The sequence below is a fragment of the Rana temporaria genome, chromosome 1 (genome assembly GCF_905171775.1).
Source record: "Rana temporaria chromosome 1, aRanTem1.1, whole genome shotgun sequence".
Taxonomy (NCBI): Eukaryota; Metazoa; Chordata; class Amphibia; order Anura; family Ranidae; genus Rana; species Rana temporaria.
The window spans coordinates 681773111-681834166 of record NC_053489.1 but is presented as its reverse complement, the minus strand read 5'-3'; the positions used below and the strand labels follow the sequence as shown (position 1 = coordinate 681834166).

Sequence of the window (61056 nt, the reverse complement as noted above, 5' to 3'; positions counted from 1 at the left end):
GGACCGCCAGACGGATGGAAAAGTAGGTTTTTCCTCCGTCACACTTTGGCGGATCGGATGTCAGCGGGCATGTCACCGCTGACATCCGTGGCTCCATAGAAGAGCACGGAACGCCCGTTCAGATCCACCTAAAAAACTGGCAGGCGGACCTGAACGGGCCGCCCGTGTGAAGAGCCCTTTGTCTAATGTGACTTGCTGATTGACCCTAGTTAAAGAGAATAAACCAAAATGAACACAATATAATGCATATTGAACTATGCTGGGTTAGAGGGCACTCTGAAGAAGGACCATTCTTTGAGCCCTTTCCACAAAGAAAGTAAAAATGTAGGGACTTAACCGTTTGAAGAGTCGGGAACCATAGCCTGCACCTAACTCTTACTGCCCTTTAAGTACTTAAAGCACTCTATGGAATGAAATATAAGAGCTCCAAGGCAGTACAAAGGTCTGCAGGCAATGCTTGAGTAACTATTGGTATGAATCCTAAAAAATCAGCCTCTGGTGGTTGCAGTAGATAGGGACAGTTATAGATAATGGTCGCAAAAGATTCTTACTACTTCCAGTGATACAGTAACATGGTTTTAGGGACCCATCGTTTTCTCACTCTTGACCACCTGTAACCACTCCAGCAGCAGCTTTGTTCTCTGGCTCTCAGATGGGGGTCTGGTGCTCCAGTCTCTCTCTCTCTGGCTGTGATAGAGAGGGCTAAGGTTCACCCCATCTCTGGTGACCTCATGGACTCTTCCTGTGCTCCCAGGCTGCCTTGTGGTTCCCCTCCATCCTTTCTGACTCCCGGCTTGCTCTCTTCCTTGGCATACAGGGGGCTGTAGTCTGCCCCTCAGGCTCCTGTGGTCCCTCTAGGATTGGTCCTCCTCTGTAGCCTAGCCTGGCCTGTCGCTGCCAGGTCCCAACTGGCCACAGAGCCCGCAGCTGCACCTCCTGCCTCTGAGATAGCTGGTTGGGTCTTCTGCTGTGGCAGAACTCTGAGCGCAGAGGGGAAAACCAGCAGCCACCCACAGCACAGCCGCTCTGACAGGAGAAATAGGGGGGGGGCAAGAGGTCAGGCTAGGTATCACCCACTACATATAAACCAAGTCTTCCCCTACAAGTATTTTCAACTTCCTCATATTCTGGTATACAACCCCCTCACCCTGCACATCTCCCTTCCCCAACACACAAATGGTTTATTACAGTAAAATTAAAGTGTGCCCCTCAATGTTCTATTACAGTAGTATTAGTGTGTGCCCCCCTCAATACTCTTTATCACAGTAGTAAAGTGTGTCCCAATGCTCTTACAGTAGTAAAATAATATATGTTACATCAGTATATTAACTAATGCCAAGTTATTGTAGAATGTGCTAAGGAAATAACAACCTCTGATCACTGACAGTTTAGAAAGTTTATTTTTGTAGAGAAGAGTTACAAAGCAAAAATAAAGATTAGAAAGTAGAGAGATGAAGATGTTTGGAGATCATTAGATAGATGGTAGGAGGACCAAGGATCCCACATTCATCAAATTGGATCTACCAGGCTCCGTTCACACCTGAGCGTATTGTTTTCGGGCAGAAAGTCACATGATTTTTGCTGCTATTTTGTACAGGTCAAAAAGGTCACCAATGTAAAAGAATGAAAAATGCCTGTAATCTGCCAAAAAAGAAGCTCCTGTACTTTTTTGAGCAACAGGTGTTTTGCTTTAGGTGACAGAACACTCAGATGTGAACAGGGGCCAAAGAAATAAATGGGATTTGTCCTGTTGGGCATTTTTAGAGCTGAGGCTTATGGCTGGATAAAAAAAGCCTACTGTAGCTGTGAACAGAACCTTTAGGCCCCATACACACGAGAGGATTTATCCGCAGATACGGTCCAGCGGACCGTTTCCACGGATAAATCCTCTCAAAGATTTCCGCTGATTTCGATGGGATGGAGTGTACACACCATCGCATTGAAATCCGCGCGGAAATCCTCTGCCGATGACGTGTCGCCGCGATTATGACGCGGCGACGGGCGCGACGCTGTCATATAAGGAATTCCACGCATGCGTCAAATCATTACGACGCGTGCCGGGAATCCCTTTGGACGAATGGATCCGGTAAGTCTGTACAGACGAGCGGATCCATCCGTTGGAATGGATTCCAGCAGATGGATATGTTGTGCAGCACAGCAAATATCCGATCTGCTGGAATCCATCCCAGAGGAGATTTCTCCGCGGAAACAGATCCGCTGGCGTGTACACACCATAGGATCTATCCGCAGAAACCCATTTGCTGGGATTTATCTGCGGATGGATTCTATCGTGTGTACGGGGCCTAAGCCTCGTACACACGATCAGAATTGTGTGATGACAGGCTGTTGTCGAAAAAATACGACCGTTTGTATGCTCCATCAGACAATTGTCGAATTTTACGAGGCTTTAGAGCCGGTTCACACTTCGGCGGCACGACTTCGGGGGCGACTCTGCAAGTCGTCCTGAAGACGACTTCAGAGGCAACCCTCAAAACGATTTCTTTATAGAAATCAATGCAAGTCGCCTCGAGCCGCCCCCGAAGTCGTGCAAGAACCTTTTGCGTCGCTCCTATTAGAACGGTTTCATTGCATTGAATAGGACGCCCCAGTGTGAACTGGCTCTTAGATTGCACGTTCTCCTGAGCAGGGCTCTCTTAACCCTCTTGTATTTTATTTTTACTGTCTCCCTTTATATATTAAAGCTTTGTGCAAACTGTTGGCATCATATTGAATAAATCCTGTATTATAATAATAATTTTACTCTCCAAACCTAGACCGTTGTCATTTAGGACAGTCCCAAACAAACATTTTACATATCACGTCATTATTAAATTTAAACAAGGAAAACATCATTAATAACAAGAGACATTCATTTCTGTTATCTCTGAACACCTTATTAGCTTGTCCAACAGAAATTTAGGAATTATCATTGTGGATATTAAAGTGTGTCTAGACCCAACCTATTTTTTGGATTTTAGATGGAGTGGGGGAGGATTAGAACCCCTGTCAGAATTGTATTGCTATCCAAGGCTCTATTAGAGAGACCATTCCCACTTCCTGTCCTGGAAACAACATTTTACCAGACAGGAAATGAAGAAAAAACTGAAACAAGGACATATAAAAAAAATTACAAACCTGACATGGGTTATAACCTTCCTTTTACTAAAGAATTTTTTTTTTATTTCCATCTGTGTTGCAGTCGGAGAGCTCTCCTCATCCCTATCTGCTAGAATGTTGTCAGCGCTGGAAGTGGAAGAAATATTTTGATGAGCCCTGAATAATATTAAAAAACCTGAGAGGTTCCAATCCTTCCTGACTCCATCCAAAAAAACAAACAAAAAAAACATTTTGGCTATAGATACACTTTACATGTGCAGGTTAAAGGGCTATCATCTCTATATACGGTAGTCTTTCACTAAACTAGAACAAGCATAGAAAAATCTTGCATGCATGTTCTTGGTCTGTGACACCCTAGGTCAGGAGTCTTCAAACTATGGCCCTCCAGTTGTTCAGGAACTACAATTTTCCATGCCTAGTCATGTCTATGAATGTCAGAGTTATACAATGCCTCATAGGACGTTCTGCAACAGCTGGAGCGCCATAGTTTGAAGATTCTTACTCTAGGTAGTGAAGTGAGGTTTAGGATGAAGACGACGGCCCCGGAGCCTGCAACTTTATAAATAAATAAGGAATAGTGGTTCTTGTCCACTGCTTCCTCCTCTTGTCTTGGCTGAGTTTTTCTCCAAGATTCTCCACCCTGTAATGTCCCCAGTCTCCGGGCTGATTTATCATCTCTGATTCCCCCCAGATATCTTTACAGAACCTTTCCATACACATAACACAGCATGGACGGGCTCAGTGAAGGTGGTGGTGAAGGTGTGGAGATGTCGGATCGGGTCACACAGATCATAAAACGAGATCCTCCCAGCCTCATAATCCAGATCTATCTTGACTCTGTTACTGGAGACATTGCCGGGTAATATGATCTGATTACTGTCATGTACCACTGAGTACTGATTACCCCACCCCCTCCCCAAACTCCAGGACTTCTTATTACATCCAATCCATGACTGCTCTCCTCTTCTGTCTATACTGGGGTAACACATCCCGACTATCCAGTGCACTGATCCCCCAACATCCACTTCCCAGTAATGTCGCCCTGAGGAGAAACTTTGATTGCTTAACACCTGAGGATACTGAAATCTATCTGGTGTTTCTGGTAGATTCTGAGGTGATAATGACCAGGATACTGTTTTCCTGTCATCTGATATATGTAGACCATGACCAGCTGTTCTCACATCCAGTAATATGTCTGTAACCCTCGACACCCCAAATGTTTGCTGTACAGCCCCAATATTTGGTCCTCCAGTCTGGTGGTGTGAGTGTTGTATGGTGGGGGAGTTTTGGGGACGTCTCCTGGATGGTGCAGCATTGAAGTGACCTTTGCCCTTTGTAGTAGAACGTGGATAGACCTCTGTGTCTGTACATTTCTGTACATTTACCCCAGACATGATATCAGATAAACCTTTGTGTAATGTGTGTGAGATCCCCGCCACATCCAGATCCCCTCCATCATGGAGGAGTTTATCATGTCTCTCTCTGTCTTCATTATCTCCATCCTCAGTATTACACAAGTCACCTGTGTCCGATTCCTGTAGAACAGTCAGTGGATCCGTCCTGTTACACAGCTCCTCAATGTCCACCATCTTCCTGGACAGCTCCTCCTTCTTTATTTCCAGCTGTTGGATCATATCAGACAGTGATAGAGAGACCCGCTCTGCCTGCCCAGAGATCTCCCTCAGGACTCTCTTCTCCAGGTCTTCCACACATCTCCTGAGGTCTCTGAACAGGGCAGTGACTCTCTCTGTTTCATCATCTGCTTTTCCTTGTACTTTCCTCCTGCGTTTCTGCAGACTCTGGACTCTTTTCATGGTTTCCTTTTTCTCGGTCATCAGTTTCTGCAGAACATTTCTCAGTTTCTTCTTCTTTATCTCAGAGGCCTCATCCAGAGTCTCCACCTGGTGTCCCTGATGTTCTCCATCCAGCCTGCAGGACACACAGATACAGGTGGAGTCCTCAGTGCAGTAATACTTCAGTAGTTCGTTATGGACGGAGCATTTCCTGTTCTCCAGGGAAGTGGTGAGGTCACACAAGACATGTTCTGGTGACTTGCTGTGGACTCTCAGGTGATTGTCACACAGAGAAGCATCACAATGCAGACATGATTTCACAGCAGGTACAGGAGTGTGAATACAGTAAGTACAGAAGACCCCGGACTCCTCCTGATCTGGCTGAGAAGACACAAAATTCTCCACTATGTTACGCAGCGTTATGTTCCTTCGCAGTGCAGGGCGATCCTGGAACTCTTCTCTACATTCAGGACAGGAATAACCTCCAGACCCCTCCAGTGTATCCAACACACGACCAATACAATCCCGGCAGAAGTTGTGTCCACATTTCAGGGTTACAGGATCTGTATAAATGTCCAGACAGATGGAACATTCCAGCTCTTTCCTCAGATCAGCAGACGCCATCACTGAAAGCAGAAGAGAGAAAAAAGACAGTGAAAGTCTCTGACACTCTAAAGCTAAGCTCCAGGTATTGTAAATCCCCTTGTAATCAAACACAATTTACAATGTGGCTTTAAGTCCAATGAGGTGCATGCCATTTTTAAAATTGTACCTGTTATTTACTGAACACCAGTACTTACCTTTATATCCGGATTTTGTCCAGGGCTTCCTCGTTCTGACGACTCCGGGACTGGGCTCTCCTATCCCTGCTTCAGGCTTCCGATGCTTGCGGGACTGGGCGTTCCTATCCTTTCGTTGGATGATTGACGGCTTGTGAAACAGGTGACCTGTCGCACAACGCGCATCACCAGATTTCCGGAAATACCCGAGCTAAGAGTCGGCACAATACGGCGCCTGCGCCCGCCGTGTACAGCTGACTACGCAGGCGCCGTATAGTGCCGACTCGCAGCTCGGCTCTTTCCCGACGTCTGGTGACGCGCGTTGTGGGACAGGTCACCTGTTTCACAAGACGTCAATCATCGTACGGAAGGATAGGAACGCCCAGTCAAGCAGTCATCGGAACCCTGAAGCCCTGGACAACATCAGGATATAAAGGTATGTACAGAGAAAAGAAAAAAATGCCGAAATGTAATGTCCTTAACATGCTGGATCTGCTAGATGCAATTAAAAAATTTTTTTTTTGGGTGAACCCCCCACTTTAATGGGTTATATGTCACCATCAGGTGATTGGACACTGGCACACCTTAATTGCAAGACAAGTCCCCCTCTATCTAACCTCTCCCATATGGAGAGTACCTCAGGTTTTGTACCAAAGCAATAAGAGTCCCACAAGAGGGCCGGAAGCTCTGTGTCCCGTGATGTACTTCATGAAAAGGATTTTATTATCTCCTCTAGTTTTCAATCTCATGATGGAGCCCTTGGCAGAACACATTCGTAGCAATCCCATTATCTCTGGTATCCGTATAGGATCCCGGAATCACAAAATAAGTCTCTTTGCAGACGACGTGATTCTAATGTTGTCCGACCCATCATGTTCCCTGCCCGAAATTCAAAAAGTCCTCACTTGGTTTGGAGAGGTCTCATTCTATAAGGCTAATGCCACAAAATCTCACATCCTTGACCTAGGCGTAGACCCTATAACACGTACTCTCTTGCAGCACCAATTCCCAAACAACAGGGGCGACAACAAGCATACCGTACTTGGGTATTAACCTTACGAAATCTATGAAAGACCTTTTTGCTCACAACTACATCCCACTGAGAACTAAGATTCAACACGACCTCCACAAAATGGGTAATATCGAGTTTTCTTGGTGGGGGAGACTTGCTGCTTTCTAAGATGATACATCCCCCACAACTCTTATATATGTTCCGCAATCTGACGATTCCCATCCCAATCAGTTATTTTAAATCCCTACAGGCCATGCTAGCCAAATACATTTGGAAGGGAAAAAAATCCAGATGCCCACATACCAAACTAATAAAACATAGGCTTTTCGGGGGAGTGGGCTATGTAGACTTTCGAGATTACTTTTCTGCCTCAGTATTGACCCAATTGAGAGAATGGTTCAGGCCTAAACCATCGACCATATGGGGTGAAATAGAGTCCACTTATAGCTCCTTGGTTCTTACTAATCTATGGCTGTTTGCCGCTCTTTTTGGCCAAAGAACCCCGCCGCACCTCCCACCCTCAATGATAGTGACCATTCAAACGTGGCTCAAATTTCTAGCTCACCGACACTCATCAGATCCAACGGTCAATGTAGATATCCCAATTGTTGCCTTGTCACACATGATCGACCAACTGTCTATCAGGTTGTGGCAAGCAAAAGGTATCAAACATATCAAAAACTTATATGCCATTAACTCTCTTAAATCCTTTGAGCAACTTCAGAAGGAATTCAATCTTCCCCGAACCAGTTATTACCAATACATGCAAATCAAACACTGTTTAGAGAGGATCCCAGCACATCCTCACATGATCCACTCTTCTGCATGGCTATTTTTCTCCGTAGGCACTCCACAGAAAAAAGGTATACCATTATTCTACAACTTGCTCCAACAAAAACAATCCTTTGTTAAATCTTCTTCCCACACACAATAGGAAATCGACTTGCAGCGATCTTACACGCCACTCTAGTGGCATAAAGCATGCAAAACCACCCAAAAGGCATCCAACTGCACCAATCTGTGGGAACTATCAGTTAAAATAACTCTCACGTGGTATTGTACACCAGCAGTGCTCTCAAAATTTAACGTTCAAATCCCCAACTCTTGTTGGAGACAATGTGGTTGGAGAGGTGATCTCCACATTCTCTGGAATTGCCCTAAACTTCAATGTTATTGGGATAGCGTGTTTCACATACTCTCAGAATTAGTACAATCACAAAATTGCACCTGACCCAGCTCTGGCACTCCTGTCCCTAGGGATAGATCTAATTCAAAGAGATAAACAACATGCAGTAGTTAACCTCCTCCTTGCAGCTAGGTTGTCGATCACCAGAAGGTGGAAAAATCATCTTCCCCCTACAATCGCTGAGGTAATTGACCTAACCAATCTGCATTGCACTCATGAAAAGCTGCTTGCATCTTCACTAGCACGCCTTCATATAGCAACTGATGTGTGGTCTCTGTGGTCGATCTGGTTCGCCCGTACCAAGAAATTCTCATTCTGTTGAGTATGAATATTGTCTGTATCTCCATATGATGGAGTACCGGCACCCCATTGGACGCAGTGAGTTCCCTTAAGGGGCGCCCATGGGGTCTTGGTCTCTAATCTACTATCTGTTAGCATCCCACCATTTACAGGTGTGCGTTTACATCAGGGGTGCCCAATCTTTTGAAGAGTGAGGGCCACTTAAGCAACTTGGTGACCGGTCGAGGGCCACAATGAGCGGAGCGGACGGATGACAGGTCACGGCTATTCTATAGGCCCTCTGATCCGCCCAGATAGGAGGGGACAAATGTTTTTTGAATTGGAGGTAGGCTGGCGTAAACGGACATGTGTCGCTCTGTAGAGGTGAATTGAGGGTCCCATTTGGTCAGGCTGATCATGTGAAAAGGGACCAAGGCTGCTTTTTCAATGTTGTGCTGCGGTTTACCCACACCGCGAGTGCCGCTGTGTCTATCCTGCGGGTTAGCTGAACTTTGCCTTAGACGCTGCCTGTGGCAAAAGCCGGCATTGTAGAGGAAGCATCGGCTTATGGGGCTCTGCTCCGCAGCCTGCGATCTTTGCTTGCTAACCTGCCATTCCAGAGCAGGAGGTCGCGGGCCACATCAGAGGGCTCCGCGGGCCACATGTGGCCCACCCCTGGTTTACATGCTTAGGCTTGAACTATCCTGTTATAAGCTGTTCTGGATGCTCACTCCAATCTGGGTATTTACCCTTGTAGTATCCTCATTTCATCCGTAACCCTTATACCTAACATGTGTTCTACTCTGTAACGAATATTCAACTGGACCAATCTTGGCTGTACCCATTAGTACTGTTGATTTGACGTTCTTCAATACTTCCCTAAACAATGTACTAAATGTCATGTATCTTTGTTGTAAAACCAATAAAAAACATTGAAAAAAATAAGAAAAGGATTTTACACAGGTAAGCCCATTTTCTTTTTCGTATATCACGGGACACAGCCTTGTTAATTACTTAATGGGATGTTCCAGAGCAATACCTGAGGGGAGGGAGACACAGATCAAAAAGCAGACCGCCATTGGACGTGAGGACCTATACTGCTGCCTGCAGCACACTACGCCCAAAGGCAGTATCCTCGTGCCCTCTTACATCCACTTGATAAAAAAAATCCTGAACGTATGGACCAGGTTGCAGCCTTACAGATCTGAGCCATGGAGGCCTGATGATGCACTGCCCATGAAGCACTTACTGTTCTGGTTGAGTGCGATCTCACATGAAAAGGAGGAATTGTCTTCTTCAAATTATAGGCCTGAACAATAACTTGCCGAATCCACTTAGAGATAGTAGATTTTTAAGCTGCCTGGCCCCTTCCGACAGCACAAACAAAACATCAGTTTTTCGTAACTGAGCAGTTGCTTTCAGATAGATCTTGACTGCTCTTAATACATCCAGAGAGTGCAACAATCTTTCTTCCGCAATCTGCGGATCTGAACAAAAGGATGGAAGGGACCACATCTTGGTTCAGATGAAATCCTGAAACCACCTTAGGCAGAAAAGTTGGGTGAGGACGCAACACTACCCTGTCTTTGTGAATAATTAAGTATGTATTTTTGCAGGAAAAAGCTGCTAATTCCGATACCCTTCTAGCAGAGGATATAGCAACCTGGAAAAAAAAAATCCTTGTCAACAGGACCAAAGGAATATGGCGTATTGGTTCAAATGGCTGTTTTTTTAAACAGACAAAACTAAATTCAAATCCCAAGGGCACAAGGGAAAAACTTAACTGGCAGATTTAAAATGCAACACCCCTTGAATAAAAGCCCGGACCAAGGAATGAGAGGCAAGCGGCTTTTGAAAAAAATATTGATAACGCCAAGATCTGACCCTTGATGGTGCTCAAGGCTAGCTTTATTTCTACTCCCATCTGTAGAAAGGCAAGAATTCTACCAGTGGCATACTTTTGAAGGGTGCCAACCCCCGGATTCACACCAGGAAACATATGCCTTCCAGATTCTGTAATAGATGAGCCTGGAGGCCGGCTTCCTAGCATTAACCAGAGTGGAGAGAACTGGATCCGAAAGACCACAACCCTTCAGGTTGTAGGTCTCAACAACCAAGCTGAAGCCGTCAAATTTAGACTTCATAAGGAAGGGTGGAATACTGGTCCCTGCGAGAGCAGGTCTGGGCGCATTGGAAGAAGCCATGGCTTTCCTACCGCCATATTTATGATCTCTGCATACCAGGATCTCCTGGGCCAAGCTTGGACCACCAGAATTACCATTTTCTTTTCCTTGATTCTGCAAAGTAGTCAGGGTAGGAGCGGAACCAGAGGAAATGCATAGATCAGAGAAAACTGATCCCAAGCAATTTCCAACGCATCCGTTCCAGATTCTTGAAACAAAGTTGTCCACATCCGGAATACCCCATCTCTGCATGTGGTCAGAAATAGGTCGGGATGCCGAGACCACTCTCCTGCAAACAGTTGCTGGCAGCTCAGATAATCTGTCTGTCAATTCTCCACTCCTGGATCGAAGACCGCAGATAGGCAAGGAACATTCCTTTCTGCCCAAACCAAAATGTGGTTTACCTCCCTCTGGGCATCCAGACTCCTGGTGCCCCCTTGGTGATTGATATAGGCCACCGCTGTAGCATTGACGGATTGATTCTGGACAGGACAGCACTCTAACCTGTACGTTCAGGCCCTGAGGGCCAAACGTACTGCCCGTATCTCCAGAATACTGATGGGCAGGATCTTTTCTGCTTTGGACCATTTTCCTTGGACCGTAGCTTCTTCTAGAACTGCTCCTCAGCCTATAAGACTGGCATCTGTAGTTACCACTTTTCAGGTAACTGGGATGAAGGATTTTCCCTTCTGCAAATTTTTGGTCAGTAACCACCAACTGAGGCTTTGGCGCACTTCCGACGCCAGCCACATCGGCAAGACCAATGGTCTTGAATAAAACTGGGCTTAAGGAACAGCCTCGAAGGAGGCTACCATTTTCCCCAACAACCTCATGCAAAGGCGAACGGAAGGTCTCTTCCTTGCTTTGGCCACCTGGACCAACTCTTTTAAGGCTTTGACCTTTTACTTGGGTAAAAATACCCTGCTTTGGTGAATACCCGAGGTGCAGTAGCTAGACCAAAGGGTAGAGCCACAAACTGGAACTGGTGCTGTTCCACCGCGACCCTTAGGAATCTTTGGCTAGTGGGAAAAATTGGCACATGTAGATATGCATGTTTGATGTCTATTGATGCCAGGAACCCCCCCCCCCCCTTGTAGGGTGGAGACCACCGAGCGGATTGACTCGTTTCATGCGAAAAGAGAGAATGATCATGAATTGATTCAGATCCTTTAGATCTAGGATGGGTCTGACATCTCTGTTTGGTTTTGGAACCGCAAAGAGGTTTGAATAAAACCCTGAACCCTGCTCCCCCAGGGCAACCTCTACAATTACCCCTTGGGATAACAAGTGATCCAAACACTACAAAGAAGGGCCTTCTTTTAACTGGATCCTTGGGAATGCTTGACCTCAGGAAACGGGATGACGGGAGACCCCAAAATTCCAGTCTGTAACCCAGAGATACTGTGGAGATTCCCCTCTTGTCCTGAATCTCTTCCTGCCAACCCCTCAAAATCTGCAGGAGTCTTCCCCCCCACTTAGCCGAGCAGGGGCGCCGGGGTTCTACTTTGCAGAATTTCGACCCCGACACTTTTTTTTGTCCCTGGGCTTGGCTCTGAGGTTTCCCTCTTGCACTTGGCTGGGGAGGCCATCGCCACTGCCTGGAGGCTTTAGCCCCCGGGACTGGGGAAAGAGAACGTTTAAAAGAAGGATGTTTACTCTTTCTTTACTAGCAACAAATTAGTTTTACCACAAGAAATCTTTTGGATATATTTATCCAGGTCATCCCCAAATAAGCGTTCCCCATCAAATGGGAACCCGGCCAAGAGCTTCTTGCACGCAGCTTCAGCTGACCAATGCTTTAGCCAAAGAATACTGCGCATGTGTACCAGCAGGAGTGTAAGGCGGGATGCTTGCTGAATAGAATCATTAATAGCATCCACTGCAAAACATAAGGCCTTAGGTAGGTCTGCCCAATCCCTGGGCTGCTCAGCAGGGAGGATTTTTAATCTGACCCTTTAGAAACCGACATGTGCCAATCGCTGCTACTGCAGGTTGGGTAACAGCGCCAGCCATAGTAAAGGAGGATTAAAGCAAAGACTCCAGCTTTTTCTCAGTTGGATCGCTAAATACCTGAGCATTGTCCACAGGACAGGTCAGACTTTTATTCACGGAAGAAATAGCCGCATCTATTGCTGGCAAACTCCATTTCTTGGTGAATTTCTCCTCCATTGGATAAAGAAGGGAAAACTTCTTGGGAGGAGGAGAAAACGGCTTATCTGGGTGATCCCAGTCAGCATACATAAGCTTTTCCAGTAATAGATGTATCGGGAAGGTATATGCAGTCTGCAGGTATCTTAAAGATCCCAAGGAGGGAACAGGGGGCCAAGCTGACTCAATGAAGGGCAACTTGTACGCACCACGCACAACTTCTGCATCTCGAGAGCCTGAGAGGTAGAAAAGATCTTCTGCTCATCCCCTGATCCATCCGACTGCAGCTGATCCTTGTCCCCAGATTCATCATCTTTATTATCATCATCAGATTGTTGATCGTCTGACAGGGAACCCAGAGCAGAGGAAGGGGACCTACCCTGCTTTCTGCGAGGATGCTGTAATTAAAAGCAGCTAACCTCCCTTCTAAACCAACCAGTGCTGCTGCTTGAGCGTCTTCAGTGACATATGCAGGAGCTACAATGTCGGGAGTGGCTGCAATGCCTGACGGGGGCAATGGCTCATGCTGTGCGGCTGCCTGAGGTTTCTCAGGAGAGGATGGTATCATGCAGGCATGTCTAGGACCCCCAGATTGTGACACTTTAGTGCCCCTTTTTCCTACGCCCTGAACCCCTTTTTACGGGGAGACATAGTCCTGAGCCCTGGAATGTCCCACGGCAAGGATGCGCTGTCTGTTTGCCCAGGGGTTCTCGGCTCTTGATTGGATAGATTGATAGCAGCACAGCCATTGGCTCCCGCTGCTGTCAATCAAATCCAATGACGCGGATGCCAGGGCATTGTGGAAGGACACCGAATGCTGGACTTGGGATTGCGCCCGCAAGGTAACCCCCCGGGAGAACGCTTCTCCTAGGGTGTTATCTGTTGCGGGGAGGAGCTGCGAGAGCCGCCGGGGGACCCCAGAAGACGGAGTTCGGGGGCCACTCTGTGCAAAATGAACTGCACAGTGGAGGCAAGTATAACATGTTTGTAAAGGTTCAATTTATTTATTTTTTAATAACAATCTCGTTAATGTAAATAAGTATATACGTATGCAGTACAAATGAAAACATGCCAGGAAGCGTTTATGGAAGCATGCAAGTACTCGAGTATAAGCCGAGGCACCTAATTTTATCACAAAAAAATGGAAAAACATATTTACTCGAGTATAAGCCTAGGGCAGGGTTTGACAAATTTGCTTGGAATCTAGGAGCCAGCTAAAAAAGTTAGGAGCCAGAAAACGCACCCGTCCCGACGAGCTCGCACGCAGAAGCGAACACATACGTGAGCAGCGCCCGCATATGTAAACGGTGTTAAAACCACACATGTGAGGTATCGCCGCGATTGGTAGAGCGAGAGCAATAATTCTAGCCCTAGACCTCCTCTGTAACTCAAAACATGCAACCTGTAGATTTAAACGTCGCCTATGGAGATTTTAAAGGGTAAAAGTTTGTCGGCATTCCACGAGCGGACGCAATTTTGAAGCGCGACATGTTGGGTATCAATTTACTCGGCGTAACATTATCTTTGATAATATAAAAAAAAATGGGGATAACTTTACTGTTGTGTTATTTTTTAATTAAAAAAATACGGCGTGACAGAAAGTATTGCAACGATCGCCATTTTATTCTCTAGGGTGTTAGGATAAAAAATATATATAATGTTTGGGGGTTCTAATTAGAGGGAAGAAGATGGCAGTGAAAATACTGAAAAATGACATTAGAATTGCTGTTTAACTTGTAATGCTTAACTTGTAATACCAACGGCCACCACCAGATGGCGCCAGCTTACACATCTGGTGGTAATAACTTGTAATACCAACGGCTCACCACCAGATGGCGCCAGCTCACAAAAAAAAAAAATTTTTGCCCCCCTTCGAAGCCAAGTCGCCAGGACCCCATTTCATGACGACCTGGCGACTGGGATTTGTCGAGCCCTGGCCTAGGGTGTCCATCTGCATGCCTCACTCTGTCCATGCCAAGACTGACATTTAACATGGGAGTCTACGGAAGGGGTTGCCCAGTTTTGAAAAATCAGTTCTCCCCAGGCCGTAGGTCCCCCAGACAACAAGCTTTGCACACTTGTAGAGGAGAAATGGGGCTACATGTGTGCCAAGTTCCGGGACCAGGGGACCTACGACCGTACAGTACCGGGTCCCCAAATTCACCAGAGAAATTACCGTTTAACATGGGAGTCTATGGAAGGGGTGCCCGGCTTTGAAAATAAATAAATAAAACAATCGGTGCTCCCCGGCCGTAGGTCCCCCAGACAACAAACTTTGCACACCTGTAGAGGTAGAGTGGGGCTACTTGTGTGCCAAGGTTGGGGTCCAGGGGACCTACGGCCGACTGGTACCGGGTCCCCAAAGTCCGTGAGATCAGGTGCAAAAGGGTGACTCGAGTATAAGCCGAGGGGGGCATTTTCAGCACCATAAAATGTGCTGAAAAACTCGGCTTATACTCGAGTATATATGGTATGTGCTTATGCAAATATGCGTTTAGAACCCTCTCACACTGAGGTTGTATTGCAGGCGATAAAGCGTTAAAAAAAGTGCCTTCAATCTGTCCTCATGCAGCTGCTCCATTATCTCCACGGTGAAAGCCCCGAGGACTTTCACACTGGAGAGTTGCGCTAGCAGGACGGTAAAAAAAAAGTCCTGCTAGCCGCATCTTTGGAGCGGTGTGTTTACCGCCCCTCCACTGCTACTGTCCATTGAAATCAATGGGACAGCGCGGCTATACCACCTGCAATGTGCTGCTTTTAACCCTTTCTCGGCCGCTAGCGGCTGAAAAGCGACGCAATTCCACCCATAGCGTCGGCGGTAAAAATAGCGGCGTTTTACCGCCGACGCCATGGGTGGCTCAATGTGAAAGGGGGGTCTTATTTAAAACACGAAAGTGCGTGTCTATGCAAACACGCGCGCATGGGAACATTTATTCACACAATTAGCAAGCATGTGTTTATGCGACATATACCGCGCACTTTTTTGCCCTGAATATCAGGGCAAAATCGTGGGTGCGCGATATACGCCGATCCCCGCGCCGAGTTTGAACCACTGCGCCGGCATATTCTGAGCGCAGTACACTCGGGTATAGTCGGGCAGGCTCGGCTCCTCTCGCGGTCACGGCCTGGACGTACAGGACGTGAGCGCGAGAGGAGCCGAGCCTGCCCGACTATACCCGAGTGTACTGCGCTCGGTATATGCCGGCGCAGTGGTTCAAACTCAGCGCGGGGATGAAGCGGGGAGGACACTGCTAAAAGACGCCGGACCCGACGAGGAGGACACCACCGAAGCCGCAGACGGATGCCGGACCCGACGAGGCCGCCGCGCAAGACACCAAAACTGTAAGTACTAAAATATTTTTTTTACAGGAATGCGGGTCCACTTTAGCGGTGCGCGCTATACGCCGGAGCGTGCAATTCCCCGATAAATACGGTATTAGGCAACAAGTATCTATGCAAACATGAGATTTTGCAACATGCATACACATTTATGTACACACGTCTATGCAAATTTTGGAAAAATTTACTTTCATGAATTAAAAAAAAATGAAAAAAAGTTAGCCCAATTTTTTTTGGCATAATGTGAAAGATGACGTTACGCCGAGTAAATAGATACCAAGCATGTCACGCTTTATAATTGCACGCACTCGTGGAATGGCGACAAACTACAGTACCTAAAAATCTCCATAGGCGACGCTTTAAACTTTTTTTTTTTACGGTTACCGGGTTAGAGTTACAGAGGAGGTCTAGTGCTAGAATTATTGCTCTCGCTCTGACGATCGCGGCGATACCTCACTTGTGTGATTTGAACACCGTTTTCATACGCGGGCGCGACTTCCGTATGCGTTTTCTTTGTTGCGCGAGCTTACGGGGAGGGGGGCGCTTTAAAAAAAAAAAAAAAAAACGTATTTATTTTTAAAATATTAAATTGTGTTTTTTTTTTTTTTTTTTACATTTTGATCACTTTTATTGCTGTCACAAGGAATGTAAACATCCCATGTGACAGTAATAGGAGGCGACAGGTCCTCTTTATGGAGGGATCGGGGGTCTAAAAGATCCCCGATCCCTCCTTTGCACTTCACATTATTCAGATCGCCGAAAACTGCGATTTTGAATACTGTGTACTTTTTTAAATCCGGCGCCATTGGCAGCCGAGAAACCCGGAAGTGACGTCGTGACGTCGCTTCCGTGTTTACATTGCGGAGACTGGATCAAAGCCATTTGCGGCTTAGGCCTAGATTCACGTACGGCCGCTCTACGTTGCGCGGGCATAGCGTATCGTATTTATGCTACGCCGTCGCAACTTAGAGAGGCAAGTGCTGTATTAACAAAGCACTTGCGTCCTAAGTTATGGCGGCGTAGCGTAAATGGGCCGGCGTACTTGCACGTAATTCAAAGTTGGCGTGTTGTATTTAAATGAGGCTTAACCCTATGTAGATGCATGGCCGAACGAACGGCGTATGCGCGCACATGCTCAGTATCACGTCGTATTTACGCCCAAAGATACGTCGGCTCAATGCCTGCGACGTGAACGTAACTTACGCACAGCCCTATTCGCGTACGACTTACAAAAAACGACGTAAAAAGATACGCTTGTTCCGACGTCCATACTTTGCATGGGCTGCGCCACCTAGAGACATGGTTTATCTTTACGCCGGCGTCTGTCTTGCGTAAACAGCGTAACCAATTGCGACGGGCGTACGTACGTACGTTCGTGAATCGGCGTATCTTGCTCATTTACATATTCGACACGGAAATCAAGGAAGCGCCACCTAGCGGCCAGCGTAATGATTGCACCCCAAGATACGACGGCGTAGGAGACTTACGCCGCTCGTATCTTGGCCAAATCTATGCGTAACTGATTCTATGAATCAGGCGCAGAGATACGCCGGCGGCCATTCGGATTTACGACGGCGTATCTGGAGATACGCCGTCGTAAGTCTTTGTGAATCTGGGCCTTAATCTGCGCCTGGACAATGGAGGCGCCGGATCGAGGATCGGGTCATCATCATCATCCCGGTATAACCCCCGAAAGCCGAGGACGCATATATGCGTTCGCTTGGCGTGAAAGGGTTAAATGTCCTTATTTCTTCTGAGAAATCCTCACTTCCTGTTCTTCTGTTTGTAACTCCACACCGTAATGCGAGGCTTTCTCCCTGGTGTGGAGTAGAGCTGCACGATTAATCGTCAAGAATGGTTATCGCGATCTTTTTCCCGTCGCGATTCTTGACGCAGGGTTTCACGATCTTTGACACAAAAAGAATTTCCTCTCTGCTCTCAGCCAAAAGTCAAAGTCTGGGCAGCCTGCCAAGTTTTGAAAACATTCTTTATCAGTGGAAAGTTAAGTCTAAACATTGTATCACATCACAGGAATAAACTTCTGTATGTAAATTAGGAACGTTTAACCACTTAAGGACCGGACCAATATGCTGCTAAATGACCCAAGGGGTTTTTACAATTCGGCGCTGCGTCGCTTTAACAGACAATTGCGCGGTCGTGCGACGTGGCTCCCAAACAAAATTGACGTCCTTTTTTTCCCCCACAAATAGAGCTTTTTTTTGGTGGTATTTGATCACCTCTGCGGTTTTTATTTTTTGCGCTATAAACAAAAATAAAGCGACAATTGTGAAAAAAAATGCAATATTTTTTACTTTTTGCTATAATAAATATCCCCCAAAAACATATATAATTTTTTTTTTCCCTCAGTTTAGGCCGATACGTATTCTTCTACCTATTTTTGGTAAAAAAAAAATCGCAATAAGCGTTTATCGATTGGTTTGCGCAAAATTTATAGCGTTTACAAAATAGGGGATAGTTTTATTGCATTTTTATTATTATTTTTTTTACTACTAATGGCGGCGATCAACGATTTTTTTCGTGACTGCGACATTATGGCGGACACTTCGGACAATTTTGACACATTTTTGGGACCATTGTCATTTTCACAGCAAAAAATGCATTTAAATTGCATTGTTTATTGTGAAAATGACAGTTGCAGTTTGGGAGTTAACCACAGGGGGGCGCTGTAGGAGTTAGGGTTCACCTAGTGTGTGTTTACAACTGTAGGGGGGTGTGGCTGTAGGAATGACGTCATCGATCGAGTCTCCCTATAAAGAGAATGACGCGATCGATGCGCCGACACAGTGAAGCACGGGGAAGCTGTTTTTACATACGGCTCTCCCCGTTCTTCAGCTCCGGGGAGGGATTGCGACGGACAAACAAATAGCCGCGCCGTCGTCCCGGATCGCTCCCCGCGGGTTTCCGACCGCCACATGTAGCGGGGGGGTCCCGATCGGACCCCCGACCCGCGGAAAGGCAGGGACGTACAGGTACTCCAATGTGCCTGTCCGTGCCATTCTGCCGACGTATATGGACATGAGGAGGTCGGGAAGGGGTTAAAACACCAAACTTTTTTTTTTGCTAGAAAATTACTTAGAACCCCCAGACACATAGGGGCAGATCCACAAAAGAATTACGCCGGCGTATCTATTGATACGCCGCGTAATTTAAAATTTCCTGCGTCGTATCTTTGTTTTGTATCTACAAAACAAAGATATGACTGCATCTCGGATCGATCCGACAGGTGTACGTCTTAGTACGCCGTCGGATCGTAGATGCATTTTTTCCGCCGGCCGCTAGGTGGCGTTTCCGTCGAATTTCCGCGTCGAGTATGCAAATTAGCTAGATACGGCGATCCACGAACGTACGTCCGGCGCATTTTTTTTACGTTGTTTGCGGTCGGCCTTTTCCGACGTATAGTTACCCCTGCTATTATAAGGCGCAGCCAATGTTAAGTATGGCCGTCGTTCCCACGTCAAATTTTTTACGTCGTTTGCGTAAGTCGTTTGCGAATACGGCTGTACGTCGTTTACGTACACGTCAAATCCAATATGTCCTTGCGACGACGTAATTTGGAGCAATGCACACTGGGATATTTTACGGACGGCGCATGCGCCGTTCAAAAAAAACCGTAAAAAACGCGGGGGCAAATCAAATTTAACCACTCAAGGACCGCCTCCTGCACATATACGTCGGCAGAATGGCACGGCTGGGCACATGTACGTACAGGTATGTCCTGTACTAGTACCCAGCCGTGGGGCGCGCCCGCGACCCGGTCCGAAGCTCCGTGATCGCGGGTCCTGCGGACCCGATCGCCGCACTCCTGAAGAATGGGGAGAGCTGTATGTAAACACGGCTTGGGGAGGGGACATTGGAGTGTAAGCTCCTCTGTACAGAGACTGATGTGATGTGGGGGGAGGGGACATTAGAGTGTAAGCTCCTCTGTACAGAGACTGATGTGATTGGCTCAGTGTACAGCACTATGGTATATGTCGGCTCTATAGAAGGAGTCTGTTATGATTTCTCTATAATGAGATATAAATCTATGTCCTCCCCTCCCCCACCTCTCACATTATTGATCACCTATAATAATAATATTATTGATTCCTCCCCCATCATCTCCCCTCCTCACCTCTCCATACAATGTCTTTTCTTATCACACACCCCAAACACTAGAGCACCAACCAGGTTTATCTGAGGCTCCGGCTGGCGGCCATTTTCTGTAGGACCAATCACCATAATACACCAATGGGGTCTGACCGCAGACTGTCCGGAGTGGAGCTGGAGGTCACATGTTTCCGGTCCAGCGTGGAGCTCCAGTCTGCAGCCACACTCCGTTGGTGTATTATGGTGATTGATCCTACAGAAAATGGCCGCCAGCCGGAGCCTCAGATACGCCTGGTTGGTGCTCTAGTGTTTGGGGAATGAGACAGGAAGAGACATTGTGTGGAAAGGTAAGGAGGACACATGGAGAAATAATATAGATTATAGGTGATCAATAATGAGAGAGGACATAGATTTATATCCCATTACAGAGAGGTTACAGCAGGCTCCAATCTTATCTCTAATCTTCTATAGAGCCGACATATACCATAGTGCTGTACACTGAGCCAATCACATCCGTCTCTGTACAGAGGAGCTTACACTCTAATGTCCCCCCCCCCCACAGTCACATCAGTCTCTGTACAGAGGAGCTTACACTCTAATGTCCCCTCCCCCCACATCACATCAGTCTCTGTACAGAGGAGCTTACACTCTAATGTCCCCCCCCCCCCCCCACATCACATCAGTCTCTGTACAGAGGAGCTTACACTCTAATGTCCCCCCCCCCCCACAGTCACATCAGTCTCTGTACAGAGGAGCTTACACTCTAATGTCCCCTCCCCCCCACATCACATCAGTCTCTGTACAGAGGAGCTTACACTCTAATGTCCCCTCCCCCCCACATCACATCAGTCTCTGTACAGAGGAGCTTACACTCTAATGTCCCCTCCCCCCCACAGTCACATCAGTCTCTGTACAGAGGAGCTTACACTCTAATGTCCCCTCCCCCACAGTCACATCAGTCTCTGTACAGAGGAGCTTACACTCTAATGTCCCCCCTCCCCCCACAGTCACATCAGTCTCTGTACAGAGGAGCTTACACTCTAATGTCCCCTCCCCCCCACAGTCACATCAGTCTCTGTACAGAGGAGCTTACACTCTAATGTCCCCTCCCCCCCACATCAGTCTCTGTACAGAGGAGCTTACACTCTTAGACTGATGTGATTGGCTCAGTGTACAGCACTATGGTATATGTCGGCTCTATAGAAGGAGTCTGTTATGATTTCTCTATAATGAGATATAAATCTATGTCCTCCCCTCCCCCACCTCTCACATTATTGATCACCTATAATAATAATATTATTGATTCCTCCCCCATCATCTCCCCTCCTCACCTCTCCATACAATGTCTTTTCTTATCACACACCCCAAACACTAGAGCACCAACCAGGTTTATCTGAGGCTCCGGCTGGCGGCCATTTTCTGTAGGACCAATCACCATAATACACCAATGGGGTCTGACCGCAGACTGTCCGGAGTGGAGCTGGAGGTCACATGTTTCCGGTCCAGCGTGGAGCTCCAGTCTGCAGCCACACTCCGTTGGTGTATTATGGTGATTGATCCTACAGAAAATGGCCGCCAGCCGGAGCCTCAGATACGCCTGGTTGGTGCTCTAGTGTTTGGGGAATGAGACAGGAAGAGACATTGTGTGGAAAGGTAAGGAGGACACATGGAGAAATAATATAGATTATAGGTGATCAATAATGAGAGAGGACATAGATTTATATCCCATTACAGAGAGGTTACAGCAGGCTCCAATCTTATCTCTAATCTTCTATAGAGCCGACATATACCATAGTGCTGTACACTGAGCCAATCACATCCGTCTCTGTACAGAGGAGCTTACACTCTAATGTCCCCTCCCCCCACAGTCACATCAGTCTCTGTACAGAGGAGCTTACACTCTAATGTCCCCTCCCCCCACATCACATCAGTCTCTGTACAGAGGAGCTTACACTCTAATGTCCCCCCCCCCCCCACATCACATCAGTCTCTGTACAGAGGAGCTTACACTCTAATGTCCCCCCCCCCCCCACAGTCACATCAGTCTCTGTACAGAGGAGCTTACACTCTAATGTCCCCTCCCCCCCACATCACATCAGTCTCTGTACAGAGGAGCTTACACTCTAATGTCCCCTCCCCCCCACATCACATCAGTCTCTGTACAGAGGAGCTTACACTCTAATGTCCCCTCCCCCCCACAGTCACATCAGTCTCTGTACAGAGGAGCTTACACTCTAATGTCCCCTCCCCCACAGTCACATCAGTCTCTGTACAGAGGAGCTTACACTCTAATGTCCCCCCTCCCCCCACAGTCACATCAGTCTCTGTACAGAGGAGCTTACACTCTAATGTCCCCTCCCCCCCACAGTCACATCAGTCTCTGTACAGAGGAGCTTACACTCTAATGTCCCCTCCCCCCCACATCACATCAGTCTCTGTACAGAGGAGCTTACACTCTAATGTCCCCTCCCCCACACAGTCACATCAGTCTCTGTACAGAGGAGCTTACACTCTAATGTCCCCTCCCCCCCACAGTCACATCAGTCTCTGTACAGAGGAGCTTACACTCTAATGTCCCCTCCCCCCCACAGTCACATCAGTCTCTGTACAGAGGAGCTTACACTCTAATGTCACCTCCCCCCACAGTCACATCACATCAGTCTCTGTACAGAGGAGCTTACACTCTAATGTCCCCTCCCCCCCCACACATCACATCAGTCCCTGTACAGAGGAGCTTACACTCTAATGTCCCCTCCCCCCCACATCAGTCTCTGTACAGAGGAGCTTACACTCTAATTTTTCCCTTTCCCGATGAGCGACAAGCTTTGCTGACATTGAGGCCGGCTTCACACTGGTGCGACACGGGGACCCGCCTTGGATCCCCGCCAATACCAGGCGCTGTGTTTGGTATGAATCATGAGGGGGAACTCCACGCCAAATTTTAAATAAAAAAACGGCATGGGTTCCCCTCCAAGGGCATAACAGGTCCTTAGGTCTGGTATGGATTTTAAGGGGAACCCCCTACTCCAAAAAAAAACTGACGTGGGGGTTCCCCCAAAATCCATACCAGACCCTTATCCGAGCACGCAGCCTGGCCGGTCAGGAAAGGGGGTGGGGACGAGCGAGCGCCCCTCCCCTCCTGAACCGTACCAGGCCGCATGCCCTTGACATGGGGGTTGGGTGCTTTGGGGCAGGGGGCAGAGCGCCCCCACACCAAAGCACCTTGTCCCCATGTTGGTTGTCGTGGTCTGCAGGCGGCGGGCTTATCGGAATCCGGGAGACCCCTTTAATAGAGGGGCCCCTAGATCCTGGCCCCCCACCCTAGGTGAATAAGTATGGGGTATATCGTAACCCATTCACCTGGAGGAAAAAAGTGTAAAAAAAAAATAATGCACTACACAGGTTTTTAAAGTAATTTATTAGGCAGCTCCGGGGGTCTTCTTCTTCCGACTTTTGGAGGTCTTCTTCTTCCGACTTTTGGAGGTCTTCTTCTTCCGACTTTTGGAGGTCTTCTTCTTCCGACTTTGGGGGTCGTCTTCTTCCGACTTTGGGGGTCGTCTTCTTCCGACTTTGGAGGTCTTCTTCTTCCGACTTTTGGAGGTCTTCTTCTTCCGACTTTGGGGGTCGTCTTCTTCCGACTTTGGGGGTCTTCTTCTTCCGACTTTTGGAGGTCTTCTTCTTCCGACTTTTGGAGGTCTTCTTCTTCCGACTTTGGGGGTCGTCTTCTTCCGACTTTGGGGGTCGTCTTCTTCCGACTTTGGGGGTCGTCTTCTTCCGACTTTGGGGGTCGTCTTCTTCCGACTTTGGGGGTCGTCTTCTTCCGACTTTGGGGGTCTTCTTCTCCCGACTCCTCCGCTGTCTTCTTCTCCCGACTCCTCCGCTGTCTTCTTCTCCCCCGCTGTCTTCTTCTCCCGACTCCTCCGCTGTCTTCTTCTCCCGACTCCTCCGCTGTCTTCTTCTCCCGACTCCTCCGCTGTCTTCTTCTCCCGACTCCTCCGCTGTCTTCTTCTCCCGACTCCTCCGCTGTCTTCTTCTCCCGACTCCTCCGCTGTCTTCTTCTCCCGACTCCTCCGCTGTCTTCTTCTCCCGACTCCTCCGCTGTCTTCTTCTCCCGACTCCTCCGCTGTCTTCTTCTCCCGACTCCTCCGCTGTCTTCTTCTCCTCCCCGACCCCTCCGCTGTCTTCTTCTCCTCCCCGACCCCTCCGCTGTCTTCTTCTCCTCCCCGACCCCTCCGCTGTCTTCTTCTTCTCCTCCCCGACCCCTCCGCTGTCTTCTTCTTCTCCTCCCCGACCCCTCCGCTGTCGTCTTCTTCTCCTCCCCGACCCCTCCGCTGTCTTCTTCCAGCTCTTTTACTAGAGTTGGCCCGGTCTTCTCTTCTTCCGATGTTGACACAACGCGCTCTCCCGCTGTAATGCCGTGTGCGTGGTGTGCAATGACTTATATAGGCATGGGGCGGGGTCACCGGGTGATGTCACCCAGTGATCCCGCCCCTTATGGCGTTTCAGGGCATGATGGGACTGTGACACCATAAGGGGTGGGGTCACCCAGCTCTTTTACTAGCGTAAAAGAAGATGGCGGAGAAGCGTGGCAGAAGGTACCGGAGAGCGGGAGAAGAGAGCGGAGAAGTCGACAGAAGACCCCCGGAGCTGCCTAATAATTTACTTTAACCACTTCCATACCGGGCACTTATACACCTTCCCGCCCAGACCAATTTTTAGCTTTCAGTGCTGTTGCACTTTGAATGACAATTGCGCGGTCATGCTACACTGTACCCAAACTAAATTTTTATCATTTTGTACTCACAAATAGAGCTTTCTTTTGGTGGTATTTGATCACCTCTGGGATATTTATTTTCTGCAAAAAAAATGACAGAAAGCCGCGGCCTTTCCTGATGCTGTGACCGTGGCGGCAATCCGCGGATTGCCGCCACGGTCACAGCATCAGGAAAGGCCGCGGCTTCGGCCTAGCTCTGGAGCCGTGGCACCACTAGCGCCCATGTTAAATATCGGCCTAATTTGAATAAAAATCGGCTGATGCCGATTTCTCAAACGGCCAAATATCGGCCGATATATCGGTCGATCTCTATTCTACTCTAACCTTATTCATGGTTCCAAAACCCCAATGAAGGGTATCTGATCTATCCTGGACTTAAAATCCCTCAACAAATTCTTCCACGTTCCACAAATGTATTGGCCTATAACATGCGTGTTATACACCAATAAATACAGTAAATTTATGAGGGTAAATGTCCCTCCCTGCCAATAACGTCCCATTTTCGTTCCTAAAAAAAAAACAAAAAAAAACGGATTCTATATTCGTCATAGTATTCGTCATTTGACAAAAATGTGCTGTACTTTTAGTTTCATTTTCATCACTGTAAAAAAGCCACTGACAAACTTTTTTGTGGACAAAATTAACACTGGTTCTCAAAGATCTTGGCACCCTTGATTTCCCTTCTCAGAACTCTGATCATCCAGGTGGCAAGCTTTCTAGATGACTTTCTTCTGATGGACTCGTCTCCTTTGCAATTGTCCAAAAGACAATTCAGCTTCTTCTGGACTTTGGCAGGGAGATCAATTTAAAAATCTACCTTCCCTGTGCCTAGAATAGTTGGGTCCTGGATATATCCCAGACAAAGGTCCTTCTTCCAGAAAAGAAAGTTCCTCCTCTAAGAATTCGCACTCGATAACTGAGATCCAAAAGAAATCTCACAGTGAGATTTGCCATATGAGTTCAGGGTCCAGTGGTGGCCTCTTTTGAGGCAATACCCTTTGCCCAATTCCATTCAATAACTCTCCAGCTAAATATTCTGTTAGCATTGGAAAAGCAGTCTCTCTGTTTACGGGATCTCATGCTCCTATTCTACCAAACAAGAATGTTCTTGTCCTAGTGGATCACATCTAATGGCCTGTACACATGATCCGAATATCGGACGAAAACTGTCGTCCGAGGAAGAATCGTACGATTTTCGGATCATGTGTACACTACTTTTGAGAGCTGATCACGACAGTTCATCCAATTTATTATTCGATCGGACAAGCGCGAAAAAGTTTCTCTTATGATACCAGTTTGTCCGTTTTTTTTTTTTTTTTTTTTTTTGTTTAGTCGGTATAAATGTCATGCGAAAATTTTCGTGACTTTAGTAACCTATTCAATTTCTACTTGCGACTATTAAGCCGTACGATATTCGGATTGGGTGTACGGGCCATAACGGACATCAAGCCCTCCTTCACCATGAAGGGGCACCCTCACTCATTGTGGTGTGGTGTGGTATGTCTGTTGCAGTTTTCTCCCTTCGCCTTTCAGGACAGCACCTTGGAGAGAGCGTAGCTCCACCTCTTCACAGGAAACACTGCGTGACAACGCCCATTTAAAAAGCAGCTGCTTCCACCATGCCTTCAGTTTTAGTGTTCCCTCCGCCATGGAAGCACTGCTGGGGAAATAGAGGGGCTGCCCTCTCTCCAGGAGGGTTTTGGCAGTACCTTCATCCGTTGTTAGTCTCTCAGACCAACCCAGCTCCTTCCCGTACGTGAAGGGGGCGCTCTGGTGTCTCTTCCTTCGCCGGCTCACAGGAGTAATGGTCGGTCGGGGGTTGTCCGCCCAGGGTGTTCAGGGGGCCGCGGTTGTGCTCACACTGAGCGTCCATGCCAGGTCTCTGCATGGAGGCGCCGAATCCCAGACGGCGGGTGACATCAGTTCCGGTGGGTGGAGACTTCCGGCAGGGCGTAGCAGCAATTGGTTCCAGCTGCTGGAACGCAGGAGGAAGAGGCGGGTCATCTGGCCGGGACTTCCTTTCGCTCATAGGGGGAGCTAAGCAAAGGAAAAGAAGCTATTTAAAACTCAGTGGCGGCAGCTGCGTGGTCCATAATGGAGGAAGCTGAACCATCAGCAGCAGTGGCGGATGCAGGCGCCCAGGTTCCCGGCCAGGCCCAGGTAGGAAAGGCACAGTGGTGCCTCTTTCCTTTGTTTATGACACTGGGTGTTACTAATTAAAACCTGCAGCTGTCTGCTTTAGTATTAATGCTCTAATAGCAGTTCAGCAAGGAGTGAGACTCTGTGGCACATAGGGTGTCGGCTAAAGGGTGCTGTGTGTTCTCTTAATTGGTGATTTATTTAACCCTGAAAAAGGGCCTGGGTTTTTTTTCTGTTTATTGTTGTTTCAGAAAGCCACAACTAAATCAGAGAGAGCAACAGGAAGAAAATGCCCCTCATGCAAAAACCCTTTAAGGGATTCTTGGCCAAAACCAATGTGCAGATCCTGCATTGCGGACCTAGTGAGGGAAGAATCTACACAGGAGTGTAAAGATCTCTTATCCTCTGTAAGAAAAGAGTTGGCAGAGACCCTAGGGACAGTGTGTTCCCTGGTAGAGAAAAAAGGCCAGAGTCACAGCCAGGAACAGAGTTCTCAATCCAATCTCCTTCCGTCCACTTCCAGACCAGTGGAGAGTGAGTCTGAGGATGAAAGGAGAAGCGTCCCCCCCTCAACCGTTGATTCGGAGGATGAGGAGGAAGATGAGGCAAGATCCTCTAGGTATAAACTGTCGCTTGAAGAGGTGGATGAATTTCTCAAGACAATATATACCACTTTGGAAATCCAAGAGGAAAAACCCCAGTTGTCGGTACATGACAAAATGTATCAGGGTCTGGAAGAAGTTAAACATAGTCTTCCCAGTTCATAAGATCCTAACAGATACTATTAAGAAAGAGTGGAAGGATCCAGAAAACGGACATGTTTTATTTCCAAAGCCCTCAAAAGACGGTTTCCTTTTGAGGAAAAGAAAGGGTTGGTTTGGAATAAAAAAACACAAATCGATGCCGCCTTCTCCCAAGTATCTAGAAAGACCGATTTTTAGCTTTCAAGGATATGGGCATCCTTAAGGATGCTATGGACAAAAGGGCAGCTGGACTACTGAAGAAAGCCTGGGACTCAGTATTGTCCAATCTGAAACCTGCAATGGCTGCCACGGTTGTTGCCAGGAACATGGAGTGTTGGTTGGAGCAACTTAAAAACCATGTGATAGCAGGCACTTCCAGGAAGGATCTATTGGAGTCCTTTCCCACTTTGCTAAAAGCGGTCAAATATATGGCAGACGCTTCAGCAGAATCCATCAGGATGACGGCCAGATGCTCAGTGCTGGTTAACTCAGCGAGAAGAGCCATCTGGCTAAAAACATGGTCAGGGGACTCTGCCACCAAAGTAAAATTTATGCGGAATTCCCTTTTCAGGAGACCTGATGTTTGGGCCAGAACTAGAGTCTGTTAGCAGATAAGAAAAAAGCTTTCCCACAAAAGAAGAAAGCGGTACAGCAAAGGAAAAAAATGTTAGTCCCTTTCAGCAAACCAATAAAGAAAGAGACCAAACGCAGAAAAAGTAGGAGGCAGAGGAGGGGTGCTCTTTAGACCTCCCGAACTAACGCCTAAAAAACAATGACCATCTCCCAGTAGGGGGAAGGTTACAGGACTTCCTTCCAGCTTGGAAAAAAACAACAAGAAGTCCTTTCGTTCTGAGCCTAATCGGACAGGGGTACCAACTAGAATTCTCAGATTCCTCCAAATCGATTTTACTTCACAAATCTACCAAAGGACCGGAAAAAAGCCCTGGCTATGAAGTCTCTTTTGCAAGAACTGATGCAACAGGAAGTTATTTCCCAAGTACCGAAGGATCAGCAGGGGAAAGGGTTTTATTCCCACATTTTTCTGGTCAAAAAACCATCAGGAAGTTTTGCCTGATCCTCAATTTGAAGATTCTAATCCTGTCCATGAAATACAAAAAATTCAGAATGGACACAATTTTTTTTCTGTGAGGAATCTACTCACCCCGGGTTGTCACATGGCATTGATTGACCTGAGAGATGCATATCTCCATTGTTCCAATTGCACCCTAGTCACAAAAATGCAATTTAGGGCCCTGCCTTTCGGTCTTTCCTCTTCTCCTAGAGTGTTCACGGAAGTGATGGCAGAGGCTCTGGAACCCTTGAGGCTGAAGGGAATTCCAATAGTACCTTACTTGGACGACCTACTGCTGTTCGCAGACTCAAGAGATCAGGTGGAGGTCAATCTGCAAATAATCCAAGAACATCTAAAGGGTTTGGGTTGGCTTCTCAACCTCCAAAAATCCAATCTTCCAATCCAATCTTCTACCATCCCAAAGGGTGAGGTTCTTGGGCTACGAAGATAGATTCAGTAGAACAGAGAATTTTTCTCCCCCAAGAGAAGATAGAAAAAAGGCAGTCAACTCTTCAATGTGATTCAGAGATCTCGGTGAGGCAAGCTATGTCCACTCTCGGTCTCTTGACAGCGGCATTTCCTTCGGTTCAGTGGGCCAGATTTCATGCCTGTCCTCTGCACGCAGACATCTTGAAGAATTGGTCCTATCAGGTACCCTTAGAAAAAAGGTTCAAAATGGACCAAAGACAAAAAGATCACTCTGGTGGTGGAGAAACCAAAGAAACATCTCGAAGGGGCTTCTTTGAAACTTTCCAGTAACCCACGAGTTACAACGGATGCGAGTGCATGCGGATGGGGGTCCCACCTGGAAGAACAGACAACTCAAGGAGTCTGGTCAAAGTCGGAGGCAAGGAGATTCTCGAATTGGAAGGAGTTGAAGGCTATACAACAAAGTCTCCCCTCTTTTCAGCTAACCCCATAGAAAATCACAGAAATGTGGGGGTTTCCTCAGGTGGACCTCTTTGCAAAACAAGAAAATGCAAAGACACCGGCTTTCTTCTCTCTTCAGAGGCAGGATCAAGCTATCGGGATAGATGTGTTGGCCCACAAGTGGGATTTCCCTGTGTCTTACGCAGTCCACCCTCCCCCGTTCCAACTGGTACCAAGGGTATTGGCAAAATTCAGAGTGGAATCCACAGAGCTAATATTGATAGCCCCCCTACTGGCCAAAGAGGCCTTGGTTTGCTACCCTGATGAACCTTTCAGCAAAACCCCCCTGGAGGTTGCCGATCAGGGCAGATCTGTTGTCTCAGAATCAGATTCTATATCCAGATCCAGGCTATCTCAACCTAGCAGCCTGGTTTCTGAAGAACAAATCTTAAGACGAAAGGAATTGTCAGAAAAACAAATTAATACCCTCCTGGCAAGTAGAAAAGAAGTCACCAGAGCTTTATACTTTAAAGTCTGGAAAGTCTATAATACCTGGTGTTCCAGCAAGAACTTTAATTTTAGTAATACTATTTTGGTTCTAGAAATTCTTCAAGAGGGATTGAAGAAAGGTTTAGCAGCAAGTACCCTCAAGACGCAGTTGGCTGCCTTATCAGTTTTTTTGGAAATAAACCCTGTCAAGGGAACCTTTAATAATCAGATTCTTTAGGGCTATGGCAAACGTAAAGCCTAGACCTATTGTTAGTTTTCCCAAATGGGACTTGTCTTTGGTTCTTCAGGCTCTTACTAAGTCTCCAGTTGAACTTATAGAAGAGTCTTCATTAAAATTTTGACACTCAAAACTATTCTGCTGGTAGCAATAACTTCTGCTCGAAGAATACATGAGTTACAAGCTCTTTCAATTGAAGAACCTTTTATGAGATGTCTACCAGATAGGCTAGTCTTAAGGACAGACCCAGCTTTCCTGCCAAAAGTATCATCAATCTTTCACCGCACACAGCTTTTCACACTTTGGATGTCAGGAGGTGTCTTCTAAAGTATCTAGAAGTAACAAAGAATATCAGGAAGTCTACTTCACTATTCATCCTGATGGAAGGTGCTAACAAGGGCAATAAGGCTTCCAAGAGTACCCTGGGAAGATGGTTAAAGCAAGCCAATAAGGAGACCTACATCTCTTAAAGATTGAAACCTCCGGTGGGTATTTTGCCTCATTCTACCAGAGCAGTGGCAGCATCATGGGCAGAGAAGGCCGGGGCATCTCCCGAGCAAATCTGCAAGGCGGCCACTTGGACCAGTTTTTCAACCTTCATAAGACATTACCGCTTGGATCTGATGTCAGCCTCAGACCAGTCCTTTGGTAGGAAGGTTTTACAGGCAGTGGTCCCACCCTGAAGTACGTTTCTCTGTTATCCTCTCCGAGGTGCTGTCCTGAAAGGCGAAGGGAGAAAACCTTAGTTAGACTTACCGGTGACGATATTTCTACGATGCCTTTCAGGACAGCAGCCTACTTCCCTCCCTTGGTTATCAAAAGTAAGATATCATTTGTGGGACTTGGTAATTGTCTGCTTATATCTTCCAGCATGTTGGAGGATTTCTCGGTAACAACTGAAGGCATGGTGGAATCAGCTGCTTTTTAAATGGGCGTTGTCACGCAGTGTTTCCTGTGAAGACGTGGAGCTACGCTCTCTCCAAGGTGCTGCCCTGAAAGGCTCGTAGAAATACCGTCACCGGTAAGTCTAACTAAGGTTTTCATCTCTCTGGGTCCCAAACATCCCTGACCTAAAGGTTCAATATTTTCAAAAAGGTGCAAGATAGAGTTTAAGACTACCAAACTCGCCGCTTTCTTCTTTCAATCAACCAAAACTTTGCAAGGGCGGTCAGATCTGCAAAAGCAGGTTAAAAGAAAAAAACTGACGTCTCCCGTCGGAGCCACTGTATTAACAATCTGGCGTTAGAACACGACAGCTCAGCGGTAGAGATCGCTGTACTGACAGGGGGATGCCCCACCCCCCGCCAGAACACTCCGGTCAGTGCTCTCAGCCATTGGCGAGCCGGTCAGCTACTGGTTTTCCAAATGGCCGGCTTCTAACGGACCGGCTGACATACACATGGCCGAATGTCAGCATTTTTTATTTATTTTTTTAATCGCCGATGTCTCCCCTCATTCAGCCCATTCAGTACGGGGCTTAACAGAGGGAAGATCTTTCCTTCTTTAGAATTGGAAGGTTTTTACAACAGACACGTGTCCGTCAGGCTAGGGAGGAGTCTTTCAATCCTTGACTGTTCAGGGAACATGGCCAACGGAGGAGGCAAAACTCCCCATCAACATCTTGGAGCTCAAAACTCTCAAACTATCTCTCCAGCACTGGAACCCCTTCTTAAAGCACACACAATTTAGGTGCAGTCAGACAATACCACTATAGTGCGATATATCTGGAGAACTGGAGAAAGTGCAGAGAAGGGCAACCAAACTGATAAGAGGCATGGAGGAGCTCAGCTATGAGGAAAGATTAGAAGAACTAAATCTATTCACTCCTGAGAAGAGGAGAATTAGGGGGGATATGATCAACATGTATAAATATATAAGAGGTCCATATAGTGAACTTGGTGTTGAGTTATTCACTTTACGGTCAACACTGAGGACAAGGGGGCACTCTTTACGTCTAGAGGAAAAGAGATTTCACCTCCAAATACGGAAAGGTTTTTTCACAGTAAGAGCTGTGAAAATGTGGAACAGACTCCCTTCAGAGGTGGTTCTGGCCAGATCAGTAGATTGCTTTAAGAAAGGCCTGGATACTTTCCTAAATGTACATAATATAACTGAGTACTAAGATTTGTAGGTAAAGTTGATCCAGGGTAAATCCGATTGCCTCTCGGGGGATCAGGAAGGAATTTTTTCCCCTGCTGTAGCAAATTGGATCATGCTCTGCTGGTTTTTTTTGCCTTCCTCTGGATCAACTGTGGGTATGGAGTTGGGTGTATGGGATTGTACTGTGTTTTTTTATTTTGTTTGTTTGTTTGTTTTTTGTGGTTGAACTGGATGGACTTGTGTCTTTTTTCAACCTGACTAACTATGTAACTATGTACTATGTAACTATCCGCCATCAAGGAGGCACGAGGCACTATCCAATTAACACGCCCAAGCTCATCTCCTCCCCACACACAGCCACAAAGGCAAGAGAATTCTTGTTGGGCAGTTTATTAGTGCTCAGACAAACACACTTCATGTTCACTTCATCAAATCGGGGCCCTCTTTGAAAAAAGTTTGGACACCCCTACAGTATAGTATATGAGAAGACAACCTCACTCCTGTCCAAGTACTGGGAGTGTAGTGACTGCTGTACGTTCGGTGTTTGTTATTTACAACAAAGATTGTTTGGTTTGTTTTGTCTTTTCTTTTAGAGGTTAGTCCAAAAGGTTGCACGTACCTCATTGGACCTAAACCATAGTAAGATGACACAATTTACAAAGTGGTTGAATTCCTGCAGCTCAACTTTAATAAGTAAATGTCACTTTCTTTTCTCTCTTCTGTTTTTAGGAATGGCATCAGCTGATCTGAGGAAGGAGCTGGAATGTTCCATCTGTCTGGACATTTATACAGATCCTGTAACCCTGAAATGTGGACACAATTTCTGCCGGGACTGTATTGGTCGTGTGTTGGATACACAGGAGGGGTCTGGAGGTTATTCCTGTCCTGATTGTAGAGAAGAGTTCCAGGAACGTCCTGCACTGCGGAGGAACATAACACTACGTAACATAGTGGAGACTCTCCTGTCTTCTCAGCCAGATCAGGAGGAGTCCGGGGTCTTCTGTACTTACTGTATTCACACTTCTGTACCTGCTGTGAAATCCTGTCTGCTGTGTGAAGCTTCTCTGTGTGACAATCACGTGAGAGTCCACAGCAAGTCACCAGAACACGTCTTATGTGACCTCACCACTTCCCTGGGGAACAGGAAATGTTCCATCCATAAGAAGAACCTGGAGTATTACTGCACTGAGGACTCCTCCTGTATCTGTGTGTCCTGCAGGCTGGATGGAGAACATCGGGGACACCAGGTGGAGACTCTGGATGAGGCCTCTGATATGAAGAAGAAGAAACTGAGGAATGTTCTTCAGGAACTGATGACCGAGAGAGAGGAGACGGAGAAAAGAGTCCAGAGTCTGCAGGAACACTGGAGGAAAGTACAAGGAAAAGCAGATGATGAAACAGAGAAAGCCACTGTCCTGTTCAGAGACCTCAGGAGACTTCTGGGAGACCTGGAGAAGAAAGCCCTGAGTGCGATCTCCTGGCAGGCAGAGCGGGTCTATCTTTCAATGTCTGATATGATACAACAGCTGGAAATAAAGAAGGAGGAGCTGTCCAGGAAGATGGAGGACATTGAGGAGCTGTGTAACATGACGGATCCACTGACTGTCCTCCAGGAATCAGACACAGGTGACTTGTGTGATACTGAGGATGGAGATAAGGACAGAGAAATATATGATAAACTCCTCCGTGATCGATGTGATCTGGATGTGGCGTGGATCTCATACAAATTACACACAGGTCTATCTGATATAATGCAGCAAACATGGGGGGTGTCGGGGGTTATGGACCTATTACTGGATGTGAACACAGCCAGTAATAAAGTACATATATCAGATGACATGAAAACTGCATCCTTATCATCATCACATGAGAATCGTCCAGAAACACCAGAGAGATTTTCATGTCCTCAGGTGATAAGTAGTCAGAGTTTTTCCTCAGGGAGACATTACTGGGAATTGGATTTTGGTGGGTTACTGTACTGGATTGTAGGAATGTGTTACCCCAGTATAGACAGGAGAGGAGATCGGTCAGAGATTGGCTATAATAAGAAGTCCTGGTGTTTGGAGAGGTTGTTGGGTAATGATTACTCGGTGATGCATGACAGTAATCTGATCCAATTACCCGGTAATATGTCCAGTGACAGAGTCAGGATAGATCTGGATTATGAGGCCGGGCGGATCTCCTTTTATGAATTGTGTGAACCGATCCGACATCTCTACACCTTCACCACCACCTTCACTGAGCCCCTCCATGCTGCGGTACGTGTCGGGAAAGGTTGTATAATGATAACTGGGGGGCGAACAAACGTGAGAAATCTGCCAGGAAACTGGTGACATCACTGGGTGGAGAGTCTGATTGGTGCAATAGGAGGAAGCGGTGAACAAGAACCCATACTACTGATGGATTTATAAAGATGATGAGCAGCTTTTATAAATAAATCCTCTTCATCCTGAACCGCACTTCACTACCTAGTAGAGCTACACGATTAATCGTGAAAGACTCAAAGCGATTCTACCCCCCTCCCGATCTTAAAACAGCATTTCCCGATTCTATGTAACAAGTGCAGAAAGTTCTCTGCTCACTTCTGACAGCTGACACAAAAAAAATCCAGGCAGCCTGCCAAGTCAAGAGAAACATTGTAAACGTTTAGCAAGGGAAGACTCGCCCAAGCTCTACCGCAGTATGATGCATTGAGTGTGCGCAGAGTGGTCGGTGCTCTGGCTAATTAAGTTCACAGTTAATCCATAACAAAAACAAGCCGGCAACTCGACACCTTCTCCATAGAAAATGTTATTGTAACGTTGTAGCAGTTGCAGCATCCAAAACTGACGCGTCCTGGCCTAAGCCTTCATCTTTTGATGAAGGCTTAGGCCGAAACGCGTCAGTTAGGGATGATGTTACTGCAGTAATTTTAAAATAAAATTTTCTATGGATAATTTGTTGATCTGACGATATGGTTTCAGCTAACGAGATGGTTTCCGTAAGGCAGTGGTCTCAAAGTACCGGCCCGCGGACCAGTTATAAATGGCCCGCAGGCAGGGCGGAAGTGGGTGGTGAGCCGTTGGTATTACAAGTTATTACCACCAGATGTGAGCTGGCGCCATCTGGTGGTGGCCGTTGGTATTACAAGTTAAGCATTACAAGTTAAACAGCAATTCTAGTGTCATTTTTCACTATTTTCACTGCCATCTTCTTCCCTCTAATTAGAACCCCCAAACATTATATATATTTTTTATCCTAACACCCCTAGAGAATAAAATGGTGATCATTGCAATACTTTCTGTTATGCCGTATTTGCGCAGCGGTCTTACAAGCGCACTTTTTTGGGAAAAAATTACACTTTTTTTTAATAAAAAAATAAGACCGCAGTAAAGTTATCCCCATTTTTTTTAATATTATGAAAGATAATGTTATGCCGAGTAAATTCATACCCAACATGTCACGCTTCAAAATTGTGTCCGCTCGTGGAATGCCGACAAACTTTTTTACCCTTTAAAGCGGTGGTTCCCCTAAAAATAAACTTTTGACATTGCATTTCCTCTAATAATTACAGTTAGAATCGGCTGGTTTTATGTAAAAAATACCTTGTAGCGTTTGTATTATTCGTTCCCACCGCCACTTCCGGGTACGATGCTGGCGGTGGGCGTTCCTAATTGATGGACAGGCATCCGACCGACGCATCCATCGCGTCACGAGGAGCCAGCAAAAAAAGTTAGGAGCCAGAAAACACGCCCCGTCCCGACGAGCTTGCGCGCAGAAGCGAACACATACATGAGCACGCATATGTAAACGGTGTTCAAACCACACATGTGAGGTATCGCTGCGATTGGTAGAGCGAGAGCAATAATTCTAGCCCTAGACCTCCTCTGTAACTCAAAACATGCAACCTATAGAATTTTTTTAAACGTCACCTATGAAGATTTTAAAGGGTAAAAGTCGGCATTCCACGAGCGGACGCAATTTTGAAGTGTGACATGTTGGGTATGAATTTACTCGGCGTAACGTTATCTTTCATAGTATAAAAAAAAAAAATGGGGATAACTTTACTGTTGTCTTATTTTTTTATTAAAAAAAGTGTAATTTTTTCCCAAAAAAGTTTGCTTTTAAGACCGCTGCGCAAATACGGCATGACAGAAAGTATTGCAAGGATCGCCATTTTATTCTCTAGGGTGTGAGGATAAAAAATATATATAATGTTTGGGGGTTCAGAGGGAAGAAGATGGCAGTGAACATAGTGAAAAATTACATTAGAATTGCTGTTTAACTTGTAATGCTTAACGTGTAATACCAACGGCCACCACCAGATGGTGCCAGCTTACACATCTGGTGGTAATAACTTGTAATACCAACGGCTCACCACCAGATGGCGCCAGCTCACAAAAAAAAAGTTTTTTTTTTTGCCTCCCTTCCAAGTCAAGTCGCCAGGACCCTATTTCTAGTCGCCATGGCGACCTGGCGCCCGGGATTTGTCGATCCCTGGTGTAAACGCACAAATCCCTGTGATGTCAGAGGAGACCTATTGTTTGTTCCCAGTAAGTGGGAACAGCAAAATGTCTCCTTTCCTACTCTGCCTTATCCCCACACACCGAGGGAACACATTTAACCCCTTGATCGCCCCCTAGTGTTAACCCCTTCCCTACCAGTGCCATTTACACAGTAATCTGTGCATTTTGTATAGCTCTGATCGCTGTATAAATGTCAATGGTCCCAAAAAAGTGTCAAAAATGTCTGATCTGTCCACCACAATGGAAAAGGGTACCGCTCCAAGCCCTGTGACCTATGCTGTGCTCCCGCCCTGTAGTACTGACAGGTGCAGACTCTGCGCTGATCCGTGCAAAGATGAAATGTTCCTGGACTGCCGCACTCTGATAGGCGATTTATTGAAACAAAATGAACAACGGATAAAATCCAAAGCTGTATAACATCCAAAAATTCATGCAACACTGCAATCAATGGTAGAAAGTGCACATAGGGGACAAGAAAGCTAACATGTTTCACATCATGGATAGATGCTTAGTCATTGCCATAATGTGAAACATGTTAGCTTTTTTGTCCCCTATGTCCACTTTCTACCATTAACCATTTAAGGACCGGACCAATATGCTGCTAAATGACCCAAGGGGTTTTTACAATTCGGCACTGCGTCGCTTTAACAGACAATTGCGCGGTCGTGCGACGTGGCTCCCAAACAAAATTGGCGTCCTTTTTTTCCCACAAATAGAGCTTTCTTTTGGTGGTATTTGATCACCTCTGCGGTTTTTATTTTTTGCGCTTTAAACAAAAATAGAGCGACAATTTTTAAAAAAATTCAATATTTTTTACTTTTTGCTATAATAAATATCCCCCAAAAACATTTATAATTATTTTTTTTCCTCAGTTTAGGCCGATACGTATTCTTCTACATATTTTTGGTAAAAAAAATCGCAATAAGCGTTTATCGATTGGTTTGCGCAAAATTTATAGCGTTTACAAAATAGGGGATAGTTTTATTATTTTTTTTTTTTTTTACTACTAATGGCGGCGATCAGCGATTTCTTTGGTGACTGCGACATTATGGCGGACAATTTTGACACATTTTTGGGACCATTGTCATTTTCACAGCAAAAATTGCATTGTTTATTGTGAAAATGACAGTTGCAGTTTGGGAGTTAACCACAGGGGGCGCTGTAGGAGTTAGGGTTCACCTAGTGTGTGTTTACAACTTTAGGGGGGTGTGGCTGTAGGTATGACGTCATCGATCGAGTCTCCCTATAAAAGGGATCACTCGATCGATACGCCGCCACAGTGAAGCACGGGGAAGCTGTGTTTACATACGGCTCTCCCCGCTCTTCAGCTCCGGGGAGCGATCGCGAGGGGGCGGCTAGTAACGAATAGTCGCGCCCTCGTCCCGGATCGCTCCTGAAGCCACGGGAACCGCCGCATGTAGCGCGGGGGGGGGGGGGTCTCGATCAGACCCCCGACCCAGGCAGGGACGTACAGGTACGCCAATGTGCCTGTCCGTGCCATTCTGCCGACGTATATGGACATGCGGCGGTCCGGAAGTGGTTAATTGCAGTGTTGCATGAATTTTTGGATGTTATACAGCTTTGGATTTTATCCTTTGATTTTGTTTCAATAAATCGCCTATCAAGTCCAGGGACATTTCTTTTTTCCACTGTCCACCACAATACCGCAAAAAAAATCGCAGAAAACCTCCATTACTAGCAAAAAATAATAATAATAACAACGCCATAACTCTATCCCCTATTTTCTAGACGCTATATCTTTTGTGCAAACCAATCAATGCTTTTTATTGCAATTTATTTTATTGCAATGTTAGTGTTGTATTTGTCCACATATAACATTCCAATAAAAATATTGAAACATTAAACCAATCAATGCTTAGAGATTTTTTTTTTTTTTTTCATGTAGAAGAATATATATTGGCCTAAACTGCTGAAGAATTAAAAAAAAAAAAAATTGGGGGTTATTTATTATAGCAAAAAGTAAAAAATATTGTTTTTCTTTCGAAATTGTCGCACCTTTTTTGTGTAAAGCGGAAAAAAATAAAATCCGCTTTCAGCGCTGTCGCATTTTTAATGACAATTCTGCGGTCATGCTACACTGTACCCATGTGACATTTTTAGAATTTTGCTTCCTCAATTAGAGCTTTCTTTTGTTGGTATTTGATCACCTCCTGTTTTTTTTTTGATAAGCAAACGAAGAAAAGCTTTGAAAAAAAAAATATATATATATATATATATAATTTTTTTTAGTTTCTGTTATAACTTGTTTTCTTCTTCACTGACAGACACTGGATAAGCAGCACTGATGAGGAGTTACTAACAAGTATTACTGATTGGCATCTGAAGGGCACTGACTGGCATTACTGATGGGGCCCAGTCTGTGCCCTATCGCTAACGCCTGTCAGTGCCCTTCAGATGCCAAATCAGTAATGCTGATGGGCACCTCATGGTGGCTGCGCTGATAATTTAATGTGCTGATTATCAACACAGACCCCACCTCCGACAGGGAGAGCCGCCGATCGTCACGAACCGAGGAAAGCCGTTTACCGGCACTTCCTGGTTCACGCGATGATCAGCTGTGATTGGTCACAGCTGATCACGTGGTAAGGAGCCTCCATCAGAGGCTTCCTTCCACGATCGGTGATGCGGGGTGTCAGACTGACACACGGCACCACTGATCGCCGCGCTGCGTGCCCCCCACGGGTACGCGCCGGCATTTTATTCATATGACGTCCAGTCAAGATAACCGAACCACCACCGCCCGGCCGTCATTCTGCTAATAGGCCTTGCGGGAAGTAGCTAACACCGCCTCAGTCTTGTCCTTTTTTCTTTCGAATGGATCAGCCATTAGGATGAGTGCCCCCTAGCAGTACTTCTTTTAAACCCTGAAAATGCACCTTGTGCTCCCCGGTGAGGAGACGAGCTCAGTGGTGGCAGCAAGATAGAGCAATTCAGCCACTGAGGTCATCTGTGATGACAAGATTCAAGGTTCTGCATCTGTGGGACTCAGAAGGAGTTCTCTTTTATACCACAAGGGGGCACTAGCCCCATCGGCTGGTCTGTCCTAGAGAAGAGGATAAGATGGAGGTGTGACAACTATCAGAAGAATTTGTGTTGGCCACATTCCATGCACTACTGTCCGACAATATGGGAGGAGCCTAAATGGAATAGTGTCTGTGGACTGCAGAGAGTATTGTTCTATAACGGTATAAACTAACCCTTTAACTTGTCTTCCATGAAACCTATAAAACATGGCGCTCACAGTTGTGATTGGTCTTTCTCTGTCCTCAGGTGTAATGCGGGGCTATTGGCCATACATTGTACTGGATGATGTCAAGATTGGCTTAGAGGAGGGGCTCTGGGGGTGGGTGGAATAGTATGGATAGAGCCAATGGGAAGGAGGGATATTGTTCAAAATGTAATTTTCATGGCATGAGTTACATAGTCAGGTTAAAAAAATACAATCCAGTTCAACCATAAAAAAAAAAAAATATATCATACTATCCCATATACCCAATTCTATACTCACAGTTGATCCAGAGGAAGGTGAAAACCCCCAGCAGAGCATGATCCAATTTGCTACAGCAGGGGGAAAAATTCCTTCCTGATCCCCCGAGAGGCAATCGGATTTTCCCCGGATCAACTTTACCTACAAATCTTAGTACTCAAGTTATATTCTGTACATTTAGGAAAGAATCCAGACCTTTCTTAAAGCAATCTACTGATCTGGCCAGAACCACCTCTGGAGGGAGTCTGTTCCACATTTTCACAGCTCTTACTGTGAAAAAACCTTTCCGTATTTGGAGGTGAAATCTCTTTTCCTCTAGACGTAAAGAGCGCCCCCTTGTCCTCTGTGATGACCATAAAGTGAATAACTCAACACCAAGTTCCCTATATGGACCCCTTATATATTTCTACATGTTGATAATATCCCCCCTAATTCTCCTCTTCTCAAGAGTGAATAAATTCAGTTCCTCTAATCTTTCCTCATAGCTGAGCTCCTCCATGCCTCTTATCAGTTTGGTTGCCCTTCTCTGCACTTTCTCCAGTTCCCCGATATCCTTCTTGAGAACTGGGGCCCAAAACTTAACTGCATATTCCAGATGAGGTCTTACTAATGATTTGTACAGGGGGGGGGATGATATCTCTCTCTCTGGAGTCCATACCTCTCTTAATACAAGAAAGGACTTTGCTCGCTTTGGAAACCGCAGCTTGGCATTGCATGTTATTATTGAGCTTATGATCTACCAAACCCCCAGATCCTTCTCCACTACAGATCCCCCCAGATCCTTCTCCACTACGGATCCCCCCAGTTGTACTCCTCCTAGTATGTATGATGTATATTCTTATACATCATTATTCCAAGTGAAGAACTTTACATTTATCAACATTAAACCTCATCTGCCACTTAGTCGCCCAATTAGACAGAGCATTGAGGTCATCTTGTAAATTGGAGACATCCTGCAAGGACGTTATTCCACCGCATACTTGGTGTCCTCTGCGAAGACCGTAATGTTACTTTTGATCTTGGACCCAAGTTATGAGAACATAAATAATAAAAAGAAATAGAGATTATTATTTGTATCAACCACTTAACAACCATATGATGTCCTCGACTTTGTGCGGTGATATCTGAATGATGGGGCAGCTACAGGCATCATTCAGATATCACCGTCTTCAGCCGGCGATTCTCTGCACGATAAGAATGATCAAAGCGGCGGTTCTGGAGAACGAATCGGCCAGCGCTGGCTGGAAAGCATAGAGATGACTGGTGACCAGATGGCCACCAGTCATCTCTATGACCGTCGGAGGCCCGGGCGCGATGTTATGATGTCACGCCCGGGTACCCGGAAGTAAACAAAGCCGCAATCGCGGCCGTCGGAATGAGATCAGTGATTTTTTTTTTTTTCACAATCTCATGCTTGTAAGCCTGGAGGAGAGATGTGAGGTCTTATTGACCCCGCATCTCTCCATAAAGAGGACCTGTCACACACATTCCTATTACAAGGGATGTTTACATTCCTTGTAATGGGAATAAAAATGATCAAAAAAATGTAAAAATTAAGTAAAATAATATATATATTTTTTTTAAACGCCCCTGTCCCCGGTAGCTGGCACTCAGAAGCGAACACGCTTGCAAGTCCCGCACACATATGTAAACGCCGTTCAAACCCTACATGTGAGGTATCGTCGCGTGCGTTAGAGCGTGTGCAACAATTCTAGCACTAGACCTTCTCTGTAACTTGAAAATAGTAACCTGTAAAAAATGTTAAAGCATCACCTATGGAGATTTTTAAGTACTGAAGTTTGGCGCCATTCCATGAGTGTGCGCAATTTTAAATTGTGACATGTTGGGTATCTATTTACTCGGCGTAACATCATCTTTCACATTATACAAAAAAAATTAGATTTTTACATGAAGGACAGAAGTGCCAAAATAGACCCATAATAACTGTAACGGTCACCACCGTTTACGATATTCCCATTCCATCAACCACGACAGCTTATATGACACTCCACAATCTAGCAGACACAATCCATCCCATTTCCTAAATAACTGAGACACAAGCTCTAGTTACTGGTTCCAAAATGTATGAACGAACACTTTTAATGGTATCTTAGCTTTCTTATATACAGTACAAGCATGTTAGTTAATCACAGGGACAAAGACACATTCCTTTACTAAACATAATTGACATGCTAATTCCCTACCCCTGAAAGGAGACATCTGACCTTTAGACTGCTAACTTACAACACCTCTATCATCAATAGACTTGTCACACAAAACAGTATTAGCATTGAAGGAGACATTCTTATTGACCGGTTGGGGGGTCAGAATGAAATCGCCTGTAATATGTCCAGATCTCCTGCAATACATGAATTAACAGTAATGTCCTTAATATTTCTCAGTCACCCTATGCCCAAAAGGGGCACAGGGTGACCCTAGACCCAAGAGTCATTAGTGACGCTGGCACAGGAGTACCCCTCATCCTTCAAAAGTCTCTGGGTGTCACGGGTCATTCCGTTACATTAACCACTTGTCCACCGGGCCTAATTAAATTTTTGGGGGAATGGGGGTGTGGAAATCCTTGGAACAGAGATGGATGGATCGTGTGTGTGCAATTCTCTGTCTCCTGCAGACTCTGGTCCATACAGAGGTACAGATTTTCAGCGAAAAGACTGGAGGGATTGTTGAAGGGAAACCCCACTTTCCTGCTTGTGTGATTGGCTCACCAATTTTCCCAGAAGACTACACTATTATTATACACGATTTATATAGCGCCAACACTTTACGCAGCGCTTTACAATGTAGATGGGGACAACACAATTACAGTAAAGTTCAATACAGAAGGGACAGGAGGGCCCGGCTCGTAGAGCTTACATTCTAAAGAGAGAGGGCGGTGGTACAAAAGTTAATAGCTGCAGAGAATGATTTGATGGGGTTGGCTTGGGGACAGTTGAGTTTTCAGGGATCTCCTAAATGTGGAGAGGGTAGGGGCTGATCAGACATACTGGGGCTGGGAGTTCCAGAGGATGGGAGAGGCTCTAGAGAAGTCCTGAAGGCGAGCATGGGAGGAGGTGACAAGGGAGCTAGAGAGCAGGAGGTCCTGGGAGGAGCGGAGGGGACGATTTGGGCGATATCTGCAGATGAGGTTGGTGATGTAAATGGGGGCGATGTTGTGAATGGCCTTGTATGTTGTGGTTGGTATTTTGAATTTTATACGGTGGGGGAGGGGAAGCTAGTGAAGGGATTGACAGAGAGGAGCAGAAGTCACGGATCGGTTAGTGAGGTATATTAGTCTAGCAGCAGAATTCATAATAGACTGAAGGGGGGGCTGTGTAAGGGTCGGCCATTAAGGAGAGAGTTGCAGTAATCAAGGCGGGAAATAATCAACGAGTGAATAAGGTTGCTTTGTGGTGTCATTAGTCAGGATGGGTCAAATTCTGGAGATGTTGCGGAGGTAAAGGCGGCAGGATTTAGCCAGTGATTGGGCTGAAGGAGAGATCTGGGTCAAGAATTACACCCAGCACTAAGATACAAGTCAGATTTCAGGCATCCCCTGCAACAAAAGTGTCATTTTTGGTGAGATACAGTCCTGATCAAAAGTTTAAGACCACTTAAAAAATGGCAAAAAATCATATTTTACATTGTTGGATCTTAACAAAGTTCCAAGTAGAGCTTCAATATGCAACAAGAAGAAATGAGAGTGAGACAAAACATTTTTTGAGCATTCAATTTAATGAAAACAACAAATAAACTAAAACAGGCTGTTTTTTTAGCTAATCAAAAGCTTAGGACCACATGCCTTCAAATCTGTGCAAAGATGTGGATTGATTGTCATTCTCTGTCAGGTAGTCACACGTTGTGATGGGATCCCTTTTTGAACGTGGTTGGGTTGCTGAACTGCATAAGCAGGGTCTCTCATCAAGACACTGGACGATCCTCGACCCAAATTAAGGCCCTTACTGGTGCTGACTGCAGCCCCATAACCATCAGACGGCATCTGAGACTGAAGGGCTTCAAAAACAAAAAATGTCTTCAAAAACCTTGTCTCCTTGAACGCCACAGAACTGCTCGTTTGGACTTTGCAAGAGAGCCCCAAACATGGGACATTCAAAGGTGGAAGAAAGTTTTATTCTCTGATGAGGAAAAATGTAACCTTGATGGTCCTGATGGTTTCCAACGTTACTGGCATGACAAGCAGATCCCACCTGAGATGTTTTCTACGCGCCACAGTGGAGGGGGCGCCATAATGGTCTGGGGTGCTTTTTCCTTCAGTGGAACAATGGAGCTTCAGGAAGTGCAGGGGCATCAAACGGCCGCTGGCTATGTCCAGATGTTGCAGAGAGCATTCCCCATGACTGAGGGCCCTCGTCTGTGTGGTAACGACTGGATTTTTCAACAGGACAACGCTACAGTACACAATGCCCGCAGGACAATGGACTTCTTCCAGGAGAAGAACATCACTCTTTTGGCCCATCCTGCATGTTCCCCTGATCTAAATCCAATTGAGAACCTTTGGGGATGGATGGCAAGGGAAGTTTCCATAAATGGACAACAGTTTCAGACAGTAGATGGCCTTCGTGCGGCTGTCTTCACCACTTGGAGAAATGTTCCCACTCACCTCATGGAAACGCGAGGCATCAAGCATGCCAAAACCAATTTTTTGGTTTGGAAGTTGAATTTCTGTTTTGGGGGGGTTTAGGTTTTTTTTTTTTGCAGGTGTGGTCCTAAACTTTTGATCAGCTGAAAAACAGCCTGTTTCAGTTTATTTGTTGTTTTCATTAAATTGAATGCTCAAAAAATGTTTTGTCTCACTCTCATTTCTTCATGTTGCATGTTGAAGCTTTACTTGGAACCTTGTTAAGACCCAACAATGTAAAATATGATTTTTTGCCATTTTTCAAGTGGTCTTAAACTTTTGATCAGGACTGTATTTCCAGTAGGAACTCATCTAAAGGGATGCAGGCCCAGCAGATTTCCCCATTAGTGCCCTGCAGCTGCTCAACTGACAGTTAATTATGAAACCACTCCCATTTGACCACCTCTGCAGTTTTTATTTTTTGAGCTATAAACAAAAAAAACAGAGACAATTTTGAAATAAAAATGATATTTTTTACTTTTTGCTATAATAAATATCCCCAAAAAAGCTATAAAAAAATTATTTTCCTCAGTTTAGGCCTTGTTTACACTGGCATCTCCCAGTTTTGCAGCTCTGTGACACGATTGCGGGACGCCGGCGGACATCGAGTCTGCGGATCCTGTGGGCACAGTCACAGGGTGCGCGGCGGGAAAATTCAAAGCAACGTACCTGTACGTTGCTTTGCGCAGCCGTGCCATTCTGTCTACGTATATCTACTGGCGGCGGTCGACAAGTGGTTAAGGGTTGATGAGAATTTAATGGTCCAGATCTCTGTGATGTTAGAGGACCAGTCTAGAGTGGAAAATTGTATTCTAATAGTAAAAATGAATATAAAACACACATGGCAGAGCGCTACACAACACTAAGAATAAAAATGTAACCCTTATCCTGAATTTCATTGATATATAGTCACCCATGGTGGTCACAGCAATTTTGGTAACACTCCTAAGGTGTGGGGTCTCCTGTACACTGGATATTGAGGTGTCGGGTGGAAGGCGCAGACACACCGTCCAACTCCACTGCCATCAGATTGTAAAAGAGGCTGAAAGCTGCTGTGTCTGGATGGTGTTCCCAGCGGTACTAACCTTTTAGGTCAGGATGTGTCCAAGGAAGAATACCTGGAAGTAGCCTGTGTTCATCCCTGGGCACTTCCTCAAACATTAGTACCGCTTGGTGCACCATATAGAACCATCCAGCCACAGCGGTTGCCAGCCTGTTATAGAGGTTTATAGGTGCTGGATGGTGGAGAAAGGGGGAAAAAATAATCATAATTGTTGGACCCCCCTAAGTCAGAGATTCTCAACCCTGTCCTCAAGTACCCCCAACAGGCCATGTTTTGGGAAATTCTCTTAGATAAATAAGCATCCAAAATACCAAGCCATTGACTCTGATTTAACCACTTGTCCACCGGGCCCATTCTGGCACTTCTCTCCTTCATGTAAAAATCAAAAATGTTTGCTAGAAAATTAATCAGAACCCCCAAACATTATACATATATATATATATAATTTTTTAGCAGACACCCTAGGGAATAAAATGGTGATCATTGCAACTTTTTTTTCTCAGATGGTATTTGCGCAATCATTTTTCAAACGCATGAATTAAAAAATAACAAAACGGTAAAGTTAGCCCAATTTTTTATATAATGTGAAAGATGACGTTACGCCGAGTAAATAGATACCTAACATGTCACGCTTTAAAATTGCGCACACTCATAGAATGTCGCCAAACTTCGGTACTTAAAAATCTCCATAGGCGACGCTTTAGATTTTTGTACAGGTTACTATTTTCGAGTTACATAGGAGGTCTAGTGCTAGAATTGTTGCACACGCTCTAATGCATGCGACGATACCTCACATGTGGGGTTTGAATGGCGTTTACATATGTGGGCGGGACTTACATGCGTGTTCGCTTCTGAGCACGAGCTACCGGGGACAGGGGTGTTAAAAAAAATATATATATTTTACTTAATTTTTTTATTTTTACACTTTTTTTTACATTTTTTTTTATCACTTTTATTCCTATTACAAGGAATGTAAACATCCCTTGTAATAGAAATCACTGTGACAGGTCCTCTTTATGGAGAGATGTGGGGTCAATAAGACCTTCCCCTCCCCCCACATCTCTCCTCCAGGCTTACAAGCATGAGATTGTGAAAAAAATTCACCAATTACATGCCGACAGCCGCGATTGCGGCTTTGTTTACTTCCAGGTACCGTGCGTCACGTCATAACGTCGCGCCTGGGCCTCCGACGGTCATAGAGATGACTGGTGACCATCTGGTCACCAGTCATCTCTATGCTTCCCAGCCAGCGCCAGCCGATTCGTTCTACGGGCCCCCGATGGCACGGGAGAACCCGGAGAAGCAGCGGGGGGAACGTCCCCTCCCCACTGCCTATAAGAACGATCAAGCGGTTGAACCGCCACTTTGATCATTCTTATCGTGCGCAGGATCGCCTGCCTGTAGCTGCCCCCATTATTCAGATATCACAGCACAAAGTGGAGGACGTCATATGACGTCCTCGGGGGACAAGTGGTTAAAGGGGTTGTAAAGGTAAAAGTTTTTTTCACCTTAAAGCATCCTATCACGGGAGCGTGCCCGCAAGGACTCCACACCATGCAAGCTTGTTCGCATTAAGGTGTGGAGTGCTTGCCTGGAGAAGCTGAGACAGTTGCCGAGGAACCCCAGAAGAAGCAGTTCGGGGGCCACTCTGTGCAAAACGAGCTGCACAGTGGAGGTAAGTATAAAATGTTTGTTATTTTAAAAAATAAAAAACTTTACTGATCCTTTAAAGCACCTGTACAAGGTAAAGGAAAACCTGCAAACATTACCTGTTGGGGATACTTGAGGACTGGGTTGAGAACCCCTGCTCTAAGCCATGGACAGAAGGTGTTGGCATGGTTGGGGCTGTTTATGGTTTAGTTGATATCGATGAGATCCTTCCCTCTCTGGGATCAGATCACTAGCACAGGATAGTTCTGTCATTGGAGGAAAAGTGAGATAGCTGTAGGAACCATTTTCCATGTTTTTTCTTCTAAAAGATAAATCCAGGTGAGTTCCTCCATCCAATAGATGTCTATGGGGGGGGGGGGTCAGTTTTCTTACATCAAGATTTTCTAAATCATACAAGAGAGAGAAAGAGAATGACATAAAAGGGTTAATCTGTGGAAGGAAGGCCCTATATGTAGCTTAAAGTGGAGGTTCACCCGGAAATAACATTTTTTAACATTAGATTGAGGCTCATTTTGTCTAGGGGAATCGGCTAGTTTTTTTTAAATCGAAGCAGTACTTACCGTTTTAGAGAGCGATCTTCTCCGCCGCTTCCGGGTATGGGCTGCGGGACTGGGCGTTCCTATTTTGAGCCGAACGTCGGTGCGCATCCGCAGTATAGATCCGCACCGACATTCGGCTTCTTTTGGCTACTCGTGACGCGATGGATGCGACCGTCGAAAGCCTGTCGGAAGACTGTCAATCAAAATAGAAACGCCCGCTCCCGAAGACCATACCCGGAAGCGGCGGAGAAGATCGCTCTCTAAAATGGTAAGTACAGCTTCGATTTTAAAACAACTAGCCGATTCCCCTAGACAAAATGAGCATCCATCTAAGGGGAAAAAAATGTTATGGGTGAACTCCCGCTTTAATGTGAATAGCTAATGAAAGAGATGTCAAGTGATTGCACAAGAAGTGCTGACCATGGGCCAAAAGGCCATCATTTGGTTCTGAGAGGTAATGTGAGTAGAAAGGGCTAATGTTCATTGGTCGGTATTGGTCATGTCATGTGATGAGTGGGTGGGGTGAGTGGTGACTATATCTGGGTAGAGAGGAGAAGCAGTCAGCCATTTGTGTGTTGGGTGAGAGAGGTGTTGTCAGGGCTGGGCTCAGCCCTTCCTTCTTTGAGCTGGCCGCTCAGCTGTCGGCTAATTGCCAGCTCCCATCTCTTAACAGTGACTCACCTGTTGATGATCCTGCTCATCAGTCCTGCCTACTTCAGCCTTCCGCCCAGGTTCACACTGGGTACGATTTGAGATGCGATTTCACATGTCAAATCGCATCTCAAATCGGCGGCAATTGTCGGCAATGGCACCGTCCAAATCGGTGCGGCGCTGCACCGATTTCAAAAAGTAGTTCCTGTACTACTTTTTGCGATTTCGGGCCGCGATTTACATTGAACCCTGCACAGATGTCTCTTTTTTTCGCAATAAAAATTTTTATTAAATATTTTTGACAAAACCTTAACATTCACATTATCACATTAAAATTTTGACATACATATAACAACATACATGGTCTCACTATAATCCCTTATTTAGGTTATTCTATGGTGGCCTTTTCATGTCTTTCTCCTCAGTTCACTTAAGAAGAGGGAGAGAGCCTCTCAAGTATATATATAGATTAGCACGGGATGGTTCCTGATACAGGTACTAATATGATATGTAAAGGCAAGGAGGGCACATGGGGGAAGGGAAGGGGGGAAAGAGGAGATAAGAGAGAGAGAAGAGGAAACAAAAAAAAAAAAAAAAGAAGCACCCCTCTAGCTGTGATTAACTCATCCCCCTTATCCAGGGTATCCAAGTGAACTACATTTATTTAAGTTATATTTATATTTCTATGTGATAACCTCCTACCTAAAAAGTCTCCCCCTCCCCTCTCTCTGGTTAAAGAAGAAATCCTAAGGGGGAGGGGAGAGAGAAGAGAGGGGAAAAAAAAAAATTTTTTTTAAAGGGGATCCCCTTTCTCTTTCCCCTTTTTTTTTTTTTTTTTTTATATATATATATATGTATATATATCGTGCTAAACCTCTCGGGGGGCAACAACTGCCCCTAACCTCCACCCCTAGTGATTAGTGTTTGTGTAGCAAAAAACAAAAAAAAAAAAACACTGACTTATTTATTTATATATTATATTGTGCTAACCCTTCCCAACTCTAAGAGGGCATCGCCTGCCCCTTACCTCCGTCCTCGGGGAAGTATTCACACCTTCCCTTTCTATTTATAGGTGCATAATCCTCATGGATCTAATAAAAAAAAAAAAAAAAAAAAAAAAAATTAAAAACACCCTCCTCCCTAGTGATAGGTAAAGAGAAAGAAGGAGAAAAAAAAAATATTAATAAAAAAAAACCACAGATATTAATAAAGTACACCTCCTTTCCTTTTAATAGAAAAATAGAAAAGTATTTATATTTTTCCCCTTCCCCCTCCCCTAAGGTGTATGGGGGACGGGGGAGGACATTTAGGGGACCTCTCCCACGGCCATACCCACCCCTCCTCCCCTCCCGCTCCCCCCTCCCTAAACCTCCTCCACCCCTCCCACACCTCCCCCTGACCCCTCCTGAAGTTACCATGGAAAGACCACAGTTCCTCCATCCTTCTGATTCTGTCTATTTCCCGGAACCATTCCTCTATAGTGGGTGCCTCTTTTTTCTTCCAATTCCTGGGGATAAGTATCTTAGCTCCGTTTAATAGATGCGGGACCATAGACCCTCTATATTTTTTCCTAGACATTTCCGAGTTATGGAATAGGCACTCCCACGGATCCTGTTTCACCTCAGATCCACTAATCTCCTTTATATGTGCCAATACCTCCTTCCAAAATTCCTGGATCAGGGGGCATTGCCACCATATATGGGCATGGGATCCTTCCATCCCGCACTCTCTCCAGCATAGGGGTGATATCTCTCTATCTATCTTATGCATTTTCATTGGAACATAATACCATTTGCAGAGAAGTTTATAATTCATTTCCTTAATCTTAGCGTCCATTGACGTAGAGTAGACATTTTCGAGTATCTTCCTTTTTTTTTTATACTAATTGTTTGGTTCAATTCTGCTTCCCATTTTTCAACCATTTTAAATGCCTCCACTTTGTCATTAGGTGTCAAGATCTTATATATACTAGAAAGTCCCTGCTTTCCCCTTCCTCCCCGGAGAGTGCATTTTTCCCATTGATTTAAGTTATTTGGGGCTCGTAATGGTTTCGGCAGAGTGTTCATAAAATGTTTAATTTGCCCATATCTCCACGTGTCCCCTGGGAATACTCCATATCTTTCTCGCAATTCCGGAAGGGAGCATAGGCCTTCCCCATTCATCACGTCCATTAGTTTTAATGTTCCCAAAGTTCCCCACCTCAGGTATATTCCTCCTTCTTTGCCCGGCTCAAAGTAGTCTGTACCCGTAAGAGGCATCAGTGGGCTATTGTATGGCCATTCTTCCCTTTTACATATTCTATCATAGATTTTATATGTTTCTTTTGTGATCATTGGGGAGTCCTTGGGCAATCTTCTATACTGTTTCGGTACCCATATTCTTCCTCCTAGTTCATTAGCGCTAAGACTTTGTTCTACTTCTACCCACTTCTTTTTCTCCCTTCCCTCACTCAGAAACCAGTCTGTCATCCTCCTCAGTACCGAGGCCTCATAGTACCGTTTAAAATTGGGCAGTTGGAGTCCTCCTTCCTGTCTGGGTCTATTTAACCACTTACCCCCGGACCATATTGCTGCCCAAAGACCAGAGTACTTTTTGCGATTCGGGACTGCGTCGCTTTAACAGACAATTGCGCGGTCGTGCGACGTGGCTCCCAAACAAAATTGGCGTCCTTTTTTTTCCCCACAAATAGAGCTTTCTTTTGGTGGTATTTGATCACCTCTGCGTTTTTTATTTTTTGCGCTATAAACAAAAATAGAACGACAATTTTGAAAAAAATGAATATTTTTTACTTTTTGCTGTAATAAATATCCCCCAAAAATATATAAAAAAACATTTTTTTCCCTCAGTTTAGGCCGATACGTATTCTTCTACATATTTTTCGTAAAAAAAAATCGCAATAAGCGTTTATTGATTGGTTTGCGCAAAAGTTATAGCGTTTACAAAATAGGGGGTATTTTTATGGCATTTTTATTAATATTTTTTTTACTAGTAATGGCGGCGATCAGCGATTTTTTTTTCGGTATTGCGACATTATGGCGGACACTTCGGACATTTTTGACACATTTTTGGGACCATTGGCATTTTTATAGCGATCAGTGCTATAAAAATGCATTAGATTACTATAAAAATGCCACTGGCAGTGAAGGGGTTAACACTAGGGGGCGGGGAAGGGGTTAAGTATGCCTGGGTGTGTTCTTACTGTGGGGGGGGGTGGCCTCACTAGGGGAAACACTGATCCTCGGTTCATACATTGTATGAACAGAAAATCAGCATTTCCCCTGCTGACAGGAACGAGAGCTGTGTGTTTACACACACAGCTCCCGTTCCCCGCTCTGTACCGAGCGATCGCGTGTGCCCGGCGGCGATCGCGCCCGCCGGGCACACGCACGGGAGTCGGGGGCGAGCGGGGGGGCGCGCGCGCGCCCCTAGTGGCGGCTAAAAGGTAGGACGTCATAATACGTGATCTCGCCTAGGAGAGCCACCTTGTGGACGTATTATGACGGTGCGGCGACGGCAAGTGGTTAAGGTTTCTACTGCTATACGGGATTTCCTACCCTTCCATATGAATCCCCCAACTATCCTTCCTAAAACTCCAAAAAAAGCTTCTGGGATTCCTATCGGGAGGGTTTGGAAAATATATAAAGCTTTAGGTAATATCATCATTTTTATTGTATTTACTCTTCCCAACCAGGACACTCTACTTATGCTATACCCTTTTAACTCTGATCTTAATTTATTTAATAGGGGTATATAATTATCTTCATATATGTACCTCTCAGTAGTAGATAGGGATATCCCCAGGTATCTCATTCTCCTCTGCTTCCACTTAAAAGGATAAAGAGCCTCAAGATCTCTGCGTTTGCCATGGCCCACCGCGATACTCAAAATCTCTGTTTTTTCTTGGTTGATTTTTAGATTTGAGATCTCTCCATACCTCTCATATTCAGCCATTATCTTTGGAAGTGTTTCACTCGGATTAGATACATACAACAGCATGTCGTCCGCGAACGCAGAGATCTTATGCTCCCTCCTACCCACTACTATCCCCTCTATTTCCTGATTCCTTCTTATTGTCTCCATTAGTGGCTCCAATGTCAGAACAAACAAGAGGGGAGAAAGCGGGCATCCCTGCCGGGTTCCATTGTACAGTAGGAATCTTTCTGACAGGGAACCATTTACCCTTACCTGGGCCGAGGGGCTGGAATATAATGCCCCTATCCACCTTAGCATTTTGGGGCCTAGTCCGACATGTGACAGGGTGGCTAGCAAAAATTCCCAGTCCACCCTGTCAAATGCCTTTTCGGCATCCAATGAAAGAAACAGTGTTGATTTCTTACTTTTTTTGGCCTTTTGTATCAAGAACAGGGCTCTCAGGATGTTGTCCCTCGTTTCCCTCCCCGGTACAAAACCCGCCTGATCATTCTCTATCAATTCGGGCAAGAGTGGTCTTATTCTCTCAGCCAGGATTTTTGAGTAGATTTTTATATCCACATTGATCAGGGATATGGGCCTATAACTTGCACATAGTGCGGGATCCTTATCTTCCTTTCCAATCAGGGTTATGTGGGCCCCTAGGGCCTCCTCCCGTATTCTCATACCCCCCCCTATGGAATTCACATACTTCTGGAAGAAGGGCCCTAGAGTCTCTCCAAATCTTTTGTAGTAGGCCGACGTATACCCGTCTGGGCCAGGACTTTTTCCCATCTTAATGTTCTTTATTGTTTGACTTATTTCATCTTTTGTGATTTCCCCCTCTAAACTACTAATCACTTCCTCTGATAGACAAGGGATCTTCGCCTTTTCTAGATATTGTTTGATCTTCATTTTCTTATTTTGGGTTTCTATTGTGCCCTGTTCTTGGTTAACCTTGTATAGATTTTGATAATACTCCTGAAATATTCTCATTATTTCCTTCGTAGAGTGTCTCAGTTCTCCCTTTTTATCTTTTATTTTTGATATAAAATTTTTGGAATTTCGTGGTTTGATAGTCCTTGCCAAAAATCTCCCTGGTTTATTCCCCAGAGCATAGAAATTGTTATTCATTTTATTAAATATCCATTTTGTTTCCAATTCTAACAGGTTACATAGGTCCTCTCGCTTCCTGCTTAGTGATTTATACACCTCTTCTCCCTGTAATCTTTTATGTAGCTGTTCTAAACTCCATATTTCTTCTAGTAACCCTTGTTTCTGCGCCTGCCTAATTTTCTTTCTTTTAACTTTTTCCGCAATTAACCTCCCTCTCATGAATACCTTGTGTGTTTCCCATAGCGTCGAGGGGGCAACGTTTTCTATATCGTTTTCCTGGAAAAATAGACACATATCTCTTTCCAGATCATCGGCTATAACAACATTATTGAGGAGAGATTCGTCTATTTTCCATATTCTCTGCTCCAGAGGGGCCTCCCCAACATCTAGAGACATCACCACTGGGGCATGATCTGACAATGTTATAGATTTTATATCTACCCCTCTCAGTCCTTCTAATAACCGATGATCTAGAATGATATGGTCTATTCTTGAATAAGACCTATGAACCGGGGAAAAATATGTAAAATCTTTCTCTCTTGGGTGTAAAATTCTCCAAGCTTCTACTAGTTGCATTTGGTGAAGTTTTTGTTTAATTGTCCTAAGGTATTTTCCCTCTGATCTCAGGGACACCGGTTGGGTGTCCAAAAATGGATCAAAGACAAAATTGAAATCTCCTGTAAGAATCACGTTACCTTCTCTAAATCCTTCTAGTTTGTTCAGAATTTTCTTCAAAAATACAGCCGATCTCACATTAGGACAGTACACGTTTACTAGTTTATATTTCACATTAAACATAGAACCTTTTATAAGTATATATCTACCCTCAGGATCCCTTTCTATAGCTTCTGGGGTAAAATGTGTATTTCTATCAAACCCAATTGCGGTACCTTTTGATTTTTTATTCGGGGAGTAACTATGATACCAAGTAGGGTAGTCTTTTGACTTCAATCTTGTCATAGACGTTGTTTTTAAATGGGTTTCTTGTAGGAACACTACATTGATTGAGAGTCTCCTCACCTCCTGCAGTATCTGATATCGCTTATTTGGGTTATTTAGGCCGCGTACATTGTACGTGGCAATTTTTAATGCTGCCATTTACTATCTTTTTTTTTTTCCCATAGCTTAAATCAACCTTCTGCTTAGTATGGAAGAGACTCCCCTTCAATTCTAAGGCCACCGATAATAACCAGTAAAACCTAAAAAGCATCCCTTTCTGAGACCACATACATAACATACATAACATATACCCCCCCTCCCCCCCCACCCCCATGCACATTGTTCAACAATATTAAGACACTCTCGGTCTGCGCCCATCCAGGCGGCTTGCTGAGAGGGCCTTTCTAGGGGCCTCTAATATGTCCCCCCCTCCCCCGGTTTACGACCCCCGCCTAGGGGTGTCCCCCGGGGCAAGGGGTAAAACATATTTACTCTGTGCTCCCCCCCCCCCCTGGGCCTGACCGGACCCATTTGACATTTAATTCTTAACACATTCCCTCCTCCCCCTCCCTGGTCCCCTCCCCCCCCCAATAGGAGGGAAGGAGGAGAGGAGCAGAGGAGGGAGAAGGCCCACCGCAAATAAGCCCTGGGACATAGAGGCATACAGGCTTCCTTCAGCCGGCATCCGATTTCACATTTAAAAAAAAAAAAAAAAGCAGCAGAAGAGTCAGCAAAGATGCCCCCCCCCCCCAAAAAAAGGGGGGGGGGTAGTCTCTCGGATTCATTGATTACTTATAGTTCATGCCCTATTTTCTGAGCCCTACGCTCTGTGCCAGTCATGATCCTTCCACCTCTTCCACTCAGGGGGTCTTCTTTCCCAATTGTCCACCTTAATATGCTGTATACTTAGTTTGTCGCAGAATTCCTCTACGTCTTCAGGAAACCGAATATACGCCGACACTCCCTGATTTTTAACCGACAGGCAAGAGGGAAACCCCCATCTATAGGTAATATTTTTTTCCCGGAGATGGTTCGTCACCGGTTTCAGTGCCCTTTTGCGTGCCAAAGTTTCTGGGGATAAGTCAGAAAATATAAGCAGCGGTGAACCATTATAGTCCAATGAAACTGAGTTTCTTGTACTTTGGGACACTAGCTCTTTCTGATCAAAGTCCTGAAATCTCACAATGGTGTCCCTCTGGGCAGTATATGACCTTTGTATTCTATGAACCCTTACAAAATGCATCTGGGCAGTTGGCTCTCGTTTAAGCGCTTTGTTGAATATCTCTCTCAAAGTCTTACCGAGTTCTCCCTCCTTTACCTCTTCCGAAAGGCCCCTTACCCTCAGGTTCTTCCTCCTACTGCGGTTCTCTTGGTCTTCCAGTCTATATCGTGTGTTTCTTATCTCAATCCAATCATTATCCGCGCAGCCTCTCAGCTCGTTGATTGCATTTTTATGCTCTTCCAGTTGCTCCTCTATTCCTTCCACCCTCTGTAACACACTCTGTATGTCTTTCCTTGTTGCTCCCATCTCCCCTTTAACTGTCCGTTCCAAACTTAGTATCATCTCCATCATATCTGTCATATCTTTCCTGGTGGGAGCTAGTGATCCTTCCGAGGGGCCATCAGGTTGTTGCTGTTTCTCTGGGGATTTTTGTTCCTTACATGCTCCCTTACCTACTGATGTTGTGCCCTTTTTACTCTTATCTTTAATCATTCCTGTGGTCCCTTCTTGGGCGTGATGTATTTCTGGGTCTATATTATTTTTTACTGGGGAGGTTGGAGACCCTTTTTTCCTTGGGCTCTCTGCCCCCTGACCTGGGCCATCAGCCACTAGATAAGATGTTATTGTGTTACCTTTACCAGCCTTCTTCACCATTCTCCTTTACCTATGTAATTAAGGCACTTTGAACCGTTTAAAAACCGTTTAACACCGTCTGGTAACAGTCCGTTGATTCGTATGGATTGGGGTATGCGGGGCACTAACTCTTCACAGGGAGCTTCCTGAGTACCCCTCTTTTATGTATAGCCCCCCCTCAGTACAGGCAGACCCCTGCGAGAGAGTAAGTAAAAAGTGGGGGGGGGGTGGAGCAATAAGGTGCCAATGAGGTGCCTATAGCCGATTTCCACACCCTTTTCTCCTCTCTATTCCGCCTAGTTCCACAATACAGAAAAAAATCAAAAGACAAAAAAAAAAAAATTCTCTTCCCCTTTTTTTTTTTTTTTTTTTTTGCCTCTTGCTTACTCTGCACACGGGTTCTTCACCGCACTTTAACCACACTTTATATAGCTGTAAGCAGCACTTAGCATAAATGAGAGGACCGCAGTAAATATACTGAAACAGTCTTACCAGCTTCTTCTGATTGACCACCTCTCTCACTGTATTATAATAGCTGCTGTAATTCCTGGTGAGTTCTTCCAGATGTCACTGCTGGATCAATTTTTCCTCCTTATTATGGGCGGTCCCTTACCAAAGTCAATGGGGGGCGAATCAATAGGGGGTAGTAGCCAATGTCCACCACTTTTCTCTTCTGTGTTTACTGGGTTAACCAAAATTCTCCTATTTTACCCTGCCCGTTATTTCTTCACAGCCCACAGCATACAGCATACAGCACACATGAGAGGGATAGGAGAAAAAGCAATTTTAACAGTCTTACCAGCTTCTCTGCTGAGCACCTCTCTTACTGTATTTTGTGAATGCTGCTGTTACTGGTAGGTTCCTTCGGGTGTCACTGCCGGGTAATTTTTCATCATTCGTACTGTCTGTCTTGTCCTGGCGACACTTGTTGGTCACAGGAACCCCCTCTGCAGCTACACGCTCTCCCCGGCTCAGGGACCCGAGGACACCTGCTCCTGGAGGTCCTTCCTCTGCTCTCTCCACCGGCGGCTCGTCAGCGTCCACTTCAGATGCTCCCCGCCTTGCAGGCAACCGCTTCACCCCTCACCACAGCCCGGGAGAGCCGACCCCCCGCTCCCGCCGGGACCAGGCGCCGGACACGGCCGGGTATAGATCAAGGTACCTCCGCTCTTAAGAGACAGCTCGGGGGGGGTCCAATCCACCGCATGCAGCCTCCTTTAGTCCACGCTAGCACACGGGATCCCCCAGCGCTCCGGGGAAAGCCCAGCAGCAAGCACCGCACCACACCGAGTAGCTTGTAGTTATCGTGCCCAGTTAGTGCATCCTTCAGAGCCTCCTTCGTCTGGTCAGTTAGGTCTCATCAGGGGGGAGTTTTTTAGGAGCACAAAGGCACGCCGCTCTCCTACGGCGCCATGTTAGATAACTCCACCCCCCGCCCCACAGATGTCTCTTAAATCGCGGCAAAACCGCAGCCGCGAAATCGCGGTAAAATCCCGATTTTTACCGCGATTTTGAATTCGCAGCTGTGTGAACCTAGCCTCCAGCTCACTTCATCTCTGCCTTCGCCTTTGTCAACATCACAGAGACTTTCTCCTGCGTTACTGTTAAAGACTTGCTTGGCTGACGTTTTTTCTGGCTACAGATCCTGCTTGCTGTTTACTACGTTTATCGCTGGCTCTCTGACATTGGCTTGGCTGACTACCCGATCCGGATACTGAACTCTGGCTATGTTTTGACTACGCTTACTCTGTTTACCTTTTTTATTTTTATTATTAAACAAGTCTGATTGAACTGTACTTCTGTCTCTGTCTGATTCATGGTTTCTGACAGGTGTAATCTGTGAGGAGGGGATTAGGTGATTCTATACACATTTATTAAAGCAGCGGTCCCCAAACTTATTGGCACCAGGGACTGCTTTTGGTGTAGCCCATTTCTTAAGGGGGGGTTTTCATGAAGTCTCACAACCTCCTTTTTTTATATCAGTGTCCACAGTCCCCCGTTATATCACAGTTCCCAAGGGGACTACACTGTAAAGGGGCACTATGATATAAAGGGGACTTGATATAAAAGGGACTGCAATCATTACAGTCCCCTTTTTATATCACAGTGTCCATAGCAATCACAGTTCCTCTTTGCAGTCATGGGCCTCCATTACAGTGACCCTTGCAATTTCAGCACCCACCCCCATCACAGTGACCCTTGCAATTTCAGCACCCACCCCCATCACAGTGACCCTTGCAATTTCAGCACCCACCCCCATCACAGTGCCCCTTGCAGTCACGGCCTCCCATAACAGTCCCCCTTGCTGCCATTGTCCTCCTATCAGAAAGGCAGGGGGAGCTGCAGATTGGGACGGAGGGTTGGAGCTGCCAAATTTATCATGTTAAGCAGGTGATTACCCACTTCTTAAAGTGAAGTTCCACCCAAAATATGAATTTTTTTTCTGTTCAAATTTTTATTGAAAAACAAAGCACAGAGTACAATAACAAATAGTCGTACAGTATCACATGAAAGAGTATGTAATAGCATACCTCTAAAGAGGCAAATATTGTCCCAGAGCAGAATTACGACATAACGTACATTTTTACATATACGGGGACATGGGTTGTCGAATACAACGCAGAAATATGGGAAGGACCTTAGAGTTATAAAGAGGGAGTATGAAGGTAGATCCCTACCAGGAGAAGGGGAGGGGGGAGAAGGGAAAGGGGAAGGGAATGGGGAAGGTCCTATAGCATCGGGTATATATCCTTTAGGGAGGTACTCCGCAGGTTGACTAGAGATACAACGTTGTATATAACTAGGCAAGGTTTAGGAGCAATGCCTATTGTTCTACATATATAACATTTCAAGAGAGAATACAGAGAAAAAGTAAAGAAAAAGAGTAAGAAAGAAAGAGCATGATAGACGAGAGGGAGGAAAGGGACCAAGAAGGTCAGTGTAGGGTGGGGAAAGGGTCGGCTGGGTCACGCGAGCCCCAAAGTACCATAATACAATATGGTTAGAACTGCTTCAAATTTTTAGAATGTCAGCACGGTCATATCAAATTCCGGGGGTAGAAAATGTTCCGCCCAGGGAGTCCAGGTCTTGTCATGTTGGACCATTCGGTCAAGAATCATAGCTTCTATTTTACTATGAATCATTGCCTGGGTTACCCTATTTTTAACTTCTGCAATGTGTATGGTTGGGGTCTTCCAAGCTCTTGCAATGGATTGTTTAGCAGCCGTGGTCAGTTGGAGTAGAAGTTTTACCTGGGCTTTAGTGTAGTCCGGTTGAATGTGATTTAAAAGGGCTAGGGATGGGTTAGGTAATATTGTATCATTCAATAGGGTTGAGGCCATCTGGAATATTACAGCCCAGAACCGCTGCACTATCGGACAGGACCACCAGATGTGCTCGTGCGTACCCCTCCCTCCACATCCACGGAAACAGACAGCTGGGTAGGAAGGCAAAAATTTGGAAATCCTAGCAGGGACCAAATACCACCTCATCAGAACCTTATAGTTGGTTTCAAGGGCCACAATATTTTGGGAAGAGGTTTTTGTACGGTTCCATATGGCAATCCAGTCCTCCTTGTCCAATGATATCTGAAGGTCTTTAGACCATTGTGCAGCGTACTGGGGAAGGTCAGAGGAAACAGTAGTGAAATGGGCATATAGACGGGAAATGATACCAGGGGCATGAGGATCTGACTGACAGATGTTTTCAAAACAGGACATACTGCCTAGAGAGGAACAGTCACCTATAATTGAGCGGGCGAAATGGGCTATTTGTAGGTAGTGAAAACATTCCCTAGGGGGGAACTTGGCCTGAGTCTGTAGATCTGAGAAGGATTTGAGAGATGTATCAGTAACAAGGTCGCTTATCCTATGTAGTCCTGCCTGGAGCCAGAGATGAAACGAGTTAGGCTCTACATAGGCAGGGTAAAAATGTGGATGACCAAAAAAGGATAATAGTGGAGCATGGGTGGACAGTAATCTAAAACGACTACGTAAACTGTCCCAGAGTGAATGGCGAGTAACCGGATTATAGAGTGGACTACGGGCCAGCGGGGGTAACCAGAGAAGATTGGAAATTAGAAGGGGATAAATGTCTATTGTTTCTAAGCTCACCCAAATGGGGGTTTCCGACGTAGAGTGGTATAGTGTAATTTGGGCAAGTTGTGCCGCTTGATAATAACGAGAAAAATTTGGGATACCCAGGCCTCCGCTAAGTTTATCTCGTAAGAGAATAGATCTAGAAACTCGGGGCCTAACAGGGCCCCAAATATATTTGAAGACTCTAGACTGAATGACC

General features: G+C 45.7%; 2 protein-coding genes across 4 annotated transcripts; one reads left to right on the top strand and one right to left on the bottom strand.

Moving 5' to 3' along the window:
- Positions 1 to 2745: 2745 nt before the first annotated feature.
- LOC120924673 (E3 ubiquitin-protein ligase TRIM39-like) lies at positions 2746 to 21314 on the bottom strand. Of its 2 annotated transcripts, none has more exons than XM_040335669.1 (2): positions 21275 to 21314; positions 2746 to 5536 (listed from the first exon to the last, which is right to left on the bottom strand). In XM_040335669.1, the coding sequence occupies exon 2, from the start codon at positions 5532 to 5534 to the stop codon at positions 3789 to 3791; it is 1746 nt and encodes a 581-aa protein (XP_040191603.1). In that variant the 5' UTR covers positions 5535 to 5536; positions 21275 to 21314; the 3' UTR covers positions 2746 to 3788. The 2 variants fall into 2 exon arrangements, with proteins under 2 accessions (XP_040191603.1, XP_040191604.1); XM_040335670.1 differs by lacking the exon at positions 21275 to 21314 and adding an exon at positions 19969 to 20017.
- LOC120924674 (E3 ubiquitin/ISG15 ligase TRIM25-like) lies at positions 20243 to 35330 on the top strand. 2 transcript variants are annotated; one of them, XM_040335672.1, is made up of 2 exons: positions 20243 to 20290; positions 33098 to 35330. In XM_040335672.1, exon 2 carries the CDS (start codon positions 33100 to 33102, stop codon positions 34699 to 34701), a length of 1602 nt encoding a protein of 533 aa, XP_040191606.1. In that variant the 5' UTR covers positions 20243 to 20290; positions 33098 to 33099; the 3' UTR covers positions 34702 to 35330. The 2 variants fall into 2 exon arrangements, with proteins under 2 accessions (XP_040191606.1, XP_040191605.1); XM_040335671.1 differs by lacking the exon at positions 20243 to 20290 and adding an exon at positions 21509 to 21596.
- Positions 35331 to 61056: the final 25726 nt, after the last annotated feature.

Coding starts and splice junctions, on each gene's coding strand:
- LOC120924673 (XM_040335669.1), bottom strand. CDS start 5,534: ATGGCGTCTGCTGATCTGAGGAAAGAGCTGGAATGTTCCATCTGTCTG.
- LOC120924674 (XM_040335672.1), top strand. CDS start 33,100: ATGGCATCAGCTGATCTGAGGAAGGAGCTGGAATGTTCCATCTGTCTG.